This window comes from Hipposideros armiger, unplaced genomic scaffold (assembly GCF_001890085.2).
Source record: "Hipposideros armiger isolate ML-2016 unplaced genomic scaffold, ASM189008v1 scaffold_36, whole genome shotgun sequence".
NCBI classification, from domain to species: Eukaryota; Metazoa; Chordata; class Mammalia; order Chiroptera; family Hipposideridae; genus Hipposideros; species Hipposideros armiger.
This window is the reverse complement of record NW_017731386.1, coordinates 513,097-585,185: the sequence shown is the minus strand read 5'-3', so window position 1 is coordinate 585,185 and position 72,089 is coordinate 513,097.

The window sequence follows — 72,089 nt, the reverse complement described above, 5'->3', positions numbered from 1 at the left end:
AATTATGTAAACAAAGGATTTAATTGTTTAACTCTACAAGAACCCTCATACATTTTCCCCCTCCTAATTGTAAGTGAATGAGTTTCATGCAATGACTGGAAAGTTTGCACTGGGATTGGTTTCAAGGCTCGGGGCAAACATGAGAATAGCACTGGACTAGCTATGAGCTGAACTCTGACCACTAATGAGTTATGCCATCTCTGACAAGTCGTTCACTTCCTTAGAACTCCATTTTACTAATTGGCAAAAAAAGTTATTAGCCTAGCTCACTCTCATGGCCTTTTTTAGTTCTAATATTCTGGAAATAAATATATAACCACCCAGCACCTTTCAATTTGTATCACTTTTTTTTTATGTGTGAGTGTTGCATGCCTGTTATGGTTGAGTTAAACAAACTGTCCCTTCTATGTTTAGCACTGCTGACCTCAATGCTCACGTAGTTTTGCTACCTAACTTTAGGTAAGAAGAACAAGCTATTGAGTTGTCGGAAAAGTCATGATGCATTTTTGCAACGAAAAACGTAGAAAAAAATACGTCATGACTTTTCCGACAACCCAACAGAACCAGCAAGTGTCCGCTCTTATTCACAGAGAGATTTATTCAGAAGCACAGAAGATTTGAATGACAGTAATGAGAGCACCCAGTTGGACATTTACTAAGGCACATTCCCCAAGGTACAATGACGACAGCTAACCCTTAGACAATTTTAATATTCTAACAACATTTTGATTACAAAGTTTTATCTTTGGAGAGTGAAACTTTGCTTTCAAGCAAAATAAACACTATTTGTCTCAAGGGCAATATAGCTATCTGTTTTCAAAAGGTCCACTGAATTTTCCTGTCACTGCTTTTGCTCTCCTAGGTTCTCTTGAAGTTAAAACAGAAACTTGCCCTGATCCTTTATAGAGAGTTTGTATGCAAAGAAGGTGTGTTCTGTTCTTTGTCCCTTACTTCTGAGTGTTAACACTTGTGGTGTGTCCCATTCCTCAGGTAATACGTGTCCTGCCCATTATGCAAGGCTCGATGCGTTCCTGTCTCTGTTCTGACTCCAGGGCTCCAAGAACGTCATGTTCTCATTTATCGTGGAAGGACATGCACCATGCAATTGAACTCCTGATTTTTTTAATCTCATATATGCATATATATATATATATATATATATATATATATATATATATTTAATGCATCTTCTCAATTAGATTACGAGGCCATTGAGAACAGAAAACATGCTGTACTCTTCCTACTCTAAAATAATAAGTGACCATAAATATTTATGGATGCTACATAACTTCTGTCATATGGAGGGTTAATCACAGATAAATATCAGTCATGTTGTTCTCAAAGTGGAGTCCCTGAACCAGAAGCATCAGCGTCATCTTGGACCTTGTCAGAAAGGCAAATTCTCAGGCTCCATCCTGGACTGACAGAATCAGAGATCCCAGGGATGTGACCCTGCTCTCTGGGGGTTTTAGGGTCCTCCCAAGTGAGTCTGATGAATGCTGATGTTTGAAGTTCACACTCACCGTGAATCCTTGAAGATATAGGTGGTCTCTCATCACTTACTTAAACCCAGTAAAACTCTGTGACTGATAGTGGAAATATGCAATGAATTAAGTTGTGGTTTCATTAATGCAACATTTGTTGTGGTGGTTTATTCATGAAGATAAAGTGTTTGCCACCCAGACCCTCACCTGCCAGGTACAATATACATAGCAGGCATTAGTATGGGTTTTCCCAGGAAAAAAATGTCCATTAATTTTTTATAAATGAAAATGATGACTATTAATATTATCTTACTATGAGTCAATTTTTAGTTACTTCTGTTCAATGTGTTCAAGCGCCAGAATCTGAGACTATTCTGTGGTCCCTGTATGAACACTGGGCCTGGTCTGACTGAGTTATGGGGAGGGTAGATGTCCCCCTCTTCCCTTTCTACTCCTGGCGTTTCCTCCCAACTGGGCATTCTGAAGAGACGACATTATGTGTGCCTGCCTACGAGAAAATCCCAACATCTAATCAAAATCCATTGTAAGAGGATATTGGATTCTCTAGATGCACCCCAAAGAGGGGCTGCATGTAACCTCTCTTGCTTTATTTATTTACTTTTGCATTTATAATACAGTTTTAAAGTACAGATAATCTGGTTCCTGCCAGTGAACCTTCGCATGTGTATTATTTTGGTCAGGACCCTGAGTAATGAATATAGTTACAAAGAAGTCCCCCTCAAAGGTGTGGGTTTGGGTTTGTGTGGTGTGTGTGTGTGTGTGTGTGTGTACAAACATTATTACAGGAGAGAGTGAAGAGCAAGATTTATTCTCCTAAAATACATCACCCAGGTTCCTAAGTTAATTACTCCTTTTGAGAAATTAGCCCAATCTGTCACTGGCTTACTGACAGGCAGTGATTTCCTCCGGTAAACACCTGGAAGCAATTGCCTTCAGCTGCTTACCTGTGATGCAGGTATATATAGGAACATGCACACCACAGAGGTAGGGTTTTTTACTTAAAGTTATGCAAAGGCATGAGCAGGGTGAGGCACAGAATGCTCAAGAGATTTGAGAGGTTCCTCAGAAAAATCCATTCAGTGAATCAATACAAAATGTTTAAGTACTTCTCCTCTACACATCCCACATTAGGCAGACAACAGACATGTTCTTTCCTGCTGCTTTGGGAGCATCCCTTCTAAACTGGAAGTTGAGACACTAGAGGGGAAGGAAGGAAGGAAGGAAGGAAGGAAGGAAGGAAGGAAGAAAGGAAGGAAGGAAGGAAGAAAGAAAGGGAAGGAGGGAGGGAAGGAGGGAGGAAAGAAGAGAGGGAGAGGGAGAGAGAGAGGGAGGGAGGGAGGAAAAGAAAGAAGGAAAGGATAGGAGGGAGGAAGGGAGAGAGAAATAAAAAATGAAGGAAAAGGAAATTAAAGGCAGTGCCTGATTATATAGAAAGATATAAGCAATACAGGAATTTAGAAAAAGAGTTCATGAGATGAATAAACAGGTAAATATTCCTGGAGACTTGAGATTTAAGTAGGCCCTAAGGTAAGACTAGATGACAAAGAAAAGAAAGGATTTCCTACCAAACACTGACTTCTCTAAGAATGCATTCTCCTCTGGTTAGCACGGGAAACGAGCTGAGCAGATGCAGACCTCTTTTATTTAAAGCACCCTGACTATTTAGCTTCTGTCAGTGAACTTATATCACTATTTATTCCAATCTCACAGGCTTTTGATACTGCAGAAAGGACATTTTTACTACAGTCAAATTAATCCACTTTCTTAAAATATAACAGATTTCTATTGATATATTTAAAGCGTCTGTCAATCCCTGTGCCAACTGCCAAATCATGTGTTAAATTTAAAAATAGAGCTGAACACTTAAAACTCATCAGACTGTAATGAATGAGCTTAGGTTTGAAGAAAGAAATATGAACAAACGCAAGGCATAGGAACTAAGTTAACTAGATCGCTCCAATTTTGTGGAATCCAGGCAGACTCTAGACATTTTATAGAATGGAAACCATCCATCGCTTTCCACTGGAAATGCCATGACTGGCACACTATCCAGTCAGAAAGAATATCATATGTCCTTGACAACTCTAAAATGGATAGAAATTGCAAATAAGAAGTAAAATGAAATTCTTTCTCTTCTAAAGTGGTAGGGTACTGTGACAATCTACTTCAAAGAAGCAGATATTTCAATATTTCCAAAATCCTTTGGAATATAATTTAGCAAATTATATTTTGCACCATCTATTGTAGAATTTTAAGTTGAACCCCACAAGTTGGTCAATATTATATTTCTTTCCTTTATCACAATTCATTGTGAAGTCACTCCCTCCTAATTGCCTAGTAAATAAGACAGCAAAAACGTTAGTATTTTAACTTACAGTCTTGGTTCATCAAAAAAACAATAACCTTTATTACTTTATAATCAGTTACTAGCATCCAGAGGCATAATTTATCTATCAAATTAACTAAGTTATTAGATGTCTATTTTTGTGCAAACCAGGGGATCATTAGACATAACCTTCATTTTCATGTGATTTATAATCTAGTGATGGAAAGAAGGATGAGATGTACTATAAATCAAAACAAAATTCAGTAATAATGTATGAGTTATAGGTTAAATTATATAATAGATTATAAAGTTAAGTAACAATGCTAGAGTTATTGTTTTGTTTTGTTTTTAAAAGACGCATCTTTTATAAGACTTTGAACATAGCATATACTTATTAAACATGGGTTGAATGATAAACAATACCAGCAAAGAGGTTAATACAAAGGATGTCAGTTTTCCAAGGAAGATAAAATGGCCCAGGGAGGCCTCATTAAGGAAAAATGATTTACTTAACAGGAACAGGTTTTTTTAATGGGTTGAATTTAGAAAGATAAAGAGGAGTCAGAATAGGCACCATAGGTGAAAGGGTAAGCCACATCTTAGACCTGCATTAACCAATACCATAGCCACTAGTAACATGTAGCTGCTTCACTGGCCACATTTCAAGTACTCATCAGCCACATGTGGGTAGTGGCAACCATATTAGGCTGAGCGAATATAGAACATGCCCACCGTCATGGAAATTTCCACTGCACAGCATTGTCTTAGGCTCTTGAAACTACACTGTGCGTGTGTGTGTGTGTGTGTGTGTGTGTGTGTGTGTGTGTTTATGCACACATGTGTGTTGAAAGGCTGAAAAGCTTGGCCAGTTGGCTCTCTGTGAATCTGTTTCCTCATCTATGCAACGAGGAAGGACACCATGTGAACTATGCCTCTCCAGCTCTAAAATTCTGTGTGTGTCTACATAGTAAAGTCAGAAGAGCAGCTGGTTTGTATAGCATAGAACACTAGAAGAGAGATTTTAGAAGAAAAAATGGAAAGATATTATAGAGGAGACTTAACAGGGCTTGTAGCCATCCTGTGGGCAATGGTGAGTCATTGGCAACCTTTAAAGAGGAAATTGATGTGGTCAGTGTTGCTTTCATTTCCACCTTGAAATTTCCCTTTCATTTATGTAACACTTTTCTCAAGTTCTCAGCAATCACTGGGAAATCACATCTTCTTCAACTTTGAGCAATCGTTATGTTCCTAATTCCCAGATGTATCAATTGGGAAGGAGAGACTTAGATGGAGTTAGGAGTACAAATGATTTATTGAGGAACCAACTCCGGTGGAAGATAAAAGCGTGAGGAGAGAAGATGGAATCTGGCAGGGGAAGCCTTAGATTCTGTGCAAATCTGACACCTATGAAGGCAAAAAGTAGAGGAAGCAGGATTAGGCAGGGAGAGGCTCAGATCACAATACAGATCTGACAAATTCTAAGCTATCCCAAGAGGGAGCTCAGAGCAAAGATGGCCCATTAGAGGAGTCTTTCACTGGGCAGTAAGAGCTAAGCCCTAGGATCCCTGCTGGGTTCAACCCTTAGCTGGGCTCTATCCATCAAGAGTGTGGCCTCTGTTCCAAAGCTTAGGCAGGTCCTTGGGCACTGCAGCTGAATGTCTGATAACTTTGCTTCTTGCACCTAAATGGTGAAGTCTGTCTTAAAGTGAGATCTAAACAGCCCACCTTCTCTACTAATATACAAGCTAGCAACTCCAACACTCTCACCACCTTTTCTCCACTTTGCAACCTCCCATTAGGTTTTGTTTGGGGCTCACCCTCCTCCCTAGAATAGCATGGGACAGGCCAACTGAGATTGAAAATAAGCCTGCTATTCATAGAAGGATAGGACATCATAGAAAGAATCTCAGAAAGTTCCCTTGGCTATTCTTGTTGCATTGTGCTAAGCTAAAATCCTGTACCTGCTGCCTTTGCTCTGCTGCTGGCAAGTCCTGAGCTGGATTGTTACAGGGAGCAAAAAGGACAGTAGAGAAGAAAAAGGCTTTCAGTTCAGTTATCTAAAGACATAGGTGTCTCCTGTTCACGTCTATGTTAATGAATCCTTCTTTGTCCAGGAAAAACCAGAGTTGCCAAATATCCACTCCATGTGGGCTGCTTCTTAGATAATTGCAGTGTCACAAATGCATGTCCCTAAAATTAAGCAAAGAGTTGAACCTGGGCAATTTAATATCATGCTGACTTTGGGCATTTTAGACATTGCCCCAAAGGGAATATATTTTCCCCTTAAAAAGAGGGCTGCAGTAAATAACTTGAAATTTCACCAAATGTCAGGTTTTCTCCCATATTGATAAAGGCATTAGTCCTAAACATGCTTCTAGTGGGTTGAAGATACAAATTTAGTTATACACCAGGGGTGCCAAAAAAATGCATGCACATGACTCGCATTCATCTTTTGTTATTGGTGTATATTGAGTATTATAATATTAATACAGTTTTTTTTTCTTTCTTAAAATGTGTATACATTTTTTTGGCACCCTCTGTATATAGAACACATATTTAAACTGAGACTGGGTATGGGGTGGATTTCGTAATTACTTAATGTTCAAAGCCAGTGGTTGCCAAGCTATGATCCTCAAACCAATAGCATTATTATCACCTTAAACTTGATAACAAATTCACATACCTCTCAATCAAATATACTGAATCAGAAACTCTGGGGATGAGGCCAGCAATCTGTGGTTTAGCAAACCTTCCAAGGGATTCTCATGAGAGCCAGAACTGACCGAGTGGGAGCCAATGGTCTAGTTCAGGATGACATGGAAATGCGGTGTCACCATAACTAAGTTCAGGTATCCTGGCTGGAGAGTTAGAGAAATGAACTTGGAATGGGGTCATGTGCCATAAAAATAGAGTTGAATTGAAGAAGGTGAAGTCATGATAATAAAGAAGAGGTTTCATTTAAAGGAATCGGTTAGCAAGGAAGAAGCCAATGGACCATTGAGTGTGTATGGTCATAAAGAGGAGTAATTCTGATTGGAAGAAATCTAACTGTGGTCTCAACAATGTGTACCTATCTGAAGTACAAATGTGATTACAGTTACTAGGTTGTGTGTAGAAATTTCTATGCATTTACATAGATAATAGCATATCATATACAGTGTTCTGTACCTTTCTTTTCTCACTAATTTTTGTTAGAAGTTTTTCTTATAATTTTATATAGAACCACATCATTTGGTAAATTTGTTGCATAATATTCTGTTGTATGTTTTTTTAAAAATATGGATATAATCAGATGCAATGGTTGCCTTGAGAGACTGCATGATTTTGGTAGAAAGGAGTTTCCGTTCATATTACATATCCTTTCATACTTTTTGAATTTTGTACCATGTGTATAGATTAGCCTGTGTTAATGCCTGCAACGAGTTATATTTCTGATACATCATCATTTATGTAAGCAGTCCCATATGTTAGAGCATTTGAGTTTTAATCTTTTGCTGTTATAAAATTGTTGCAAAACTATTTTTGCACATATATCATTTAGCACATGTGTTAGTATATCTGTAGAATAAACACCTAGAAATCCCACTCGGGCTTAAATGGGATGTGCTTTTATTTATTTATTTATTTATTTATTTATTTATTTATTTATTTATTTATTTATTTATTTATTTATTTTAATTGAAGGATATTCCCAAAATGTCTTCCGTAAAGGCCCTAATTCAAACCATGGTGGAATGAGAGTGCTTTTTCCATTTAATATGCTATGTCATGTATCTTTTTAGTTTTTTCATCTACTAGGTGAAAAATGGTAAGCACTATAGCTTCACATTGTACTTCACTTATTTCAGTGATGTTGAGCGTATTTGTTGAAAAGCTACTTCTTTTTTTATGAACTATATATTAGTCGCTTTTCCACTGTGTTTTATTGGATTATTTGTCTTTTTCCTTGTTGATCTATAGAAATTCTCTATATATTACATAATATACCTTTTCATCTATCATGTAAATTGATTTTTCTAGTTAGATTATTATTTGACTTATGAATAGTTTATATTTTATGTAGAATTCTAGTTTGTTATATTACATTAACTATAAAAATGTCTTCATGGTAAAATTTTTGGAGACGATGGGTATGTCCTTTATCTTGATTGTGGTGATTGTTGTATGCGTGTATACATATGTCAAACAAGTAATATGCTTTAAAAATATGCAGTTTATTGTATATCAATTATACAATAAATTAAAATTGTTTAAAAAATGCTATTTTATGTTTCTTCCACTATATATTTTAACTTGATGTTTTACATATATATATATATATATATATTTGAACAAATATGTGAAATTATTATTCCTGTATATTAACAGTCATCTTAAGTGCTCTTAAATTTTAAATAGATTTTTTTGTCAGTTGATTTTCTTTAGTTTTCCAAGTAAAACTTGGCTTTCCTCAATTTTTCCCTTCACTTTTATTTATGACTCTTACCTTCTCATCCACTAGCTTCCATATGACTTCAATATTCAACCCTAAGAGTTAAGTTTAGAAGCACAAGAGGGTGGTTGCCCATTAAGGTACAGAGTGGTTTAGGTTCTCTAGGTGTGGTTGAGTGGCAGCTAACTGAGGGGAGGCCTGTTGATTATAACCTCATATGAGTAGGAGAATGTCACTGGTCTTTGTCAGACTCAGAACAAATGTACTCAAAGTAAATGTAACAAGAAAAGATCAAAAAACACTATGAAAGGTGGAGTACTAAAATGTCAGTCTAAGATAGAATGAAAGACTCCAGAATCTCAAGCTCTAGTTGAGTCAGACAGATACTTCTAAGCACATAAAGAGGGTTGTGGAGAATTGTGAAGGGCACAGCGAGCCTAAAACCATTCCAACAAACAGTTCTAAAGCACTTACTTAGTGAAAGTAAAATGTTTCTAATGGCTCAAAGCTACGGTCAGAATTGGAAATAAATGGGCAATGAATCTCGTCAGAATCTTCTACCATTCATTTATTCCATCAGCAGACATTTATTTATTAAGCAAGTAATGTGTAAATCACTGGGGATATAATGTTACATAAGACCCAACCCCTAGTTATATATAGTTAATAATCTACTTAGAGAACAAAACATGTCTGAGGAAGTAAAGTGAGACTCTCAGACAAGGCGCTACTTAATAAGGTTTTATAGAACTGGAGCTTGACCAAACAAAGTGTAGAATTAAAAAGGAAGTATCAGACCCACTTCACAGATGCTGGGCTATGATGGCATTGTCTCATTCCTCATGGGTGTCCCTAGCCTGCTTGTCTGCTACAGAAATGTGTTCAGCAATGAACATTTTGATACCCTAAATATCTAGCCTCTGTTGGCATTGTAACAACGGACACCAAACTTTGCTTTTTTCAGTTTCACTTATAGCCAGCCCTGAGTCCCCTTAGAAGTGTGACTATCAAGAATGTGAGATGTTTTTCCTTTGATGCCCTCCAGAATCCAAGCATAGCAAGTTTTTGCTGACACACTGAATATTTATATTTCTGAATAACAGGCGGAATCCAAACTCAGTATGCATTGAGGGCAGTAGGAGTACACTAGATCCGGCTTTCTCTTATTCTTGACACCTCTCTCTTGGATTTCCCATGGAAAAGGATTATTTAAACAACCTCATTGAGAACAGAGACACAGAAGTGCATCTGGACGCTGATGTTGTATAGTAAGACGTTCCTGCTTTTCTATTCAATGTCTGGGTTGTAAGAAGGGTGGACTTAGCTACAAAATGGCATAGCCCAATACAAACACAAGAATCAGCAATCTCCTCAGTAACCACAGAAGGAATTAAGACTATATAACCCTTGTTCCCCTCTTCTGCGTCATGTCCTCATGGATTTAGAGAAAACTTTTTAGTCTTGCCCTCCACTCTGGAAAAGGCTTGGCAACTCTTCCGCCCTCCACCCTCAGCCAACTCTTCACTTTCATTTGGAACCAGGGAGCAGACATTATAAGGACGGGTAAAAACAGAGCATGGGACATTAGCATTTCCAGGCTACCACATCGGGAATCTTGGCATTTTCAATATATATTTAAAATATCGGAGCGAGACAAGCTGCTGCCTTCCCTCAAAATTGCCAACGTATGCTCCAAGATCTCCTGCATTTTGCATTGTGTCAGTCTGTGTCAGAGGTTTCAGGAAAGGTAATATAGAAGATGAATGAAAGTCTATCATTGCAGTGCCAAGATGAAAAAGTGACAGCTCATAATGAAAAGAAAAATAGTTTCCATTTTGGGCCTCTGTAAGTAAGAAAGTGACAGAGTCTTGGGAACTGTGAGCCTGAAAAATGGTCCCTTTGACAGACATGCCTGTAAGTAAGAGGGCCCCGGATATAATACCACCTATAATAGAGGGAATAATGATTATTTTAGGCATTGCATGATTTTAAATAAATCCTTGACTACTCCCCAGAAAATGGAGCTGAAAGGAATCTAGGAAGAGTAGTGGGATAATTTAAGGAATAAAATACCATGGATTTTTTTTTGTCTTTGAAGCCTAAGTTGGTTAAATTTATTTCTATCAGAAATGACCAAAAGCCAATAGTACTAATTAAAAAAATATATTTTTTTGCTTCAGCAGTGATAAGAAAAAAAAATGTCATTCTAGAATCTCCCTTCAGAATTTTGTTTTTTGGGGGGCCTCATCTTTTGAAATTAAGTCCTAGATTGGCTAAAATAATTCAGTGTTTGTAAACTGATTGAAATCTAAATTTAAGTTGAGGCAACAGTGTAAATACTGATCATTTTGAATCAATATCACATTTCAAGGTGCTTGAGATTATCTGAGAAACTATTTTCTTTGTGCTTTAATAACTGATAACACTTGGCTATATCTTCAGATGTTAGCCCATTTTCAATGTTTAAAATTTCTTACTCTGCATAATTTCTTTATCCACCTTGACACAAACACAACCAGAAACACACGACCCACCAATTCATTTAATGAACACTAGGTCAGTGGTGCTTTCCTTGTGTGTTTGCTCTACTGAGAACACATGCTAATCTACTGATTCTCTTAAACCTAGCTGTACAAATATCCATCTAGAAATTGGGGCTCCTAGAGTTTCCACACTCTTTATTTCAACCATAAGCTAAAAGAAATCAATGATCACTAAAAGGAGTGATTGTTGCCCATTGAGAGTTGAATTATAGAGCTTGAGGGAGAATACAAAATTATGTGTTACAGAGTCTTAGAGCTGGAAGGGACACAGAGGGCTGGGTTCTGCTCAGCACTCCTTGTGGCAGGGAGCTGGATGTTCCTCACATGCCAGTTTCATTTCAGAACAGATCTAATTATACAATGAGCTTCCTGATTCTAAGTCATTATCAACCTTCTTCTGACAGATGTTCTTTGGTGCTGTTTAGCCCGCTGAAAATATAGGGAAAGGGCCTATCCTTACAAACGATAGCTCGACACTTGTTTGTAACTAGCTACCTTGTCCCCATTGGACAACCCTCTTCCCAATCTTTGCCCCAAAGGAAACTTTCATTATAAAGACCACCAAGAGGAGTCATGAAGGGGAAAGAGTCGCAGGAATCCACAGCTTGTCTCCTTCCTTGGTGTTTATCCAGTGTGCTGTTCTCTGCAGCATTCATGTTGCTGCACAGTGACCACATGCTTATCCACATGTGGGCTCTGACCACACAAGAGTAGAAAACATGGGCTTTGGAAGACCAGCATTTGTAACTGGCTCAGTTTCTTAAAGGTTAGTGATCATAGGCCAACCATTTTACTTTCCAAGATCCTCTGCAGAATGGGAGTCTATTCATACAGGGGGTGCTACAGGAATGTATATAAGTAGAAACTTCAGTCAACGTTGATCAAGCAGTAGTTGGCCGTAATCAAAAGTGCCTGGGCACTGATGGTAACCACTTTGAGCACCTCTTATAATCGCAGGAGTCAAATGTGACTTGTATTCATCATTTGTTATCAGTATATATTGAGAATTACAATTTTAATAGTTTTCCTTTTTTAAAGTGTGTATACATTTTTTTGGCACCCACTATATTTGGCATGGTAGTTGTGAAATTGAGTTAACATGTATAAAGCTCCTGGAAAATAGCAAGTATTTAATAAAAAAAGACTCCCTGTTCCCTTAGTTACTTTGTTTCTTAGATAAATTTCACATGATAAGTACAGTGAAAATATTTAGGGAGATAAAAAGGAAGGAAGAGATAGGAAAAGGGGTGTTTTGATTCATTTTACAAGGGGGATTAGAGAGACAGGACATAGTAGAAGTATGTAAACCATGTGCTTTGCTTTCTTTTATTTTGTTTTTAAACTTACTATGTCCCTAAGTTACAGTGGTGTTAAGTGTTAGAACAGAGCACCGGGGGCAATCACTACCATTCACCTTTCCAGCGACTGTTCCTGAGTAAAAAACAAATAGGACAGATAATGAATAACACAGGAGAAGGTACATTTTGATACAACCAGTTTCAGAAAAATGAAGGCTAAAATTCTGGGTGAGTACAAAGAAGCAGCTCCTGATGCTGAGATATATTCGTCAGGGGCAATCAGTCCAACTAAGTTCAGGCAGCTTCCGCTCTCAAAATAAAAAATAAAAAATAAACCCAGAACAGACAAAGGCAGGGGAGAGGCTGCATTATGCTGGGAACAATGCAACTCTGAAAAGATGTTGAAGAGATGCCCTGACAGATCCATCTCTCACACTTGTTCATCAAGGACAAACGGTACAGAGAGAGCCAGCATTTGCTCGAGATGCTGGGAATAAGAACAATTTCCTGAATGGAGATGACTGCTTCATCAAAGCAGGTGCTGTGTGCGTTCCTGAGTTCAACATGCAAAGTCACTAACCAGATCAAGATTCTGAGATCTGAAGAAGGGACAAAAATATTTCCCTAACACTCGGTTTTTACCTCATGTTTGTTTTGTTTGTCTGTTGTCTATTTGTTTGCTGAACTCTCCCTCTAATTTCATTGTTTAGAAATGAGACCCACTGCACTACCATAAGCAGGACACACACACACACACACACACACACACACACACAACTAGGCTTTTGCAAACAAATGGTATAGAATAAAAACACCATTAAAAAGGGTTGTGGTGCAGGAGAGATGATGTCAGCTGGGAGGAGGATGGGACTTCAACTGCAAGCACCCAACTTAGATAAGCAAAGAGGAAAGGGAAGCAATTTCCTAAGTTTCTACTAGAGCATTCTGCCCACAGGCAGGGGAATTTCCTCTGGTTGATTCAATCAAGAGAGACTCCATATTTAGCAAACTTTTAGATTAATGAATCATTCCTGGTAGAGTCTTTCAAGACTCATATAGCATATTCAGAGCCACACTCATGGCTGCCTGTAGTTTCATCCTTAATCAAATATATGGATTTGACTTTGTCTTGAATTTTACTCCAGCATCATGGCTTAAATGGTAAAATGGAAACACATAAACTTGGCCAATGAAAATCCAGATCAATAAGATTTAGCATGTGTGCCAGTTATTGCTACGTAACTTTTGTTGCTCTACTTTGTAATACTAGAGCTGGGATATTACAAAGGACATTCACTTCTTTGTCAATTAGACAATTTGGGTTAGATCTTAATCACTTTTTTTTTATCAATCTTAGGGGTGGTATTTGCAACCTCTGTAATCCCCTAGGGCTCTAGTTTATCCTTCTTAGTAGCTTACCACCTTTTATCTAGTTATCAGTTACTCATATTAACTTGCCCTGTAATGATAATGTATTGCATTGGGTTGTCGGAAAAGTCATGACGATTTTCTTGCAATGAAAAACATAGAAAAAATACGTCGTGGCTTTTCCAAAAACCCAATATATTTGGAAGTTGCTAAGAGAATAGATCTTGAAAGTTCTCATCATAAGGGAAAAAAAATGCAATTGTAAGGTGATGGATTTTAACTAAACTTACTGGGTAATCATATAAGTATAATACCATTATGTTGTATGCCTCAAATTTGTACAATTTTATATGTCAATTATATCTCAGCAAAACTGGAAATAATTCCTCTGTTCAAAATAATTAATATGGTTTTCTCCTGACTGGACCTTGACTGGTAAGCAGGACTTGTTTTACATTAGGAGAGAGCACATTTCCTTTAATATGTGAGACAGAGGTAGAAACAGAGGTACAGGGAGAGATGGAGAAAGAGACAAAGATGAAGTTGGACATGGAGGTGGAGAAGAAGATGGAGATGGAGATAAAGAAAGAGATACCTTGGGCCGGCCAAGTGGCACGTTGGTTAAGAGCTCACTTGGGATGCCAGAGGGCCCGGGAAGAACACAATGATGGTGCCAACTTGGGCCAGTGAAGCAATGTCCTCCACAACTAGACTGAAGAACAAAAGGACAGCAACTTGTCTGTACCCCTTCCCCCAATTCCCCAGTGCTGTTCTCATCCCCCAATTCCCCAATAAAAATCTTAAAAAAAAATAGAAAGAAAGAGATACCTTTAGCCATCAGTCTAGTCCTCTACCCTTTGGGCATTTTATCACCTGTCATTATAGATAATATGTTAATGATTCTTACTGTGTGATCAAGTCACCTGTTTGCTCTCAGATCCATTCCATGCCTTTCCTTTTCTCTACTTTGTATCACAGAGGCTGACTCACATTTTTTTGCCAAACAGCTTCTGGCTGATTTCAGCAAGTGGTGGGAAATCCGAGGGTAGAAAATGGGAGAAGTCTGGGCATCATTCCTCACTCCTTATGCAGGACAGCGCCACCTTTCCTCCTCACCTGTGGCTCTCACATAGTTTCAATTCCTTCAAGGCAGTCCTGGCCCTGGGGCTCTAGTAACACCACCATTTGCTTTGGTCCCTTCAGTCCTGGATTGGTAGCATCTTCCTACAGTTGCTAATATCTAGCTTTGCAGTTTTTTCAAGGCCTTTTTAACGAGTTGCCCAAAATAAATTCCTACAATTGAACAACCTGGTGGAAACTCTGTTTTTCTTGGATATATCTGTAGAGGTACCTTTCACATATTCTTCAATTCATACATCTGCATGTTCTCTAATACTGTCAAATATATTCTATTTCCTATTTAGTTTTCCCAGACAGTATCATGGGTGCTTCAGAACGGATGTCACCTCATTGAGCATACATATCTGTAGCTTTCCTTTCTTCTTTTTTTCTGATGATTTTTAACAAGGATCATTTCTTCTTGCAGTTCTACAGCACAACAAAGCACCTCCACATGCTTAAAGAAAGGAAGAATGCATAAAAGTCTCCTTTAAAGCTGCCATTCCCTAAAATGTGTATGTAATTGAGACAAATATGTTTCCTCCTTTTTGATTTATAAATCACTGGTCTAATTCCCCATCTTAGATGGGAATAAGCAAGAGGAAAAGGGGGAGGAACTAGAAAAGAAGGACAAGAAGAGGAAGAGGACAATAATACCAACTTCAATTAATCTACTATAATCTAATATGTGCTTTTCCTTTAATTCTCACAAGAGTCCATGAGATAAATATAATTCTTAACCCCAGTTTACAGATAACTGAGGCTCAGAGAAGTTAAATAACTTGCCCAAAGTCATTCCACTGGGCAAGCGTGTTAAACCTGGGGTTTGAACACAGTTCTGCTGAAACTTGAGACCCAGAGGTTATGCTTTGATAGGGGACCAGGGAGAGGGAGAAGCCTGGGGTTTGAGATAGATCACCATAATGAAGATCTTAGGGACCCATTATCAGCCATGATGAAAGCCTAGAGAATGCAACGGTGATATTTGGAAGGGAGAGTCCTCAAGGGGAATAGGAGAGGCTGAGCGCAAACACCACTACTTGTGATCTCTGTCTGGCTGCAGGCAGTAGAGAGAATAGGAGCATGCTGGCAGCAACTGCACAGAAAACATTCTGGAAGGGAGAAGTGGCCACATGTGAGAAATGAGCTTGAACTCCACAATGGCATCCACAAGGCCAAAGTGTCCTTTTAGCATATGCCATCCCCCTAATGGGTAGGTAATTGCTTTGGTAAGCTGGTGGAAAGGAGACTTCAGTTTGGGGTACCTATTAAGATGTCCACAGACCCCGGAGAGTTCAGAGAGAAGCAGAGAGATGATTATAGGGGCTGGAGGGGTTGATTTATGAGGCAAGATGGAAAGACTGGTGCTGCTACCGCTTGGATAAATGATAGCTAAGGGAGGCATAATGATATCTATAAATATTTGTAGGGCGGAAGCTGTGAGAAGAGAAGGGATTCATGTGCTACTGATGGAATACAATACCCTCCGTTTCCCTTTGCTGAACTGCCAGGGAAAACTTTCTGACAGCAGTGTCATCAGAACTGCAGACAAATCAGCCACGGGGGAAAGGGTGAAAGTGACAGCCCAGGATCACATAAGACCAAGCTCTAGGAAAAATCACAAAGTGTGTTCAAGGGCATGCTCTGCCCCAACTGAGGAATGGACTGGAGAAGCCCTCACAGAAACTGTGGGTCCTGTGGCGTCCAGGATGGTGCTTGTTCTCCAGACTTTTCTTTCACCAGTCCCCTTTGCATTGGTCAGGTTTATTCACTGTCTTTGTTCAGACTTTCCTCTTACCTTGGAAGACCCTATACCAGTCAGTTCCTACCCATTCTACATCCACAATTAACCAGCACCTCCTGCAGGGCAGGTACTTAGCTGGATGTGGATGCAAAGGCAAGGAGAGAATCGTTATCTTCAAGGTAATGGCTAACTGGAAAGTCAGCCAAATAAACATGTAAGTAAATACAGTGTAATGAATATGACGATAGATGCAGGTCCAGGGTACTCTGGGAGTAAAGATTGGGCCCTAATCCAGATTGGGGGCACCGGGTGATAATTCTTAAAATGCAACCATGTTGAACTTCACCTGCACCATGAAAACAGCAATGGTTAAGAAATCCCTGCCTGTCCCCCCAACCCTCCCCCACCCCGCATACACACACCTTTTTGTGTTCTGGGAAATAGCTTACCGCAAAGAAACACGCTTCCCCTATGACAGTTAAGATGCACCAGTCCGTTCTTTGTCACAACTCTATGTCAGACTTCTAGATGACTGCTTTGTTTACCTGTGACAAAACCAAACACAGAACTTGCCTCTTCTGTCCGAACCTGCTGAAAAGCCAGGCACAGATCCGCCAACTCCCCAGTCTTTCTTTCATGAATTGGTAACAGACGAGAAATTGTCCTCCTGAAATTAGCTAGACACATCTCCTGTTTAGTGACCGAGACTCGTGATTTCAAAAACAATCCCAACTGTATAAAGTCACCCTCCACCCCCTCACCCCCCATCATTTATCCTCTCCTTTCTATAAAAGGCTGAGGCGAAATCACCCTGATGACACATCCTGACCCTCAGGTTTGGAGTAGTCTCCTTATTGCAATAACCTACATAAAGTAAGTGTCTTACTTGCTCAGTGCTTGTCTTTGACAAAGTAATCTGGAAGAATGAATAGCAGGTAAAGAAAGGTGGAGAGGGTGCATACGGAAAGAAGTTTCATGGAACGGAAGTACCTCATACACATACCTAGAGCTAAGAGACAGAAGAATATGTTAGTGGAGTTGCCATGGCTAAGGGCCATGTCTAGGGAGGCAGAGAGGTGAGGGCTTCAACTGGGAGGCATCCTTTAAAGGGAATCCTTTAAGAACATGACCCTGGCCAACAATTTTTTCTGACTCAGTTTCCTTACTATAAAAATGGAGATAAATGTAATAGCTACCTCGTGAAGGCGGTTGGTCACATGGGCAGATGGCTAGTAATTTAACATCATCTCCAGGACAGGGCTTTGCCTATGGCAGGTAGACAAGAAATATTTCTTAAATGGTTGGTAGACTAATGTTCCTACTTCACCTGCTGCACTCAAATGAGTTGGCATAGCCATTTCTGTTGCCACATGGATTAGAAGCTAGCACAGACTGACCTTGACATCCCAGAGTGTGTTCTGTGAGAGACCCACCCTGGCTCAGGGTGTTCCGCTATAGTTCAGACTCCTCAGAATGCAAGCAAAAGCCGTCCATGCTTCCCTTCACAAGTAAACCCACCTAATTTCTCAGAGCAGGTGGGCTACACTGTGCACCTTAGAACTTGAGTGGTTTCAGTCTGGTGCACAGACCCACATGACTCACACTGGACACAGCCGGACACCGCTGTGGACCTCAGCCCCAGCCCACTGCACTGCCACTTGTGGCAGCTGCAGTTAATATGGACGATTGGTTAAGAGGGATAAAAACAGATTTCCCAAACCAACTGTATTCAATGTAACATATTTTTCATATGTTTAATGGAACAGAAATTTTTATTTTAACCGACATTTATGGGCATTACTAGTGTTCTGTGCAGGGAGCAGAAACCTGGTGGGGAGAGATAGCAGGTATAGGAATCACATTAGTTTTATCGTAAGATTAGAGCACTCTGTGTATTCCTCCCCCAAGGCTCCTTTCTCCTCCTCCCTGCCTTGAAAAACAAGAGATTATAGATGGAGGCTCCTGCTATACAAAGCCCCAGCTCTGTTAACCCTTCCTCCATTGCAATCCAGGCACCAGAGAGCCCATTATTTAATGTTAATGTATTGTTTTTCCACTGCCTGGCTCTGGGAGATCCAGATTCTTGGCGCCACAGACTCAAGCATCAGCCAAAGCAATAAAGAGAAGACAATTCTTCATTATCATCCCTGGAAGCTACTCAGTGACAATGAGGGAACTGTGGTTTAGGTTCGTTTGTGTTTCTGTATATATTCAGAAAGCATGTCCTGAAGTTGTGGTTTTAGTGACAATCAGCTTTATCTACTCTAACTATCCTTTTACCCTACTTTGCTTTAAAAACTGGAACTCCCACCAGATCAACAGAGATGACAAATTTGAGAAAGAAGGTCTTTAAGATAAGTATGTATGGAGGTTCCTCAAAAAATTAAGAATAGAATTGCCATATGTCCCAACAATCCCTCTCCTGGGTGTTTACTCAAAAAATATGAAAACATTTATCTGTAAAAATTTATGTACTCCAATGTTCATTGCAGCATTATTTATGGTGGCCAAGACATGGAAACAACCAAAGTTTCCTTTGATAGATGATTGGATAAAGAAGATGTGGCATATATACACAATGGAATGCTATTCTGCCATAAGAAAAGACGAAATAGTGCCATTTGCGACAACATGGATGAGTCTTGAGATTATTACTATGTTTCCTCGAAAATAAGACCGGGTCTCATATTAAATTTGCTCCAACAATCTACATTTATTCATTAATTCATGTATAAAAATCTACATTTATTCAAATAGTTATATCTAACTGACAATCATAACTGGGGTTTATGCTTCAGGTAGGGCTTATATTACGAGCACCCTGAAAAATCATGCTAAGGCTTATTTTCTTGTTAGGTGTTAACTTTTGGGGAAACACGGTATGCTAAGTGAAATAAATTAGACAGAAAAAATTGAGAACTATATGACCTCACTCATATGGAGGATATAAAACTGAAAGCAACAAAGGAACAAGTCAAACAAATAAGGAAACAAAAACTCATAGACATAGACCACAGTTTAGTGGTTACCAGAGGGTAAGGGGAGGGAGGGGGGAATGGTAGAAGAAGGTAAAGGGGGTCAAATATATGGTGATAGGAGAAGAACTGACTCTGGGTGGTGAACACACAATGTGATATATAGACGATGTATCACAGAACTGTACACTTGAAACCTATGTAACTTTGCTAACCACTGTCATCCCAATAAATTTAGTTTAAAAAATTAGTTAATTAAAAAATAAGAAAAGTATGTTGTCTTTCTTAGTTAGTTCCCTTTTCCCCTTTAATTCCCATCACATCCATCCCATTTCTCCTCTTTCCCCCATCTCTGTCACAATGGTTATTTTTCTTCATATATAAAGAAAACCTTGGCTATGACTCAGGGTTCTAATCCTCACTGTGACCCTACTACCAAGCTGTGTAAATGTAGTGAAGTCAATCTAGCAAGGGTGTAGTTTCATCTCCCGTAGAAGTGGCCTTGAGGTTTTCAGCACCTCCACAGAATATGGAAATAAAATTCCATACGCTCTCTGTGTGCTTTCTGCCCCCATAGTTTTAGAAGCAAATAGGACAGTGAGTAGGAACCTTTATTTCACAACTTTAACCCTGTTAAAACAATGCAAAGTAATGGCCAAGTTTCTGGTGGTGGCATCATCTTTGTAAATTACATAATCCAATACGGTCATCAATGTTCAATTTCTAAATAGTGTTTAATGTTTGTACAGCATCATTTGCTGGGCTTCTATGCAGCTGGTCAAACACATTTAGCTGACCAGCCTGCTGGACACTGTGGACAAATGAATGCTGTCGATGAAAGGAAACACGGAGGAGTACCAGAAAAGCCAAGGGCAGCCCCATGAGAGTAGTATCCTGTTTACAGCAAAATCCAGATCAACTTTCCCTGTGGCCAGGCAGACAGGAAGCTTGTAGGATTAAGTTGGCACAGATGATGAAGTCCAGTGTATCGTCCATCCTCCCATCTCTGCTCCCCATTGATATTCTGCTCTTTGTATGTGAGTTTCGAGCAGGATTTGGAGTCATGAAATATACTCCTTGGCTCAGAAAACTGCAAAAAAGCAGCCTCAGTTCTTTTCAGCCTAGCTGATGCTAAAAAAAAAAAAAAAATACAAAAGTACCTTTGGAACTTACGAGCATATCACAGATGCTGAGCAGGTGAGCTTTAAAAAATGGGGTTCCATTTGAATAATCTGTCAGGCTACAGATGAAAAAAGCTATTTCTGACTCTAGCTGGAATGAGTGATTACTTTGATAACAAATTAAAACAAGCTTGGAAATTGGAAATTACCGGAATTAAGCTATCTCCAGTGAATGACTGAGCTCCCCCCTTCAGTACATTTTCTTCTGTATTAGCCATAAACATGAGCTCTTCATTAATAGAAATTGGTTCATTGCTACTGGCCACAAGGGGAATCTATTGAATGTGTGGCACTAACTTCCAACCTGATCAAGAAGACAACTTATTCCTAATGTGAGTGCTTTCTTGGGAACTTAAAAATTCTTTATGTCCCCTTTGGCTTCTTGCATACAAAGCCAATTGCAATGTTCAACTTTTAAATGTTCGAATATTTTCTCTGTATGGGATGTTTATGGCACCAAATAATTTCTAGATGATTACTGTTTTTAATAACATTCTAATTACTGCATTAATCAGAAATGTCCTTTTGGCTTATCGAAGGTACCAAGGGACAGAGGTAAGAAACAAAGATATTCCTGTTGCAAGCCACTTGCACAAAATGTCCGAGCTTTCTATTCAGAACATAAGAAGAGAGGATAACTCAGCACCCCTGCTAAATGATTGTTCAAAGCATTCAAACGGAAATGGGCATCCTGTGACCTCCCGAATTCCTGCATATCATAACACATAACTGAATCACCCTTTTGTACTTTAACTTTACACAGTGGGGAATGTTGTCATTTGGTGACAACTGGATTCAAATATTGTATCTTATTGCTTTCTTTCTTGATCCCTGATTTATAAGCAGTGACCTTACACAACGATGAACCAGTGGGGTTAATATTCCAAAGATGCTGTGATTTTTCTTTATATTTCTCCTAGCCTTACCAAGCTTCCATTTCATCTGGTGACCCTTGCCATCTATTTCACTAACAAGTTTTGTCTAAATCACTGTGGCCAAATTCCCTGTTGCCCCGCTCACCCCCATCCCCCTGTGGTGCTTTTTGTTTGTGGAGAGTTACAATATAGAAGCGATAATGGTATCTGCTGTAGCTCTCCCTCACTCACTGCTATGGAAAGATTGTGTGTGTGTGTGTGTGTGTGTGTGTGTGTGTGTGTGTGTGTGTGTGTGTGTAAAAATAATGAAAAATAGCCAGTGAGAGTTTTCCAAAGTACTGAGTGTTCATTAGTAAAATTGCACTGGTATTTTTGCATTTGATGAGATGATAATTTTCCTGCTTCTCTTTCATACTGAGCTTGATGGACAGGCCCTTCTTTAATGTACAAATAATCTTTATGACCCTTGTAAGCAGGTCTGATGATACTCAGCTGAGTAATGTACCAGAACTGAAATTTCCATCTACTTGATGTTTTGCACAGGGGTTTTGATGAAGTCACTGTCACCTGCTATTAACTTAATATCAAGTCTTAATAGGGTCCCTTTCTCACCATCTCTACACTGTTGGGGTCCAAATTAATTACTAAGTACAAATTCTGCCACATAAATCCTCACTTCCTAGGGAGAGGAAAAAAAAGTTTTTAACCTCATTTTGAGAGCTCAGAGAGCAGTCTGTGGAAGAAGATTTGCCTTCAAGACACATCTAAGAAGTCTACGCATAAATGAGAAAACCAGGGGTCCCTGCAAAGTGGGGTTCGCTTCCTCATGTGCTAACCCTGTATCTTCTTTCTCAGCACCCTCATATTCATTCTCAAAAATCACCAGGCACTTCATTCAGTGCTCTGTGGTATGGAAGTATGGGTACGGGTAACAAACCTCTCCGCAAATAATTTGCTCATTAAGTATCAAATATACCAAAAAATACCAAAAGGGGTGTGGAATAACATCAGCTAAATCTCTTCCAAACCTGATATTCTGTAAAAAGTTGTGAACTAATAAAAGGGTAAGAATTTTTAAAACCTACTCAATAGTCTTTTAGTGATACCTAAAATTTCACCATCAGAAATAAATCTGTTATTAAATTATAATCCCCCTAAAGGGTCAAGGGAAGGGAGGAAGAGTATGAAAGGATAAAAAGAGTGTAATCTCTAATAGACACACATAACTTCAGGTGAATTTGATTAGACTCTTGCTAGTAGAGAAGACAGGATGTCCAGGGTGCTCAAGAGAGCATGAGCTGGTGGGACACCTTAAAATAGTTGAGAAGATGGTGGAGGGTCTTTCACAAGGTTTGGTAGAGCATTAAAGATAACTTTGCCTAAGTCACAATTCTTGCATTGCAGATCTCCAAGGATAAGAAAAGAAAATAGGGGTAAAAAGTAATAGTCTACAAATTAATTTTTTTTACAAAGAGATAATAATTAAAAGCTCAGAGATACAAACCCCATTAACATGCAGAGCCCTTAACTTTAATTGCTTATCAGATGCTTAAAAAAAACAGATTTCTCATTTCATCCTTTCCTCCTAAAATCGAAAACTGCCCTTTTGAGGCTTCCCTCAGATTGCAGTGGATCCCTTTTGTTATTTCTAGCTTCACTTCTTGCCTCTAATTGCCCACACCATAGCTCTCCTTGAGCTGTCTTTCTGCCCTTGGCTCCTACAGTTGATTCCCCAGCTCAGGCAAAGTACAGGGAATGCCTAGATATATGTGTCACCAGGCACTCAGTCACCACCTAAGCATGAAAGTCTTGCCACCCTTTCCTCAGGTGGGATGAAGCCTGAGGCCTGACTTAAACTGCCAGATTTTCCTGGGTCAGGCTGAGGTTACTCTCCGTAGGTCCCTGCCTGAAATCTCAGCCTTGCTTGACCTCTTTCCTTTTCCTGAATTGCTTCCCCCACTTGTTTATGAGATCCTTCTTAACAAATCATTTGCACACAATTCACCATCATAGGGCCTGCTTCTGGGGAACTCAACTAAGGTACACTGCTGCAGGATATATCCACCTGAAGATATGGATGAAAACTCTAATGTATTATGGCCAGAGCCAATGCGTTTTCATGCTCTGCCTATCACTTCCTGCTACCATTTCTGTTAGGAATTCAACATTCTCATAGTTACGCAGGCACAAAGCTTTGGAGCTATTTTTAATTCTTTCTTTTTTATTTAATGACATAACTAACAGTAGTGTTACATTGTATAGTTTATAAAACATTTTCACTTATTTAATAGCATGTGACTCTCAAAACAAACTTTAGAAATCTATTGGCCAAATTTGATCATCTCAGCCTTAGAGTGAGGCAACAAAGGATACAGGAAATTAAACAGTTAGTAAATTGAGTAATTGGAGCCAGACCTGTGCTTTTGACTTTGATTGACTACTTTTCTAGAAAGACAGATGTTCTCCTACAGGATATATCTCAGATACCTCCCTTTTATTTTTTCCTCTTTCTTTCACACAACCTTGACTTAGACACCTTGGTATCCTTTTTCAGGTTATAGCTGTCATCTCCTAAATAGTTACCCTGCCTCTGTTTTCCCTTGTTTCATGCCTGCATGCCCCTGTCAGATTAAGATCCCTATATCACATCTGATTCTCTTTCCCACATTCTGGATCCTGCAGACATCTGACCCTTAGTTTTAACTCTTACTCTCCCCCTCTTTCTAATTCTAGGGTTTATTTGTTACTGAATCATAACATAGCTATACCTACGAGTACAGCAATGAATACCTTGAAGTTGGTACTGCAGTAACTAATACCTAAAATGTGTGCCACTGACATAGAAACCAAGCAATGAGAGGCAAGAAAACTGACATAAGAGGTAGGAAAGATAACTATGCATGTTATGCACTAGAAAAGCTCTTGGTAGAACTGCTAACTAATGTACAATTTAGAAAGCAGATCACATGCCTAATGAGCTCATTGCACTAGAGGAAGAGGTTGAAAAAGTTAGAGTTAGTAGTGTGTGTTGGAAAGGTGGTTAGTTTCTAGTCTAAGGGGATATCAACAGAAGTCATGAAACCATCTCTAGGTCTGCACATGAAATCCATCCTATGCAATCTTCTAACTCTTTTTCCCTCCACAGGAACCTTGGAAGCATTATGCAGATGATAGCAAAGTCTTAAAATGGAAAGTGCCTAGCCAACACGTGTTAGAGGACTTGTCTCCAAGGAAAAATGTCAGGACCTGCACTGGACTCTGAAATGAAAGGGAGATAGCCTGTTACTGTGTTAAACCCTGTACCACTGCAGTGTTTTGATCCCAAAGCATGCCCTAGGGCATCCTGATGAAGAGCCCATAATGCCTACATCTCCCATTCTTACACCTAGCAGAGTGCTCTGCAGAGAGCTAAATGTTCAGTGCTTATTAAATTAAATAGAAACAAAACTCATATCATGGACTGATTTTAATGAATAAAAAGTATATAGTCATTCATGGATACTAGTATATAATAACTACATAAATAAGGAACATCAAGGAAGAAAATGGTGATTATGTTTAATATCTCAAAATAATTATTTCTTAGCTATGAGCTGAATTATTCAATTATAACAAAGTGAATAGAAAACAATAGTTGAGACATTTTCAGAAAACACTCATCACAACCTTCCCAAATTGTTTTTATTTATGTAAATCATTAAATAAATGGATGCAATACATAAGCTACACTCTGACAAATTTATTGTTTTCTTAGTTAATGTATGAAAATATCCTGGTGATTATTTATTCCCCTAAGGGAGTAGAAAATATTAGTAAATAATTTTAGCAAACAGCTCAGGGCAAGAGACATCAGGCTTGCTGGGGTTTGTGACATCCACACTACTCAAGTCTGTTCATAAAATTGCTTCTTCAATGACTCTGGTTTGCAGTGTTGGGTTCTGGTGGCCCCATACTGCTGCATCAGTCAAAGTAAGGTCCCTAAACATGACAAAACCTGACACATTGACATGTTACAAGCCAGCAGGCACCACAGGCCACAAACTATTAAAATGACTTTCAGAGACACAGCCTTCCCCACACCATTGGCCTCCACAGTGGCCAGTTTTGTCTCAGCAGAATGTACCAGCCTCCTTCTCCAAATTCCACTGCTGAGAATTCATGGAAGCACGGTAGTAAACCCAAACTAACTCATTCCAGGCCATTATCATTTAAACCCCTTCCACCCACATGCTCCTGAACCCTCTTCGCATTCTGTCCATACCCCATGTCTGCTTCATTACACCCACAAAATGAGATCATATTTGTCAGTAGCATCCCTTCCAGCTTCTCTTGAAGCTTTTCTGTTTGGCTCCTCACACACTAGATTTCACCCTCACTGTGCCTCCACTCATGCTAGCCCTCCAGAGCCTTGGCTGTGATCAGCGCCGCCTCATCTCCCCCTGCAACGAGCTTGCCCAGAACCACCTGGGCTCCAGAACGCTGGCTTGGCCTCTGTTCAAACTTCCATTTTATCTCCTAACATTGCGACCCATCACAGTCACACACTTACACCCCACATTTGCTTCTTTGGGATGGAGTTAAGGCAAATCCTTAAAATATGGACCTATGAAGTTAAAAGAATGAAAACTGATGGGTCAACTCTTGGGCGGTCCTTGTCAGTGCCTCAAAGCAGGGCCACTGTAGCACACAGGATCTCTGCTGCTCTCCTAAGACACTTCCCTATGCCCAAATACAGGAAACTGCAACTGTAAAGTCTTTCCCATATTTTCCCCACTTGGTCCCCAACCCCAACCCCTGTTCTATAAGGGAATTGGTGGACTTTATGTAAATGGCATAAGACAAGTGATAAATGCAGAAACTATCCCAAAGGTTAACTCTAGTGATAGTAACAGGCACATGGATTATCACAGCAGGAAAAAGAATGATGTTGTAACAATTGCAATGTGTAGCATTATTTATTTTAAGAACTAGAGGGTGTCAAAAGTGACTATTTTCTAGAATTTCTAAAAAAAAAAACAACTCCATGCTCAATAGGATATCTTGAGTCTGAGCAATTAGGCTGAGGAGCTAGCCTAAATGGGCATAATAGATTTCTTAAAACACCAAGATGGTCTCAGATTTATTTAATTGTATTTCCCACCTGTAAAAAGTTTTAAAGCACATATCTCTTCTTTTTTTATATTTATAAATGATATCTATATACTCCTGTATGAATACATTACCAACATTCTAAAACATCTACAAGAAATGGAAATTTTAAAAAGTGAGATGAGAGGATAAGAGAGAGAGAGAGAGAGAGAGAGAGAGAGAGAGAGAGAGAGAGAAGTTGAAGAAGAAGAAGGAGGAGGAGGAGGAAGGAAGGAAGGAAGGAAGGAAGGAAGGAAGGAAGGAAGGAAGGAAGTTCTCATATTTTCCCCATTCCCAGGAAGTATTCTTATATTATAATACTCCCTGAGGAACTTTAGCAATGACCATTCTAACAAGAGTATAGCAAGCTGTAGCTGTGACATTAAATGAGTCAGTGATGTGACCAGCATCATCCAGCAAGGAATAGATACAGGTGGGCAGGACTTTAAAATCCTATTTTTACATTCCTGCTCTACAACTCAGAGTAAAAGCTTTCTCTGCAGCTGGAATATGCATTGTTTGTGTCTCCCTTTTATTAGTATAAGTTAAAATGTATTTATTATGGATGCCATGAGTAGATCTCTCATCATCTCATTATAAACAAATCTATGAGATAGTAAACACTTCCCAGTTATCTTTGTCCCCTGGTTCTCTTGCCCAAATTCTTCCAATTTGGGTTGCTTCCTTGGGGAATCATGCCTCCTATCTTTTCAACACTTCTTTCTTGTGGATCCACCTACTGGATTCCTCTACGGGAAGCTGTGGAGGTGCTGGTGGGGAGAGAGGATCTGGGTGCCTTGGCATTTTTAGTCGCATATAATGGCACCTACTGAAACCAGTGAAAGGGCATCGTGAGCTGTCCTTGACTCTCCAGAGCACAAATAGCATTTATCTCTGGGTAGCGGGCAGCGCCAACGCGGGTTTTTGTCAACCTGTCAATTTTTTTTTTCTTAAACAGAAAGCAGAGTTCAGTAAATAAAGATAAATGATTGTGCTCCTTCTCTGCAGACCCTGGAGCTAAACTGAACAGGCCTCTTATGGTTTGTCCCTGCTTCATTGACTGTTCAGACAGCCCAGTAATACGACAGATGTACCCAGCCGTTCCCTCTTCCCCGCTGTCCATTAGATTATGTTCATTTTGTCTGAGATGCCATTAGAAGTCTCAAGGTCAAAGAAGTCACAGGGAAGAAAAGAGGATGACTAATTTTTTCCTGCAGCCTTTCACTGCCCAAAGAGCCTCCAGACAGGTGGGCTCCTGCTTTGTGAGGGGCACAAAGAGGGGGGTTCCATGCAATTTACTTGAAATAAAATGCAGGTGTGCAATTAACCCAGATGCACTTCTGGCAACCAACACAGCCCAACACTGGAAGTTTTACTTGAATCAGAGGAGACTATTATTTGGGATATTTTCCTAAGTGATAAATGAATGATTTGCCTGTAACATGTTGAGGAAGAGCTTGGGGAGCAGAGGAGGCTTATATTCTTTCCCTTCTTTTTATTTATTTTTTCTTTTAAGGAAAGAAAAAAAAGGTAATAGTCTTTTGGTCCCAAACAATGTTTCCCTTGGGATTTCTTGAGAATATCATGCAAATTGGGAATTTGTACCTACTTAGCAGCTGTGATTATGCACGTAATGGGCCTTGAATGTATATAGTGCGCTACTCCTGAGCTGAAAGCACTTAATGCACTTGCCACATCAGTAACACTCAGAATCACAGAATGTGAAAACTGGAGGAGACTGTGAAAACTACCTGCTTCAACTCCTCCATAGACAGCACAACATGCAGTTATGATACGGGGTCCTTTACTTGCCTCATGGATGTGAGGCAGATTCTTTTTCTAAACGATGACAGTGGCTACATTGTCTTCATTTCTAAAAGCCCCCACAGCATCCAGCATGAGCCTGGGTACAAGAGAAACAGCGACAAGCTATACCACTGGCTGGTAGTCAGAACTATAAAGTTGAATAGTTGGAAACTAAAAGATCACTTAATCTCTCCAGAAATCTAACAGTTCTGCCAAAATGTCCAGAAAGGAGAGGCACAAATAGAAATTTATATTAAGCGGGCTCCAGTTTCCATGACCATTTCAACCAGATCCAGATCCACTCTCATTTAATGTTTAAATATCTTGGGAGATTATATAATATGATATTATGGTTTCAATAAAAGTTCTCCACTGCTAATAAATAAATAAATAAATAAATAAATAAATAAATAAATAAATAAAGGAATGAAAGAAAAAAAAGTGAGAGAACTCCTCTCTGTTCTTATAGCATCCCAGAGAGGTAATCATCTAACTTTTTTTTGAGCAAGTATGGGGAAAAGAACAGACTTTAACTCTTGTCACATAACACCTTGTTGAACTGGGGTTCTATGGGAGGCAAAAGTACGACAAAAAAGTACAGAATGTCTGTAAGTACATTTGTAATGTTTTTGGTCCTACCCGATTGCATTCAACAAGTGTTTATTGTAGTTGTCATTGTCTTAGACTGAAAGCTGTGTGGAGTACCAGAAAATAAAAGTCTTTATGAGCTCTGACTCTATTAGAGCAGAGAGAATTCATCACATTCACAACTATACATTTAAGAATATAAGCACTAATGTGTACAGTCCAAAACGTAAGAGGATAAACAAAAGATAAATTATACGAAAAGAGGGAAAACTTGAATTAGAGTGTGTTGGAGTGGGAAGAAATCTTAGATACCATTTCTTTATCAGATGGATAAACAGAGGCCCAGAGAAATAACGTGACACACTCAAGAGAGCCCAACTCAGAAGAGTCGTAAGTCGTACCATTCCACTTGTCTCCTCACCTCCAGTTCAGTGTCTTTTTGTATATTATGCTGTCTCATCTAGACTATGAAGAACTAGACTGAGAAGAAAGCAGGATTTAAACTACCAAAGGAGAGAGGAGAATTCTTTCATCTCAGGAGGAAGAACCAAGATGCCAGGCTCAGTGGGTCATGGTCAGCTCGGCTGACAAAGGAAGTCAGATGCTCACAGAAGACAATTCCATTTAGGAAACAGTCATCAAGAAAGATGCTGTAAGGCATGTAAGGCACTGTGAAAGGTGTTGTTGGAGGAGAAAAAAAAAAAAGGCAACGCGGCTTCTGTCCTTAAGGAACTTTCTCTAGAGTGGGGAAATGTGAAATACTCACAGACATCTATAATTCAAAGTGAGGTGAGCACCGTGACAGAGGGGCGATCATAGCTTTGCAGACTGAAAGTATCTCTATACTAATGACTGTCAAATCTTCTTCAGATTTAGCTCCTGCGTTCCAGACTCATACTTCTAGCTGCCTGTTGCATGCTGTCTTCACATGGATGTAATATGCTCTCCTCAATTTCAAAAGTGCAAAATTATATTCATAACACTCCTCCACTTCCTGTGTCTTTCATCCCCAACCCCCGTCCTGAGTTCCTCATCTCAGCAGCATACTTCCATTGTCCATCTTAGTAAGTGGCAACATCATACCCACACCGACTACTCAGTCACTCAAGCCACAAACCTGGGAGTCACCCGTGACTCTTCCTTCTCCTTCACACCTTACATCCAATCAACCCCTGGTGGTTTTGCCTCTTTTTTTAAAGATTTTATTGGGGAAATGGGGGAGGGAACAGACAAGTTGCTGTCCTTTTGTTCTTCAGTCTAGTTGTGGAGGACGTTGCTTCACTGGCCCAAGTTGGCACCATCATTGCGCTCTTCCCGGGTGAGGCAGATTGGTTACCATCCATTGGACAGCCGCTCACGGCGGCTCACGGCAGCCCAGCTCCAGGTCGAGCTGTTGTTCACCATCTTAGCTGTAGAGGGTGCAGCGTCACTGGCCCATGTGGGATCCGAACTGGCAGCCCTGCTGCTCAGCGCTTGTGCTCCCAAGCCAATCTTAACCAACGCACCACTCGGCCCACCCCAGTTTTGTCTCTTAAACAGCTCTAAAAGCTGTCTGTTTTTCTCAAGACACACTGTCAGTGTCCTAGTCCAACATTCCGTTATCTCCTAAACCAGCAGTTCTCAACTTTCCTAATGCCGCGAACCCTTAATACAGTTGCTCATGTCGTGGTGAACCCCAACCATAAAATTGTTTTCATTGCTACTCTATAACTGTAATTTTGCTACTGTTATGAGTTGTAATGTAAATCTTTTAGTTTTCAGATGGTCTTAGGCGACCCCTGTGAAAGGGTCGTTTGACCCCCAAAGGGGCCGTGACCCACAGGTTGAGAACCGCTGTCCTAGACCATGGCTCACAAGTCCTAGTTGGTCTCCCTGCTTCCTGGCTTCTCTCCTCCAATCCCAGATAGACATTAGAACCTAAATGATTATTACTTAATTCAATCTAATTATATATTTCTTCTTAGCATTGTTCTTAGGATTAAGCATAAAACTGCTTAACACGTTACAAAGATTTTCCCCATTTTCTCCCTACCTAGCTCCCCAACCTCATTTCCCAATAATTTTCTTCCTCCTTGTACTATCCCATGTTAATATTACATTAACCTTTGGCTCTACCAGATTCCTGGCTATTGCCATATTTTATTCCCTTTGTCCATACTGTTTCCTTATTTGAATTCCTCTTTTACTCTTCCCACACAAAGGCACATAGGCACCCACAGAGAGACAATACAGACATGCACATGCTTTACATAGCTGGCTCCAACTCATCTTCAGGTTTCAGTTTAAATTTCACTTCCTCCAGAGTTTCCCTGACCCTAGGCTAAGTAAAGACCCTGTTTCCATAGTACCTTATTTGCTCTATCATAATATGCACCATACTTAATAGCAACTATATATATATATATATATATATATATATATATATATATATATAATCTTCTTCATAGGACTGGAAGGTCTGCCTTGTACCCTGTTTGATCCTTAGTGCTTAAAACAACAAATTCCTGTAGTGCTTAATAAATATTGAATGAACGAATGATTACTTGGAGTTATCCAGAGCATTCAATTTCAGGTAAGCAAGCCTCCAAAGGTTTAAAGAACCCTCTTTAAGTGAAAATTAGGTATATTGAAAGCAATTTAAATGGTTCTTATCCCAGCAGGCTGGTGCCATGCTGGATCAGACCACGGATGAGATCGTCATTTTACTGAGCATTAAATTCATTCACAAATGTTAATGGGTCTGAAAAAAAAATAATTACAATGGTAACAAATTAGGGGTCTGTTACACTAACTAACTTTTCTCTATTAACACAGAATTTACTTTGAAGAGCAGAAAGAGCCAAGTGAGCAGATTTCATAATTGCAGAACTTTATTTTCACTTTGCTCTAACTTTCCCAGTAAAATAGAACATAAAGAAAGCCTTCTGCAAATGGATAATTACACACCACATCTCAGGATTATGAGATACTGTGTAACCTTTCTCCTCCTTTTCTAATGTGACTGAGCACCATCATAGAGCTATTCTTGCCCTTATGGGGGAAAAAAAGCACTTTGAGTCACTCTTCATGTCTAACGGCATGATTTCATGTTTATTAACATATAGCCATAAAATTTATCATTTTCAGCACCTGAAGGGACCATACAGATCAGCTAAACTAAGCTTTTATTTTAAAAAGCTGAAACGAAGGTCAAGAACAGTTAAGGGGCTCCTTCCAATATGAAAATTCTGGAATAAGAGAAACTTATATCAAATGAACAGTAATGGCTGCCTATATGGAGAAATAAAGTGGAGGGTCATTCTTAGGAATGGGGAGAGAAAATGGAGTGGAGACACGTGTCAAATCAAAGGCAAATGAAAATCTGATTCAGAGTTCTGCGTGCTTAGCTCAGATGGTTTAAGACAAACCATTCATTTGACATTCACCATCCCCCTCACACAAAGAAAGGTAAGATACGGTTAGGAGTACAAACCATGGAATCACACAAGGTTACCTCCAACCAAAATGAATCCCAACCCTATCACTACAACATTTCTCTTGGTGGATTTCCCGGTTGCTCATCATACAAAGTTTCACTAATACATTACATTTGGCTGCCTTTAGCAACTCTCTCCATTATAATCAGTGTACAGAATTAATCATGTATGTGGACAAACTCTCACAGAGTTATGTAGTAATGATCTTTCAGATGGCTTCTCCCCCTCTTCTCTAAGCATTACAAAAATTTTAAGTAACTTTAAATGTTTAGATTGAAAACCTTGTCTCCCAGGCCTTCGATTTGTATCTGGGTGACGCCTGTCAGAATCATTGTGGGTAAACTTGCAGTTCAATTGGTTGCTTGGAGTAACACAGACCAAACAACAGGTGGACTGCATCTTACCTTTCAAAATGTTGTATTTGACCTTGTCCATTTGAAATGTTCCACAGGCAAGAAAATTAATTCATGCGTGTCTTACTAAAAACTCAAAAAAACAAATCCCTTATAATAGATCAAGGTATCAAAAGAACCATCGGTAGGATTCAGGGAATAAAAAAGTTCATATGAGATTATATTCTTCACTCATCTAAGAGAGTAACATTTAAATCTTTACAAATAAGGATTCAACTTTGGAAAACTTTGATAAACCCACTGAAACAACTCCTGTTCAAGTATACAGTGACCTTTATGTTGCTAAATCAAACGATCAAATTTAAGTCTTCCGATGGTCATTCCCATCAGCAGTATTTGACACAACTAATCACACCCCCTTCCTTGAAGCCATTCCTTCTTTTGGCCTTTGGGTCACTGTGATCTTATTTTATCTACTGGCACACTGGCTGTTCCTTCTCAGATTCTATTTCACTGGCTCCTCATATTACCAAATTCTAAACACATTTGGCTGCTCCAGGATTTACACTTTAGATAGCTTCTTTATACACACACATGCCCCGACTCATTGCATCCAAGCTTGTGGCAGCTTTATATATAATCTAAATGTTGTTGGCTCTCATCCCAAACCTCTCCACTCAACTCCGTAATCTTATTCTTATAACCAATTACCTTCTCAACATCCCCAATTGGATGTCTAATAGGCATTTGACTTCAACCTGTATAAAGTAAAACTCTTGATTTTACTGCAAGCCTGCTTTTCTTCCTGTCTTCCATATCTGTAAATGGTAGTTCTATTTTTCCATGTGCTCATGTCTAAAAGCATGATTCTTCTATTTAACTCATAACACACGTCCAACCCCCTAATAATTAATCCCATTTACTTCACTTTCAAAATAGAGACAGAGTGTAACTATTTTTAAACTCCCAACTACACTTTAGTACAAGCTACCATCATTCTTCAGCAAGAACATTGCAATAGCTTTTTAATTGGTTTCCCTACATTTACCCACAGAAACTCAAGTAATTATTTTAAAACTTAAGTTTGATCATAATTCTCCTCTATTCAAATTCTACTTCCCATTTTACCAGAGTGGAAGGCAAGTCTTCCCATAGCCTACAGAGTTTTACATAATTGAGCTCCCACTACTTCAATAGACATAGGAGTATCTCCTGACCTCTCCCTATTCTGCACTGTTCTCTGGCCATACTGGTTTTTCTGCTATTTTTCAAATGTGCTGAGTCACTTCTGTCTCAAAAGCTTTTCTCTTGCTATTTTTCTGGCCAAGAATACTTCCCCCAGCTATATAAATGGTTCATCCCTTCTTTCCTTCATTTCTTCACTAATCTCTCAAAAATATTATCTTCCCATTCTAGCTTCTTCCTATGATTATTTTTCTGATATATTTGTCTCCATTGTACTTGTCATCATCTGATTTACTGTCTATTTACTTATTTATTACTTGTCTTTTTCCATCAACTCCCCCAGAAGGTAAGTTGTACATAAGCAGGACATTTATTTGTTCATGTTATTGAGGACTGCTTTATTAAGAATTAGCAGTGAACATATTTGAATAAATGAATGGCATTTGCACTAAATAAATGTTAAGTTGATCCTGGCCACTTTATAGAAAATGCTGCAAAAAGTCAGAGGAATTGGGGATCAAATTATTAGTCAAGATATCAGTGGTACAATTTGAGAAAGATTGAGAAAGTAATCCAGTCCAAGAAGAACCCTTAAATTAAATGTCATGGGGTCTTAAATTTCATCTCTAACTATTAAAAGCTCAGGGTGTGGGGGGAAGATATCTCACTCAAGAAGTTATGGAAGCAAAAGCTGACATATTACACTGCATACTATTTGGCTTAGCACTTCACATACCTAAGTCAGAAAAAAAAAAGCCACCTCATTATAGTCACCAAAATAAAAGAAATCTTCAACATTTTCCATAAATTTGACTCTCTAGAGAAAAACAAAAAGTCCTGCTCCTCCTACATTGATGTGTAAAGATAAGTCACAATCTTTGTGAATATGATAACCATGTGAGGCAACTGCCAAATCTTCGCCATCATCTAAGGTACATGTTGTGATCTTGGTTAATTTTGCCTGTTGTTTTTATCTTTTAAATACTTGTGGGTTTTTTATTTATTTATTAATTTATTTATTTTTTAGTCAGCCAGTTCTGAAGTCTGACTCTCTTTGCAAGTAAATATTTCCTTTTCTTTTCTCTGAGTCACCCAGTGACCAAGCACATGTGATTGACAGAATCATCATCAATCGCTCCTCTGAACCCCCCAGCATTCTGCTCAGAACTACACAATTAACAGTACTGATAATAGTGATATGCTTTCTGATAGCATTTACTGTCATTTCATGCATTCCATCATAGTGATTAGCACATTGCCCTTCACATACTAGCTACTTAATAAATATTCATCATTTACATGCACTATAGTATTCTTTAGAAAGACCTGAATTCGGGGAGCAAAAGGAACTCTGTTCACATTCAGGGTGTGCTGTTTATGAGTTGAAAAATCTTAGGCAGCTCAGTCTCTCTACATTGAGACTGTCTTACTATCATTGAGATAATGATGTCTAATCTCCATTCACAGGGCTGCAGTGATGAACAGAAGAAGCCTTTCTTGTAGAGCTCACAACACTGCACCTTGTACACTGTAGACTGTTGGCTGAATCTGGATCTGACTGAGTTCATCTCCCCTAAGATTTTGCTTCTGGAGTCTGAGTTCTCAATCCTGGCCATGTGAAAGAATCCCTGAATAAATTTTACAAAGCACAGGTCCTCTGGCCCTACCCAGGTTAATTAGATTCTCAAGAAAGAATCTGGTCATAGGTACTATTTCACCTGGATTAGAATCCAGGTGACTCTCATGCACAACCGATGATAAGAACCACACTGCTGGGCCGCCCGAGTGGCGTGTTGGTTAAGATCTGGGATGCCAGAGGGCCCCGGTTCGGATCCCATATATGAGGGCCTGTGACACTGCCCTCTACAGCTAAGATGCTGAACAACAGCTCAACCTGGAGCTGGGCCGCCGTGAGTCACCAGCAAAGGCGTAGGCTGCAGCCCCTGCTGCAGTGGGTTGCCCTGCGCTACCATGTGTAGCCAGCAGCCAGCATAAGCAGCCGGCAGCCGCTGTGAGCAGCCGTCCAGAAGCCAGCAACTGATCTGCCTCGCCCGGGAAGAGCGCAATGATGGTGCCAACTTGGGCCAGTGAGGCAACATCCTCCACAACTAGACTGAAGAACAAAACGACAGCAACTTGTCTGTTCCCCTTCCCCAAATTCCCCAGCGCTGTTCCCATCTCCTAATTCCCCAATAAAAATCTTAAAAAAAAAAAATAGAGAACTACACTGCTTGCAGTCAGCCTGCCTAAATTCAGATCCCAGCTTCACCACTTACCTGCTTTGGTCAGTATATTAATCCTTCTAGGCTTCAGTTTTCCAATCTGTAAAATGGGTAATAATGGCAACCTTCTCACAGGGTTGTTACGTGGATTCAAAGAGATAATCCATGAAAAGTGCTTAAAATGCCATCAAGTACACAGCTCGAGTTCAATGAGTGAGAGCTAATATTATTAATGAAAATTATCTCTATTTCATTTCTCTCAAGGACAGGGACTGTGACTTGTGTTCATTTCTCATCACAGAAATAAGATCACGTAATGAATGCATGCCCCATTCATAATTACAGAGCAGTAATTATGGCTTTCTTTGGCTATGTAGCAATGCATAATCCCACAGAATAGAATCTCAGTGTAAACCATTATCCACTCACTGCTCAGAAAAGATCAGTTGGGAACCACTTAGGGCAAGACATTTACCTGGGAAATAAATGAGAACAGGAATGTCACAAAAGGAAATGAGATATTAAGCAACCTCACAATTTTGTCCTTGGCTGGCCTCAGTGGGCCAGTGGGGCAAATAAAAAGGGAAGAAAAGGATGTGTTCTAACATATTTAAATTATGGAAAAGGGTAATTAGAAGGAATCTCAGACTTCAAGACAAGGACAATATCGATTATGGGGTGGGGAATCCTTAGAGGCTTACCTGTACTTCTCTGACATGAAGATTGAGCATCACATAAGTTTCTACAAGATAAAAACCCTGTGGTGACCTATGTTTCAATCTTCAGAGCTAAACTTATCAAGGAAAACACACTGTATAATGGCTAAATTATGTTTTTTTTATTGTATTGGCACTTTACAAATTCAGAAAGGAACAATTACCTTACACCATTTGTTTTCCTTAGACAGTTCAAAGAAGAAAAATGCCAAATAATTATATTCTTGTTACTCTTCAGAATTTTCATTTGTTATTCAATATAAAGATTAATATGATGAGGTGAAAAATAATTTCTCTTCACCTATCAGATATAGTTTACTCTTATTATCCAAGGTCTTTATTGAAAATTCAATAGACTGCTTATATCCTACCATTTTATCTATGAACTTAGCATTGTGTTAATTCCCACATTGACAATATAATATAAGGAGATTGTTTTCAAAAAATGAGTTTGTATTGACAATAACTAAGTCAGTATATGGTGAATTGCTCTATTTCCTGCCATTTTTTTATTGAAAAAATATGATGCTTGGTACATTATAGTAATGGTGATGATGATTTCCAACATATTTAATAAAGTGCTTCAGATTCAGCTATTTCTATTAAATTAACCAGATGGTGATAGCACATAATTTCACCCAGAAATGTACATTAATTATTAACAGCGAATATAGGGCAAAACAACAGGCTTCAGTAATATAACTGCACATCTGCAAAGGAGATTGTTGGTGATTTGGAAACGCTAATTCTGTGGTTAATCTTCCATTTGGCTACTGAGCAGCAGGAGTCATGCAAACAAGGATGGTAAGATGAATGATGGACCATACAGACTTCAAATTGGATTTTGAGCTCAGCAGAAAGAGACTTTGGCAGGTAGCAGGAAATTTCCACCAATTATGTGTACTTTTATCACAGAAGCATTTGGAGAAAGATGTGTTCCATTACTTTATTTGAGATATCTAGTCATGCGATAACACAAGAAACCCTTTCTTCTTCTTTCCAAAGATTTCAAATCCACCATCTTGTAAACTCATCCTTCACAGAATTACCATTTTCACATTGTCTAAAATCTCCTTTCCACAATACAAGGAAGACTATCTTCTATTGTTAAAACCATGGTACCTACACATCTGGAATATAGCATGTAATTCTGAGCACTTCACCTCAGGAGACATGTAACAACAACAGAAAAGTTCCAAATAATTAAGTGGACTGATTAAGGACTTTCTGTGAAAGAACAGACTGAGAAAAAAGGACCCTTCAACATACAAACAAAAGACAGAAAGAAATACAACCTTCATATAAATGATGAATAGGCCAAGTCATTTGAATGAGCAAATCTCAGATGTCAAGAACACAGATAATTAAGAAGAGTCCATATTGTTAGTCTTTTGAAATGGATATAGCATATTCTATAGCTTAAAAAAGTAGAGTGTTGCAAATTTATGAAAGTCCACTTCATAGAACTTCCTGGTCTTTGCAACACAAGAAGAAATATAAATTAAAAGTATAATTTTAGAAAATGTTTATCTTAATTCCCAGAGAATACATCTATCATGAGTAATAAGCTGTTTTAGGAAAATAATCAGCTAAAGATAATTTACTTTTATAAGGTAATGTATGAACGTCTTAGACTCTGTCAGTCAGAAGGGATATTTAACAAAGTCCCTGTATTTCCTACTGAGGATAAATCTTAATAATGATCACAATCAACAAAATAGACAAAATTTAGTAAACTGACTAATTAAAAAAGAGAGAAGACTAAAATTACCAAAATCAGGAATAAAAGAGGAGTCATTAATACCAGTTTATAAAAAGGACTATCTCACAACAAAAAAATATTATAAGGATATATGATATATAATTGTATACCAAAATGATTGGCTAATCTATAATAAATAGACGAATTTTTAGAAACAAATTATTAAAATTGACTTAAGAAAAACAGAAAATCTGAATAAATCTATAACAAATAAAGAAACTAACTCAGCAATAAAAAAAACTTCCCACAAAGAAAAGCCCAAGACCAGATGGTATCAATGGTAACTTCCATCAAACATTTAAGCAATTAACAGCAATGCTTCACAAATTCTTGCAAAAACAGAAGAGCAGGGCAAATATATCAACTCATTCTATAAGGTCATTATTACTCTGATGCAAAAACCAAAAAATGACATCACAAGAAAAGAAAACTACAAACTAATTTCCATTTTAGACAAATGCAAAAATCTTCAACAAAATACTAACAACAAACCAAATCCAGCAAATATAAAAAGTCTTAAACCATGACCAAGTGGGATTTACACAAGAATGTAAAATTAGCTCACCATATGAAAACCAAGAGATGTAATATGAACACATATTTAAAAAATAAAAGACAAAAACCATGTGATACTCTCAATAGATACGGAAAAATGAATTGATAAACTTCAACACCCTTTCATGATACATACGCTCAACAAAATAAGAATAAAAGAAAACATCCTTGATTTAATAAAGGGTGTCTATGAAAAACTCACAATCAACATCATACTTAATTATGAAACACAAACAGCTTATCCCTGAAGATCAGCAACAAGATAAGGATGTCCATCCTCACCACTGCGATCAGAATTGTATTGGAGCTAATAGCCAAAGAAGTTGAACAAGAAAAAGAAATAAAAGGCCTGAAGACTGGAGAAAAAAAATAAAAAAGTAAAACTATTTCTATTTGCAGAATACATGATCTTGTATATATGAAGTCTTCAGAAATCCACCAAAAAACTCTTGGGTTAATAAAAAATGTCAAAAACGTTGGAGAATATGGGATCAATATACAAAAATCAATTGTACTTCTATATGTAAGCAATGAATAATCCAAAAAAGAAATTAAGAAAGCAATTCCATGTACAATAGAATCAAAAAGAATAGTTAGTAATAAATGTTAAAAAGGAAGCCCAAGATTTGTACACTATAAACTACAAAATATTGTTGAAATAAATAAAAGAAGTCTTAAATAAAGGAAAAGACATCCTGTGTTAATAGATTGAAACACTTAATATTGTTAAGATGACAATACTCCCCAAATTGATCTACAGATTCAATGTAATTCCATTGTAATTCCAGAAATTAGCAAGCTAACCGTAAAATTCACATAAAATTTCAGGGACCTGCAATGCCCAAACAATTGTGATAAAGAAAAAAGTTGGAAGGCTCACACTTTGATATTTCAAAACTTGCTACAAAGGTAAGTTAATTAAGACAGTTTTGTACTTGCATATGGGCAGACACACAGACTAATGGCAAGGAGTTGAGAGTCCAGGAATAAACTCTTATGTTTATGTGTGAAGATTTTCAGCAAGGGCTCTGAAACAATTCAATGGGAAAAGAATAGTATTTTCATAACAACAGCAACAGCAACAAAATGAACTTTGACTCCCCACTTGACGTCATGTATAAAAAATTAACTCAAAATAGGTCATAAACCTAAATTCAAGAGCTAAAACTATAAAAGCCCTAGAAGAAAACATAGGGGCAAATCTTAGTGACCTTGGATTTCTTAGTTATGACATCAGAAGCACAAGCAGCACAGCAAAATATGGATAAGATGGGCTTCATCAAAATAAAAATTAAAAATAAATAAATAAATATAATTTAAAAAACTTTAGTGCTTCAAGGGACACCATCAGGAAAGTGAAAAGAAAACCCAAAGAATCACGGAAAATATTTGCTAATCATCTATCTGAAAACGGTCTAATAACCAAAATACATAAAGAACATTTAAAATTCTTAAAGCAATAAAAAGACAAAAAAAAAATAACCCAATTAAAAAGTTGGCAACATATTTGAAAAGACATTTTTCCAAAGAAGATATAGAAATAAGCACATACAAAGAAACTAAACGTCATTAGTCTATATGGAAATGCAACCCAAAAGAACAATAAGATACTTCTTCACTAGGATGGCCATAATAAAAAAGATAGACAATAACCAGTGTTATGAGGATGTAGAAAAGTTGTAAAATTCATTCATTGCTGGAGGGAATGTAAAATGGTACTGCCACTTGGAATAATAATTTCTCGGTTACTCAGAAAGTGAAGCACAGACCTGGCATATAACCGAGGAATTCTACTCCTAGGTAAATACCCAAGAGACCTGAAAATGTATGCTTACACAATAAGATGTACACAAATGTTCATAGGATCATTATTCACAATAGCAAAAAAAGTACAAACAAGACAAGTGTCTATACTGATGAATAGATACAAGGTAGCCTATCCATATAATGGGGCAATACACATGAATTAATTAATGATACATGCTACATACAGCACGGATGAACCTTGAAAGCATTATGCTAAGTTTAAGAAGAAAAAAAACGAAAGACAGCCAGCACACAAAACTACACATAATGCATGATCCTGTTTATATGAAATGTTCAGAATAGGCAAATCCATAGAGACAGAAAGTAGATGCGTGGTGGCAAGTTGCCCTGAAAAGGGGAAAATGGAGAGTTCTGCTAATGAATGAAGGGTTTCTGTTTAGGGTGATGAGAATGTCCCGGAATTACATAGTGTTTTGAACAACCTATGAGTATACTAAAAACTGCTGAACTGTATATTTTAAATGGGTGAATTTTATGGTATGTGAATAATATCTTAATAAAAACTAATCACATTATTACTTATGCTGGTTTCTGAGTTTACTATTGCATAGGTACAACCAGAAGTGGGACTCCATTCAGACTATTTATTACTAACATTTCCTCTTTAGGCAACTGAGAAAAAATTGGTTTATCCAAGGTAAGGCTCTCTGACATGGCCTGTCCCTTAAGGTATCTGCCACAATTATTATAACCAAGAAGAGTGACAATAATAACACCCAATCACAATCATTTTTACAGTAGGGACACGGAGTAATGAAACCCCCCTATTATTTATTGCAAAATAGTCAATAAGAAGAAAATCATGTCATGGTTCAAGACATGAAGATGTTAGAATATTCTATTCTTATGTATATTTTTTTCTTCTTATAACTTGTATGTATTCTAAGGGGAATGTTTTGTTGTTCTGTGCTGTCATAGAGTGGATTATCAAGTCCATTTGTTCATATTTTAAAATAAACTTGTTCCTGTGGCCTGCCTTTCAGGTGTTCCTTTGGCCACATTAGCTGGCCAAAAATACCCTGTGCCTACACAATGGTTAATGAAAAACAAAAAAGTTTCTCTAGTCAAAATAATCATGAATTGTCTGTACTGCTAGTCTTTTACATTTCTAATTAAAGATAAAGGACTGCCTTGATTGCCAGAGAATCCCTAAGGCATGTTACAATTCATACTGTCTCAGTGCAAGGAACACCTAGAAAAGTGCAGGCAAAGGAGTAGGACAGGGACTGAGGGAAATTAATTAATGACTATTCTGGTTTCTCTGAGGCAAGTCAGAAATCCAGTGGGCTATGTTCTAAAGGGAAAATCAATTATGGACTGGATTTAGTAAAAAATCCTCCTATTTATCCATCTGTCCATTCATCCTCCCATCCATCCATCCATCCATCCATCCATCCATCCATCCATCCATCCATCTCTTGGCTCATTGTCCTACTATGTTGCAGGCACTAAGTTAGGAATAAAGCATTCAATAGCTAAAGAGGCCAGATTTAAGGGATAGATATTATGGTAGAAATTTAGGTAATTTTGAAGCTAGGCAGATATGATTTCAGATAATAAATCCATTACTATAAGGCCATACCAATAATGCCAAAAGATGTTGAGTCCTATGCTTGCTCCTTTTTGTACATTAACCTATTTAACCTTCCCAGAATGTGAGGTGGATATTATATTTTACAAATTAGGAACATGATGATCAAGGAAGATAAGTAACTTGCCCTAGGTAATTCGACTTGTAAGAGACAGAATGTGGATTCTGACTCCAAAGCACATGACCTTTCTATGAAACAACGCAGGACATGAGATTCCTCCAGGTAGTAGGATAGGCAATCAAGCTAAGCTATACTCCAAGACAGGGTTATAGTCCCAGAAGGGAAAATAATTTTGATCTATTAAAAATGAGGTCATCATCTTATAAGATACTTAGCATATCAGCACACTAGAAATCAGGTGCCACCAACTGGTCAGTCAAAGTCATTGATGCTGGCATCTGCTGCTCCAGACCATCTCTGGAACTGGGTGGAGGTGACCTCAATGAGGGAAGGGCATCATTAATTCCAGCTCAGCAAGATTGATATGGTTATCCATTAGAAACAAAGACTGAAATACAATTCACTCTGGGTGTTTTTAGCATATTCTCACCAAAAGTTGAGATTTTTTTATCTGAAATGTCCTCTAATATTAAAAGGAACATTTCCATTTCTCCCCCTAATATAAAAACAATGCCTCTTTGAGTTGGCAGCCAAAGAGTAAATACTGACTTTAACTTATTTGTGGGTTGCAATGAACATTACTTTGATTTGATAACTCTTAATGAGGATAGCAGATATCAGTGATACAGACAAACCACTGGGTTGAAAACAGAAATATCAACATAGACACAATCTCCTAATTTCCTAATCCTTGGTGTACATTAGTTGGTTAATGGACTTGAGCCAGGATATCTACACAGAAAAAACAAAGTGGATAATTGAGCAATTATCTGATTAATTTAAACACTAAAGAAAGTGACTTTGTATAATTAAGATTTTGTTCTAAACTGCTGAAGCATCTTTCTTTGGGGAAAAGTCATGGAGCCAGAAGCAAAAAAGTAGGTGTGTGTGTATTTGCCTTTCCCCATTGCATTTCAGAGCAGCCTAAAGAGAGGGAGCAGGGCTGGGAGAAGGACCCAACTTTTGGGCTGTTTTCTATAAGCTACATGATTAGGAATGCCTCTGCTGCCATCTTTGGGAGGCAGGATACAGATAGAAATAACATATGACAGCACCTTAGCTTCAGCCTTTTCCTGGAAGCTTAGTGCTTATGATCTGAGAGAGAACCAGTCCCCTTTTCTGTTGCAATCTGGCATCCAAGCTTTGTAGTTGCAATGATGTAGTAATGTGTCAAGACAAAGGCAGGATCTATCATGTCAGCACCATTGGTTGAGGAAGCACAGCCCCTCACATGGTATGATGGATGTGAGGGTGTTGGGATCTAAGCCTTTCCACATGGCACTGGTCCATAACTGCTTCCCATGGAGCTTTGAAGGCAGCCAACTGATTTGCAAGCAATCAGGCTTAAACAAGTTACCCTTATTTATCAGTTACTATACATGTTGGATAGACAAGAAAACAGAGGCATGGAGAGATTGAGTAGTTATCTCAAAAATGTATGTCAAAAAAATGGTAGAACCAGGATCAAATCCGAGGTCTATTTGAGTCCAAAATCGCTATATTCTAGGAACCTCATAAACCCCTAAAAACCTATTCCCACAAAAGAGAAAATGAAATATATCATTATATAATTTATTACCTCTTTGGGAATGTTTTCATTGTAATATGGGATAAGGCAGTTAGGTTAATATATTACAATATGCACACTGCTAATCACGTCATAGAGTATTTAGGCATGACTGGCCCATTGGACCAGAAAGATCCAGCCTCCCAAACAATGTAGCAGAGACTGTCCCTCAGAACTCAATATGGAAAGTAAGAATTAAAGCCAGATACACAGAGTATGGGATGTATTACATTCATGTAGAAGACAAATAATTACATAAACTATTCAAGTAAACAATCAAATGCACTCACTAATTCAAATATTCCAAGTAGGTCACAATATAAATTTTAACTATATTTTCATGGCTCAAAACAGATTGAATATTGGAAATTCTATACAAGCAAACTTTTAACTTAAAGGGAGAGATTATATATCCCATTCATTCATCAGGCATTTTACATTCAAGATCAAATCTACTGAATAATACCTATATTGACACAGCCAAGATTCCTCAGTTTGCCGACTCCTCCAAAAACATTAGGCAAAACCTAAACAGAAAAGATGTACATGATGTTTTATTTCTGCAGACATTTAATAAGGGCTTTTTATGTCTGCAGTAACTAGTTACCAAGAAACCGGACAGCAAAAACTAGAGAGGGTGTGGTCAGGGATAAATATCAATTCTGCAAAAGAAGTCTACTAGTCTCTAGGACCTACAAGGAAGTAAAAACAACTAAAAATGTACATCTATATACTGGGTTGTTGGAAAAATCATGACATATTTTTCTATTTTTTTTGTTGCAAAAATGCATCATGACTTTTCCAACAACCCAATGTGTCTAGCACCAAGTATTAAAAAATACCCAACTTCAAAGTATTTTCTTCTAAATTGAGAAACAAAGAGTCTTGAGTGTTTATACTAACTCAGGTCTTTTCACATGAACAGGGAATGTAACAGGGCTTCTTCATTAGGTTCTGTTTTCCAAGGACAGCTCAGAAGTTCTCTCTTTTGAAAAACTATAGCCAATGAGTTTAGAAAAATTAAAACATCATCCTGGCTTTAAAATCAAAGCAAGAAATGAATCACACAAAAATTTCAAGAAGGAGAGGGAGTTATATGTCATATGGACTATCAAGTGGTAATGCCAGGACACTAGCCTGGGCAAGAATTACTATGAAAAATTGCCTGGTTTAAATAGCAATTAAGGATTTAATAGGGGAAAGTAATCAGGAATATGGGTGATCTAGCCAGTAAAGGAGCTTTAAGTGGGTAATACAGCACTCAAAATATGCCCTGTGAATATTCATGAGTTGATCTTATTGTGACTTATCTACGTGGTGACATTTTCCAGTAGGAAAACATTTGACTAAAAGAAAATCACTCCTGAGATTCTGAACATTATAAAATTCATATTGCAAAGGAAGCAAAATGAAGTGCTAGGGGTAAATGATGGACAGTTGGATGAAATGTTGGAGAATAGGTACTGTGGAATTTCAAATGGTGATTTACCACTTCAGAAAAATCCATGCAGTTTGATGTGCTCACCCAATGACTACATGAAAAGCAGATGGTTTTAAAAGGGTAGAAATATCTTCCTGGCCTACTTCTCAAAACATGTTTGCATATGCTTATTCACTTAAGGTAATTGCTTTAATTAAAAATGGAAAAGGACTATAAAGAAATTTCAGATAAGAAAAAAAGGTTCATGTCCAAATTAAGAAAAGCCTGTTCTTTTGCTTGCATGGAGATACCGGGAGGAAAACACACAAATAACAATGACAGCAGCAAAAGTCCACTCGGGGAATAAAGGGTCTACTTAGGAAAATGACAAAATTTCAGAGCCCCTAGTGAGTAGGGAAATCAGGAGAACTAAAATATGTATGTGCAGGTGAAATGTTGGCTCATGCGAAAGAACCTGCTGAGAAAATGCATCAAGTTTGACCTGAATTAGCCAGACAGGCTGTCTAAAGCTGTGTCTGCATATTAGCAAATGGTGCGAGAAGATTAAATAAATATATATGTAGTGTGTTGCCATAGAACTTCCCTGTGAACATATTGTCAACACCATTTTCTTTTTACATCTTGGCCCAAAACATGAAGCTTCACCTCACAGAGGTGCTAATGACCACTCCCAGCCAACTTTCCTTTCTCTTTTTGGCATCGCCATCATGAATGCATGCAGCAGCCAAAACTTAAACAAAGGAACACTGCTCCAGCCACTTAATAGAAAAATCTTGATTGTAGCCAAAGAAACTCTGGCCTTTTCAGCCTCTAGAATACAATCCAAAGTTTTCCCATTCAAATTCATTGAATTTCAAGTTAACTCTGAGTTCTGCCTAGGCCACAAGGAAAGAATATGTACATTCCCGCCCTGCCCCTACCCCACCCCAATCTTTTATACAGAAGATTGAGATTTGCAGATCTCTAAAGTGAATGTGAAGATGAATTTAACTTAAAGGTATTAAAACTTAACGAGAATTCCAAACATTCTTCATGTCCATCAAAAGTAAAATTCTTGGCCGGTTTGCTTCCTGGGGAAAAAAGTACATGATCACCAGGGAGATGAATACTTATAATTAATACACCCTGTGAATGTCAGCTTCAGCATAACTTTTCCCTCCACACTTGTCATGGTGTCGCATTCATCCTTGAGGGATTCATCAATTCACACAGAAGCATCAGGAGGCCAAAAGGAAAGTTTGTCTTCATTTCTACCTTCTTTCCAAGGTTAACTACCTTCAGATCACATTCAGACTAAAATAAGGAACTCGGGTTTCTCTTTCTTTATTTCCTCGAGTTTTAGTTCTTAAATGTAAAAATAAAATAAAGAAAAATTAAGCCTAAAGTGAGTGTGATGCATATTCATGAAGGGCAAAGCAATACTCAATCTATTACAGTGTTGGTGACCTTGAGCTATATGAATTTACTGACCTTGATCTGAAAAGATCTGATGAAATGTACACCAAAGATACTGGATACCTGCAAATATGTCTCTACTAGTAAAAAAAAAAAAAGTCTGCCAATATAGTTATAAAATGAAAAGTTGTTCGTTACAACAAAGAAAGGACAATAACCCGTGTTACATACTAAAGGGTGAAGATTCATTCTGCTGGTCAGAATATATGAAAGTAAAATAGGAACAGAGCAAGTTGATCTCTTTGCTACCTGCTGCCTTTCTGTTTCTGTTCCCATGCATCACACCAGCTCTTTCCTTTATCTTGATTTGTATATAGCATTAAAAATCCTTGGTGCTATATTTTAAAATATTGTTTCTGTGAGCCTCAGTTTAGCCTGGGACTTAAATATCTTAAAATCATTTGTTTTTCTTTTATAGTTTCATGGCCCTCTTTTGCATTTGTTCTTAGTCATTTGTTCCTTCTTTCTTCCATCCTGTTAATCTTGGACTTTATCACATTTTAAAACCAGCATTGTCAAATTTTCTCCAAATGATTCTTCCTGTTCTGAATGCATAATCTGAGCTTTATTTTTCAGACTTTCCCATACCCCCATTAGCCACACAACTTCCTCAATACTAATTGAGTGGTGTTAGTTTGATTAGTAGTACAAAGAGATTCTTCTAGCTTCTTCTCTATCTTAATCATTTTCTGTTCCTTTCTCTGAGTCTGCTTCCTCCATGTTTTGACACTCACTAGCAACAACAACTACAGCTCTCGTTCCTGGAACTATCCTTTTCCTTGACTCTCTTCCTTGGCAATATTATCCAATGCCACTGCTGAGTAGATGCCCCACCAGCAACTCAAAATCCATAAGTCCAAAACCTAGTAAAACAACCCCCTGGCTAAACTAGCTCCTCTTCTACAAGGTCACATGTCTCTTGTAACTAACATAAACAGCTCCACAAAGTCAGGTTAAAAATATGGTCAAACAGAGAGGGGTAAGTAGAGGCTCAAAACTCCTGCAGAACTGCCAATTCAGTGTTTCAGTCTTGCGGTTCCCTTCTCCTGAATGGTTAAAGCAAAAATCCCAAAGACATTTACCATCCCCAGAGTGGATCATTCCAAATTTCACTTCCAGTCAGAGTATAATAAGGCCTCTTGCTGACATGATTCATTCATTCATTTATCTATCTATCTATCTATCTATCTATCTATCTATCTATCTATCTATCTTTGGTTATACAGGGGATCTAAACTGGGTCTCCTCAGGCAAGAGTGGGCTGGGAGCCCTGTCAGTAACAGGGAAAGATCTTGCATTCTGGATTTTCTGAGAGCGATTGGCCCCACCCTCAAGGGCCTCCTCAAGCCTTGACACCCAGAGATTCAGATACATTATCAGGGATGGGTGAGGAAGGTATATGTGATTTATAATGTCCTCCAGGTGATTCTGGTGCAACTTTACCTTCACCTTGCCCCTGTGTTCCAAGGTTCTTGTCACTTTCTTTAAAATAAAAGATTGTCTAGAATATAATTTCCTTTAGCATTTGATAAAGATTAAATGGACAGCAGGTTATATTCAGTATGTAGCTTTTATGTTTAGCAAAATTAGCATATATATATATATATATATATATATATATATATATATGAGTATCATATCCTTAATACAGATATTCTATGATCTGCATTTGAAAAGCATTACCCACCTGGTCTTCTGCATGACTTTTGAAGAGTACGCCGGCTACATCACTGATCCTGTGTCTAATTCCTCCTATCTGAGTTCAAACGCTTCCCACCCTATCCACCACTCCATTATCATTGATTTTTCAGTTATAGACATTTTGAAGATGTAAAACTTTCTCTTCTCTACATATTTAACTCTGTTAAGAACAAATTATGTCCTTCCATTCATAAACCTTGCCCTGCTAAGTCTCAACAGAGACTTTGGCAATTATATATATATATATATATATATATTTATATATAATTGTGTGCATGTGCATGCGTGTGTGTGTGTGTGTGTGTGTGTGTGTGTGTTTAAATATCATTATCTTTGCTCTCTTCCACTCAGAGCAATTTCTTTACTTTGAATTCCCCACATTGTCTCAGATTTATCTTATCTCTGGTTTCCTTTGTCAGTTACTTTTTAAAATTCAGATTCATGATGCTCTCATTCTCTCTACTATACTGGAATGCAGAAAGGTAATATTGGGTCCTTTTAATGTTTCCTCTAGCAGAGGGCACAATTTCAATTACAACAGATAAAACTAGTATCAAAGTTGGGATAAAATAGACACTTACTACATGCATCATTACATATTCCTGCAAAACAGTTCTTGTAGTTTCCAATATTTATTGAAGTGTCAGATGAATTATACACCCTCATTAGCATCCCTGCAAACATCATTTATAAATTTCCACGGAAATTCTTTTATTTCTGAGTTTGTACATCCTGGAGATTAGGAGGAGGAAGCTGCTCAATAAATGCAATTTCTGGCTCCCTCTCCTTTTAGGCTGAGATAACTTAGTTTACCAGGCATTCAGGGCACAGTGTTTAGTCAAAATGTTTACTTCAAGTTGTCAGAAGCAAGAGGCTAAGCAAGAGATTAAATTTATTACACAAAGACATGATTTTACATAATCTAACTAGAAATTTCTTCAAAGTAGACACATGCTGTTAAAAACAACCACCACCACAAAAAAAAAAAATACTTGAACAGAGGGTGTTATTCTTTTCCTATGGGCCATTGAGGCTTCTCAGAGTGAACAGACTCCAGGACAGATTTGCAGCTAGGCATCTGAGATATGTTATGATGAGCAAGTTCAAGGTCTGCAAGCCAAAGTTCACATCTTCAAAGGTGTGAAGGGCTAACCATGCCTTATGGTTAAAGTAAATGCATATCTTGAAGCCAGGGCATCAAGCAAGCAAGATACTCACACCGATATTCACAAAGAAGAGTGAGTTTAATGCTAAGGCAAGGATGATTTCCCTTTGGCATCTGGCAATTGTTATATATACTCTCTGCCTACTTGTAGATGACTCAGGACCTGGAAAAAGCACACACCTACCCGGGGACCAGAACACTGTCACCTAGGCACATTCTTATTAGAAGCTAAGGTGAGGAGAGAAATTTTGTATACAACCACTCTTTGTCATCAAGGGGATACGTCAGCAGTTGAAAATATAAAACAGCACACATATAAAACATAATTGCTACTAACATCCTAGTTTTGAGAAAATTGAGAGAAGCAAGTCACGAAGATGGTCTGGCAGTATTTACTGAGCACTTTCTACAAGCCAGGCCTTGTTTGAGGTGCCTGACATCCTTTAATCCTCACATGGCACCTGGGAGGTAGATATGATCACTACTTTCACCTTCATATCAGGAAAGCATGTTTGAAGAGGTCACATAAAATGAGGCAGATAGTAAGATTTGGCACAGGGACTATACTTCAGAACAGTCAAACCCTCAACCTCAACCTTCACAGAGACTCTCAGTAAGACCTGAAGAATAGATAGTACTGGGAAGGCAAAGAGGAGAATGATAAGCTATGGAAAACAGTATAAGATTAGCTGGATGGGCTCAGAGAACCTCTACTGGGAAAAGATACATGAAATCGGTAGGGTGGAGCCAGATTCTAGAAGCAGGGCTTCCTGGTCGTCCTGTAAACCCAGAACCTTGTGAATTTCTGATTTCCCCAAAGATTCAGTCTGCAGAATTGACGGACTTATTTTTTCTTCATAAATCCAGAAAGTATTCATTATTAGGTAAATTTAATTCTGATCTTTATACATGAGGAATGAGACCTTTGACAGGTCACTTAACTGTTCCAAGCCTCAGTGTTCACATCTTTCAAATGGGGATAATAGCAGCACATAGGTCAAAGGCTATTGTAATGATGCAATGAGATAACTTCCACAACACATTCAGCCCCAAGTCTGATATATAGCAATCGCTCAATAAACACTAGTTCTTACCAGAACTACTCTGTGCAAGGTACTGTTCTAAGAATCAAAAGAAACATAAAGTATGGTGGCAACCCTTAACTTGCTTAAGTTCAGAAGAGAAATATAGATTTCAGTTGTTGCTTTGTAAATGAAACAAGGGTTGGCTCACCTTCTCCATGAAGTCTTCCAGGAGTGCAGTCAAGCAAGGATTACCCCCTTACTCAGCTCCTCATAGCACTCCGTTTATAGCAAATATATTGATATGCTGTATCTGCAAAAGAATAGAGATTCGGTAAGGACTGAGCCTGTTTCCCCTAGAGTGTGGGTAGCTAGAGAACATGGAAAACAGTTCAGAAGAAGAGGCAGGTTTGATGCTGGAGAAGGTGGCTAAATGGTATATATAACGGGCTGGCAACGTTCTCCTGAAATGAGTGCACAGGGAGAAAAAAATGGGGTTAAATTAATGTATTGGATCAATTTAATGAAGGTATCCTGAATGTCTTCTACAGTCCTCCTCTGAATTGGTAAATTTAAAACATTGGTTTGGAATGAATCTTATATTTCCACGCAGCTCTCCCTCCATCTAGTAAACTCAATACCATGCTTTTCCAGACACTCAGGACCCTCTGACTTCTTACAGAGAATTGTACTGCGTAAGTAGGTTTGCCTTCTTCAGAATGACATGCTCAGAATCCCTTTTCACTTTTTTTTCAAATTTCCTTTTTCCCTGGCCTACATAATTAACCACATTTGTTAGAGTAGCTCTTTTCTGGTTATGTCAGGATGAAAACAGCATAATTAAATAAATTTATCTAAGTTGTGAATGACTGATACGTGCTGGATCTTACCAGCATTGTGTGCACTTTGAAAAGTGCTTAAAATATATATGTTGAGTGAAAGCATATGTTCAGAACCCACATGAAACTCTAGTCAGTAGAAATCAGGCTTTTTATGCCTTGAAAGGAAAACAAGATTTTAGACAATATAGAAGAGAGATGGCGTGTTTTTTTCTGGCAATGCAAACACATATGCATTCCTGTGGCATATTTGATCCAGAATTTCCTTGTTACATTGAAAAAGACCCTCTTGTAGAACACTGTTCATGTGACACATGTATTTAGAACTACAGTAGGAGAAATTCTAATTTGAGCATATTTGCCAATGGTTTTGGATCATGCCTTCTGGGAAGATAGTGAAGATTCCAGGAAAATTTCAGCAACAAAGCCGCACAAGGACCAATGACATTCAAATTGGGACATAAAGATAACCAGGTGGACAGAAACATTCTGACTTTTCATCTCAGCTAGGGACTTACAGGCCCCCTGATGAAAAAGGACTCAAGCCACAGCATTGAGGGCCCGCTCGATAAAGATGTTTTCCCTCTATGTGGCAGCAGTTAAAAAGCAAATAGGTTTCCGGGATATAACAAAAAGGGTTGGAAGATACAGTGGCACAATGAACAATGAAGGCTTTTTTCTTCAGAGAGACTGGACGCCTGCCACCTTCCCACCTGAAAGCTACGAGGCAGGTTGAAAGAATCCTGAGCAATGTGTCGGAGACAGCTCGAAGTGAGGATGATCAATTCTGAATGTCTGGGAAGGCGAATTTACTGGCAGTCAGATGGAAGGATTCACAATTATGAAAGGCATGGTGAAAGCTGATCAGATTCTCCTTTCTACTAGACTTCATGCTTCAAAACAACCAGAACCTCATTTTATTAAAATGCTCATCGCTGTCAGTTAAGGAGATGGGAGTCTGCTTGACAGCGCTGCCTAAAAGGCATTGTTAGAGATGCTGGCGGGGGCTCTCAGGCCACCTGACCTAGACGGGGCTCTTGCTGATGCACCCTCATAGCACAGTCCTGGAAGCTAAAATACATTGTGGAGACAAGTCAGGCTGATTTCGGGATTAAATTCCCTTGTCCATTGCTGCGTGCTTCACCGAATGCGGTAAGCTGAGCGTGAACTTCAGCAAAGGGCTGTTGAGCAAATAAAGGCAGATAAAGAATGTTAAAAGGCCTAAAAAAAAATTATAAATTACAAACTGTCAGACTATCCACAGCCTCAGCCAAGTCCAAATGGCTTCATTTTCCCTTTCTAGCCCAGCCAGTCCTCTTGAGTTTCTCCCACTGGTATTTTTGGGATACGGTCCAGGCCATTACAAACAGATCCAACAATGTGCAGTGATCTTGAAGCTTGCAGAAAAGTTTGGGACTACTTAAATTATACCCCATTTATCTTTACCAGGGGATTGTGTAGTTCTGTCACAAGTATCCTTGGTTCCCTGGTGAGCTAACTTGCAGTAATTCTGCCATTTGGGAAAGACGTAGAGGTACAGTTCATAATAGATGCTCAGGATTCAGTATTTCTTTTTAGTTGGATCTTCTGTCTCCTTCTATTTCAATAACTGTAACTTCTGTCCTTCTGTAACATGGCTATTCACCTTTGGTGCTTTTTCTACTAGATGTAGAGCAGTGCCCCTTTGTCAACCTTAACCTTCACCCAAACATAGATGGTTGTTGCCATATTCAATGAAGCCATTGGTTAAATGTTTATTTGACTGAGGTACAGCTCGTTCAACCTCCTATATTCCTGCACATGACGTTTTCCTTCTGCAATTGGCACTTAACTAAAACAATACTTTAGAGAAGCCACTGACGTTTTTAAGAAACCAAGTGCCAGCGTATGTGGTATTGTGTCAAGAGCCCTGGTCTTAGAGGCAGAGAAGCTGAACTGGACACCCAGCTGCACCCTAGATGGCGATGCAATTTTTAGAGTTTATCTGGCTTAGCCCTGGTTTCCTCATCTGTGAAATAAAGACAGTGTCTGCTCCCAGTGATGTTTTAATAACTATGTGATGTAATACACATGAGGGCTATTTCACACAATGCCCTGCATTGAGTAACAGATTTTTTTTCTGCTTCTCTTCCATTGCTTTCCTCCTTACCCCCCCTCATTCTTCTCTCTTTCCCCTTTCTACTTCCTTCTTTCTTTTCCTTCTCCTTCCGTTTTTCCTTCCTTCCTTCTCCCCTTCCTTCCTCTCTTTCTTTTCTTGCTTCCTCTTTCTGTTATCCCTCTTTCTGCATCCCATGGTATCCCACTATTTCCCAGCCAATCCCTTCACTCATCAGGAAGGTCTATCAACAGGCCCTACACATGCAGCACTCATTCCTATAGACTTTTGCTTACAGGGCCCCTTGATCATGTGTGAAATTAGTTCTCCATATCACAAACGTTATTCAAATACTGCTCTTTTTTTTAAGATTCTTCTCTAGTCTCAATTTTACTGTAGACCCTCTAAATTCTTATTATACTTACTGTGTGTCCCTGTAATAGTCACCGTTCTCCAACTATTTTATTTTATTTTATTTTTTGGGGGGGAGGGAGTTGTCTATTTATTTAGACTCCAAGCTCCCTAATGTCAAACTTGTATATCTTATGCATTCCCTGAAGCACCTATTCTATTTGTAGGTATAGTGTGGGTCTTAAATAAAATATGTTAAATTATGGGTGACTAAATATCAGTCCAATTCTCTACTTTGATCTTAACTATGTATTTCTTTTCTCTTCCAAAAATTTTACTGGGGATCGGGGAAGGGGAACAGACAAGTTGTTGTCCTTTTGTTCTTCAGTCTAGTTGTGGAGGACGTCGCTTCACTGTCCTATGTTGGTATTATCATTGCGCTCTTCCCGGGTGAGGCAGATCAGTCGCCAACCACTGGACGGCTGCTCACAGTGGCTCCTGGCAGCTCACACCGGCTGCCGGCCACTCACGCTGGCTGCCAGCACTCATGGTAGCTCACAGCAGCCCACTGTAACAGGGGCTGCAGCCTACGCTGTTGCCGGCAACTCATGGAAGACCAGCTCCAGGTCGAGCTGTTGTTCACCATCTTAGCTGTAGAGGGCGCAGTATCACTTGCCCTCATGTGGGATCCAAACTGGTGATCTGCTGCTCAGAGCTCACGCTCCCAAGTCAACTCTTAACAAGCGCACCACTTGGCCAGCCCTTAACTATGTATTTCAATAGACCCACTTATATCTCCAAATGAGGGAATTCTCCCATTCTCCTATAGGGCTTCACTTCATCAGTCTATTATTGTCATGTCTCTAGTTCATCATTATATATTTTGCTAAAATTTTTCTAAAACAATAACTTTAAAAGAAAAAAAAACCCTTCTGAATACAATTTTGATTATTATCTGTGGCTTTAATATTAAGGTCCTATAATACCTAGTTATGTTCTGGTAAATGGTTAACAACCATCTTTGTGGAGAAAAAGGGGAAAAAAAAAGACCTGATTTGTGGTGTTGCTCCATTTCCATGGTATAAATAATTTCATCATAGCTGATTTCAAGCTTCCAAAGTTATGTCAAAGAGTGTGAAGTTGGGAAGAGATGCGCACATTCAGCCTCTTGAGCCAGAGCATGCCAGCCCCAGCCCCGGTGAGTATCCCACTATCTTGAAGATGGATGATGTTCTCTGTTTTAGAATATCTTAAGATCTTGTCTCTCCAGGCAGCCCTAAAATAGATTCATTCTGTAAATATCATTCCATTGACAAAGAAACCAAGAGCTGTCCAGGGACGGATTTGAACTTTCCACTTTGGGAAATTTTCTCAGAATTCCTTCCTGGACTGCTTTAAGAGAGACTGATATGTTCATCCTTTGACATAAAGAACAGAAATCATCTCTCTTTATCTCCAGAGTCAGAGTTCATCTCTACAATACTAACACTGCTTCCGTCTGCCTCTGATAGATGGTGCTATTTTTATGAGCACATGATAAAGGAATGGAAGTCACTAAGTGTTTCTTTCATGTTGAACAAGCCATTGGCATATAGTATTAGTTTGGTATCCTTGCACAAGCAAACACTGCATTTGTCATTTCAGGCATTGGTCTTAATTACTTAAAATTCCTCCTTTCCTAAATATACCTCCAGTCAACAACATGCTGGTAAATGTTTTTCCATGGTTGTGGACTTTCCACCATGAATGATTTCAAGCTTCCAAAATGACATCAACCAGCCAAAAGAATTTCTGAAAATGTATTAGTCAGTTCCAGTGAGCTTAGATTTAAGACAAAAAACAAGCCAGCTTCAACACCTCACTGCCTCAAGTGATACCTCATGATACTGATACTGATGTAAAGTGGGTGAAGTATCTGTGCATTTCTCATATTCTATTCAATGCCACACTTCTGATGATTATCCAGTTTAGAAAGTTCACTGAGATTATGTACAAGGGGCAAAAATTTCTGTTTGGATCTTCTATAATTACCTATAGGACTTTATGTCCATCCCTTAATCATCTTGGGCCACAGCTTCTCCATCTGAGGAAAAAGGGCTACAGAATATGTGAGATACTTTTCCAGCTCCAACATTCATCTTTCTAGCAGTCTAAGTAGGGAGAAATGGGTTTTGCAATAATAGGCAAGCACCTGCCCTTGACATTTTTGTCAAGTATTGCCTTATATAACATCTTCAAAGACTGTTTGAAACTCACCAAAAGATGCAATTGAAGCATAAATCATTATATTATTGGTGTATCAGTCCCTTCTGCAGAAGAAGTCTCCAACTGGCATTCCACTCTTTTTCTGCTTACTTCTGAAGTCATCTCTGTGATCCTTTCCCTATCAGAACTACTGTTTGTTTCTCCTCCTCCCCCCTTCCCCATTTTATTTTGTTGCTATTGTTTTTGTTTTTCACCCTTTGACACACAATTACAAAGCAAGATCTGGGTAATGGATTTGATTGATTGCAGAAATTCATGCCACTAACCACCCATCCTATCAATGATTCACATGCATCTCAAAATATATTTGGATCACTGTCTCTGTCCTAAGATTATAATTCTTATATATCAGGGTCTCCTTGGTTAAGCCATTCTATTATTTAATATAATGTATGCTAACAGTTTGGCACAATGAAAAGTTGAAATACTCACTGTCCCTAGCACATATAGAAAGATAATATACTGTTGTTCAGCAGAGTTAACATTATTTTATATGACCTCTTTACTTGTAACATAGCGAACAGCAACTCTAAATGAGTGCAAATCAAGAATTCAGCTCAGGCATCTAACCTCATACTGTTCACATGTCAAATGTGAGCAGGAGCAGCAGGAAACTGGCCTGCTCTTTCTAATTACAATTATGATAAGAATTTAGCACAAGTCTACTTAAAATCATAAAACCTTTCAGTGCAAGATTGGTGTTTTATCTCATTGTATATTCATATGATTAAGTTTATTTGATGCTCAGAGGGAAAAATGCCTCTCATCGTCCAACATATTCTTACATAGGATGCTATGAGGAGTAGCCCGTATGCAATCATGCATTGTCTAGTTTTCATGCAAATGACACAAGCAGAAAAACAAGACAATGGGAAAGGTTACCTCTCCCCCCTAAAACTAATCTCTCCCCCTTCCAGGGAAACCGCAAATCTCGGGTTCCAATAAAAGTCACTTAATTGGGTGAAATTTCTATGCAAAAAACTAATGCTATTTGGACCAGCAGGCAAGTGCAATTCTCTGTCTCGCCAGGGAACCACATTTTCCCAACCGAGCTGGGTCCCTCTTTCCCAGCACTGGCAAGGCAAAGCGTGTTCCAATTAGTGAGGCTGATTTTTTCCTATCACTCTTCTCTCCTGTGCCAGTGTGGAGTATGTGAGGGTAGGCATGGGAAATTGCTTTAAGTCATTGATGGAAGAACCAACTGATTGATTGATGTTGGGCTGAAGCAATGTTCCTGTTCATCCATTGGTTTGCCACTCATCGAGTAGCTTGGAGCACCGAAAGTGAGCCAAGCCTGTCAGATGTACCACTGAGAACACTGTTCTTTGCAGAATATTTTTGGATGCCAGATGCCAATCACTCATGGGACTTTGCCGTTCAATAAGAATTTCAGATGTGGACTTTAATTATAGTCTAGCAGAAAAAAGAAGATGGAGGGAGCAGAAGCAGCTTTATTTTTAGCAAACCCAGCTCTTAACCACCATTAACTCTATGAATCTATTTTAGGGGCATGTCATTGTTGTTTGGTGGCTTTCATCAACGTTGCTAAAAAGTATCAGGTTGACAGCTTTGGGGAGTTGACGGTCCTCACACTAAGGAAATTGAGAGACACAGTGGTCATATGTGGGAGAATCTAGGCCCTAATGCCTTAGTACTGAACTCCTGAAGCACCTCTAGAAGATACAGAAAAGTTTGGATTTTAAGAACAATCATGTGCATCTAATATCTTCCTCAAAACACTTGAGGAAGAGAGACAGAGAATTAGTCAAAAAGTCTACAATTGAGAGAACGAAGTAGAAATTAAAGGACAGAAGAATTCTAATTTTATTAATACCTTAGTCTTTGTATGTATTCTTTCATGTACCAGGGATTTCTGGTGAAACCAGTCATTAGTGGCTGAGGCAGTCAGGAAGGTATTGATAGGTATTGAGCTGAGACTTTATCCTAGGTAGAAAGAAGAAAAAGGGCATAATGACTCTTGCCTCAGGAATTTCACATGCCCATTTGAGAACAACTTGTCAATGGGTGGAAAGACATACCATACATACTCGTGTTACATATTAATAGTTTCACAGAAATGCTAACTGGGTTCAGAGAAATGGCAACCAATTCAGTGGTGATATTTAGGAAGTTGGCTTTAAACACATAGCTATGGCTTATCCCACCCCATCTTGTGCGTGCACACACACACGCACGCAAACCCACATACCCAAGCTAAAAGCTGGACCAAACTTTCTTTTTATGCCATGCAGCAGCTCTCAGAAGATAAAGACCTGAGACTTGTGAACTGGCAACCAACTGGCTGGAGGCCCCCTTAGCCCATTACCATTCCCTGAGTTCTGCAGCTCCCATTTTTGATCTTAATGTTAAAAGGAAATGAGCCAAAACCTCCTACTTGGAGGTGCCGTTTTCCTGTTATTTATTTATTTATTTATTTATTTATTTATTTCAATGTGCTGTCTTTATATACTCCTTCATCTTAAAAACCATAGTTGTCACAGGCTATGCATATTTATTAAACAAACAAAGCTTGAATGATACTGCTTTGGAATTAAAATATATATATATATATATATATATATATATATATATATATATATATATATATATATATATTTCGAATAGATGGAGAGCCCTTGAGGAGTTGCCATCCAATAGGATGAGTCAAATAATTCAGTACAGGCTTTGAAACAGATACAAGCATTCACATAGCTCAGCTCCTGGTTACTGTTTATTTTAATTCAGAAACTAAACTGTGAACACTTGTATTTGATCTCTGTGCTAGGTGACTCTGGGGGTATAAAATAGATACAAGATGTAGTAATTGCCATCTACTAGAGTACATAAGATTAAAAAATATACTACAGATGCATTACCTGTAATCTAATGACAAAATGAATTCAAGCAATATTCAAGTAACATAAAGTGCATGAAACCATACCAGAGGGAGGCCAGTATGGGCTGAGGTATTTAGTAAAGATTTCTAAAATTCCATGGAGATAAAGCAGTTATCTAGTTAATTAATAGTAATAGATAAATTGGAACACTTATCCTAAATAATGGGTTTTTTGGCCTGAATTATTCATTTTATGATTCTGATTTGATCAGAAAAATGAAATAGTTGTCAATACAAAAGACTTCAGTTAGTCACAATAAATACTATTAACTAAATGGATTTAAGTTCAAAGATATTTCATCAAATTATAATGGTAATGGACTAAGAGGGTCACTTACTAAATAGAGTGTGTTTTCAGTGCTACTGAAGTAATAGTTGCAGTTACCTTTTGTGACTGACCACTGTGATCCGAGCTGACCATATAATGTAGAATCCAAGTTCCACGGGCTCACCTCCTAGCCATGCCTGGAATATTTCCTATTCCTATACTATAGCCACATGAAGTCAGCCAAACCACTACCATCTGTTCAAAGCTACTAGAGACAGATCATAGCAGTGAGTCCTAATGACCTGTCTTGACAATCCATTGCAAGTTCTTGAAATGTTCAAAACAATCTTCATGAGTTGTGTGAAAAACAAAAAAAGATTCCTGCCCTCCAGAAGCTTACTGTTAAGTAGAGGACCAAGATATGACACAAGAAAGATAATTATACACAATGCAGTAAATAATAAATGTCAAATGAATAGTATCAGATATGGTCAACTAAGGAGGGGGTGCACTTTGGGAGAGGTATCTCTCTTTTTCCTAGTCCATTAAAATTATCAGCATATCTCCTCCCCTGCCCCATGCAGGAGTCAGGCAAAGACCAGTTATTGACAGAAATCCACTTAATGGTCATTACCTGAGTTTATTCTTGGACTTGCCTGCCCCCTTAACCCTATACCCTGGCTAACAATATCTACTTCTATGTCCTCAGTTTGGAAACTTGTTCAAACTCTCCTTTCTGGTTTAGTGACATTGGTTCTTTCTTGACTTTGCAGTCTGCACTCCCCCGACTTCCATATATATATCCTTCATAGCTTCAGGTAAGAGACTATCATTTCCCATCCTAACTCAGTCCAAATGCAGGCCAGCCCCTGTTTACCCCTGCCAAACAAAAGGAGTTTAAGAGTGAAAAGAAAGGACAATTAATGCATGTATATAATATGTCAAGGCATGGAATGAATAAATTAAAATCAATGTCAAGCATTCAAAAGTTCAGTGTTAGAGATGGAGAGGATGATGTTTCTCCCACTCGATCACTTCCCAAAACAGCCAATGAGAAGAAGCTTTAAGTCACTGCCTTGAAATCCCTTTTTAAGGCATTTAACATTGAGTGGCAATAAGTATTTGTGGGATTAGTGCTTAGAACTTGGTCACTTGTCCACTCAACCATGCTTCCTTTTGTTCAATGGCCTAATCAGTCCATGACTGAGTTCATAGATGATGTGTCTGTGGTCATCAGTCTGTTGCATTCTCTATCTTTATCATTGTGACTCAGAGGGTCTAGGGATTCCCATTAAGGACAAAAAGAAGTGACTCCCAGAGCACACAGAGAGTTCTTAAGCATGGCATATACTCTTGTCTTCTCAAGTAGGGTGTAGCTTCTGGTGAACAGAACTGTGCCTTTGGTTCTAAGTCTTGAGAAGAAGGAAAAAGTGAAACAAGAATATTTACTTTTAAACCTTCACAGTTACCTTCCTTCTATGACCAAACTCTTTCATTCCTAACCCTCAGAGATGTTGGAGAATTGCTTTGAGAATTTACAAAAGAAAGAAGTAGGAGAGGCAGGTAGGAAAGGCCAGGGAATTGTGTGAACATGCTTATAGGAGAACAGAGTCCACACTTCCCCTGACTCTCTACATCTTAAGATATAATGGCAGCTCCGTTATGGATGATGACCAAAAGACTCACTCTAGGACTCCTTTATGACCACTCAGAATGTAACTCAGGTGCTCAAAGACCAAAAAGACAGACGCTGCAAGCAATTCAAATGTGTCTGGGGACAGCCATGGTGACCAAGTTGTCATCAAGGTTGATATGCTGACACAGTACCTTAGAATAACACCAGCAGCCCCTGTCTCCTAAAGGCAATGTCTCTACAACAATTACTGGGTTATTTTGCTATCGCATATAAATTCTTAAGGAAAAGTCAAACATGTGACTCCTTATCACTTCATATCATTACTATTTCAATGGCTTCTAAGGTGTCCTTTGCCCATAAAAGAAGTTTGAACTCTAGAGCCAGAGAACTTGAAGTTGAATTTGTGTGTGACATCTAGGAAGAACTTTATCTCTATTTTGACTTTTGACTTCACCTGTAAAATGGGGACAATAATAATATCTATTTCACAAAACTGTTGTAAAAGTTAAATGAGATAATATAGGTGAAATATTCAAAGCAGGTCCTGAAACATGGTGAGTGTTCTTAAGTGTTAGCTATGAATATTGTTATTACATCCTGTCAAGTGTTTGTAGATAAATCCTCCTAAAATACTCTGCTCAGAAGCTTAAACAACCGCTCCATTGTCTTCTAGAAAACTTTCCAGCTCCTTAGGTGAAAACACCATTCAAGTCAACAAACATTTAATGGCAGTCCCTTTTACTCAAGGAAGAGGTGTTCAAAGAATTGGACAAAAATGGTTATAAACTGCTTAAGCCAAGGTAGTTTCCAGCAGAATTTCACAGGAGGCAGGATGCTGTCCACACGTGAAATCTGTTATCAGCTGGGACCCCCAATCTGTGAATTACTATTTGCACACATGGACAGAGTAAATGTGAATCCAAGGCCCTCAGAACAGAGGGCTCACAAGTGAACCACAGAATCTCACAAACAAGAACAGGCACATTCTCAAGTCAAGCATTTTTATAGCGCATCACAAAGGAGCCAAACCCCCTTAAGCCTTGCTTTGCCTGAAGCAACTTTGAGTTTTTTGTTTTTTTTCATATGCTGCATTTGGTGTTGCCTGCCTGTCTATGGGACAAGGGCCCCCATATAAGGAAATTACAACCCAGTATAAACTGCCATGGGACAAGCACACAGAAAAGGATTAGCAGAATTTGAATTTTGAAAAATTCATATTGGATCTAAACAGGAAATAAATAAATAAATAAAGCCCTAATTATCATGGGCTAAAGTTTCTCATTGCTTCCTGGAGCAGCAACTAGAAATTAATGTCAGGCCACGTTATATTCCATATATAGATTGTGATGTTCCCTCTGCTTCCCTGAAATGAATAGTATTGTGCATTAAGAGAGCTCACATATCGTGAAGTAAGTTCTGTTGTCTCAGCCTAACTTATGTCTGTTCTTAGGAGGTCCCAAATTAAAGAACCTTCCAATGGATGTTAAAGGAGCTATCAGAACCAGTAGGATCCTTAAGCATGGCTGGTGCCAAGATCTTGATGTCCAAAGCAGATAAAGCTAGATAAGAAACATCTTAACAATGGACATGCACCTAGGCCTCTATTTTCCCACTGTAGTATTATCTGCAATTGTTATCCCCTTCTATTTCTTGCTATTTCCTGCATCACTTTTAAAAAGATAAGCTGGTTTCTCTCCTTTTTCAGCAAGGGTCACAGTTTCTCAGCCTAGAATGTCACCTCATAGTCTTTATCACTTACTGAAATTGTATCTCTCCATTAAGACTTTATTCTTACCTTTGCAAAACATCATTGCTGAGCATCCACGCTAAATAGTCAACACACACACACACACACACACACACACACACACACACACACACACACACACACACACCGTTTTACAATTATGAGCCAGTTAAGAAGAGGAGTCAGCTTGTTGGTTTATCTTTCCCTACACCCACTAAACCTTGCATATGGTAATTTTAAATAAATGTTATCATGTATGAATGCTACTACAGTATGATCATTTTCTTCACACGTCTGTCTATCTCATTTTGCCAGAAAGATGTAAAATCTATGGGAACAAGGGGCATTTCTTAAGATTTTTTGCAATATCCAGCTTCTAGTGCAGTTCGGTTCTCATTCATCCAAATAGAGCAGTCTATGGCAAACTACTCTGTCACAAGGATGAAGCTTAATAGAGCTGAAGTTTCATATGAGAAACATTTCCCGGGCCCAACACTTCCAAGAGCAAGGTCAGTAATATGTGCTAGATGAGCAGACTGTGGTACCTGCCACACCTATGAGTATAGTTGCACCTTAGGAGAAACCCAGCCCCAACCCTATAGATTAAACCAAAGCCAGCACATCTTACAAGTGATTGGTTACTGTTCCCCAACTTCCCAATGTATAGACAATTGGCTGCCCCGGGACCCCAGGATGGGAACTGGACCCTAGACCAGCCAATTCATGGGCTTACTAGAAACATATGGAAGAATCGCTGAGCTGGGATTCAGAGTCTCCCTCTCAGAGGCTGTTGGAGAAAGGATCAGAAAGTTAACAGGGAGCATTAGAGCTAAAAGTTTGCATAGAGCAAATGTGGAAAGGAGGGCCCACTTGTAGTTGTGAGCAAGCTGAAGTTACGAAGAAGCAGAAACTGAGAAAGCTGGTGTTATGAAGGAGAATCAGTGGATATAACAGGAGAATGCAGCCCTCATGCAGAGAGGGCCAATTGGGTTGTGAGAAGTGTCATGATGTATTTTTCCTATATTTTTCATTGCAAAAATGTGGCATGACTTTTCCGACAACCCAATACATCGCATTAAGAGCAGAGCGGTGAGCTGGCAACCTGAAACCCCTGCTACTGAATTCCTGTAATTCACAAACTCAAGAGAGGCAGTGCCTTGAATGGTTCTTCTTAGATGCCCTTGAAGTTGCAATGTCGTTTAGTGCCCCAAAGCTCCTTAAAACAGCAAACCTCCCTGCCCCATTCTTGAAAGAGGATGAGGGACACTGTCATTTGCTACTGAAAAAACTTAACTAAAATCCCTGGAAAAAAAATCAAGGCTGTTAGATATTGTTCCTGGACATCTGTTTTGTTTTGTTTTGTTTTTTGGTGTTTTTTTTTTTTAAAGATTTTTATTGGGGAATTGGGGGATGGGAACAGCGCTGGGGAATTGGGGGAAGGGGAACAGACAAGTTGCTGTCGTTTTGTTCTTCAGTCTAGTTGTGGAGGACGTTGCTTCACTGGCCCAAGTTGGCACCATCATTGCGCTCTTCCTGGGTGAGGAAGATCAGTCGCCGGCTTCTGGACGGCCACTCACTGCGGCTGCTGGCAGCTCATGCTGGCTGCTGGCTACACACGGTAGCCCATGGCAACCCACTGCCAAAGGGACTGCAGCCTACGCCGTCGCTGGTGACTCATGGCAGCCCAGCTCCAGGTCGAGCTGTTATTCAGCATCTTAGCTGTAGAGGGCAGTGTCACTGGCCCTCATATGTGGGATCCGAACTGGGGCCGTCTGGCGTCCCAAGCCAGTTCTTAACCATCGCACTACTCGGCCGGCCCTGGGCATCTGGGTTTTTTTTGCCTTTGTCCTGATGCAGACTCTTCTCCGTCTTCCATGTCTGTTGTCTCCCACTCTCTGTAGCCAAGAAATTTCCCATGGAAAAAAAAAAAAACCTGAAGCTTATTCATACTAAAGTAGAAATGCTTTAGAAAGCACCAAGTATTGGCATCTTACCACAGCACAAATCTTACACCAAAAGAACAAAGTGCTTACGGTGCAATGGCAGATTCATCCAGGGTGTCATGTTGGGTTGGCTCTGGGGTAGACATTAGTGTGCATGAGGTTTACCAGGAAGTGCTCCTGGGAGTAGCACTTGTGAAGGAAGCAGCACAGGAAGGAAGCAGGTTTGGGCAGAGGAAAAAGTTGAGCCTCAATAAAGCCTGGAAACAAGCTTTGGCCAATTCTTTAGGGAGTTCTGAAGATGAGATGCCCCTTAAGAGGTTGGTGTGAGTTGGTTAGAAGTTGGTGAGAAGGCTAGCCTTTATATCCCTCACTGATCAGTGTTTAATACAAGACACCCGGGCAGGGGGAGTTGGGACAATCATAAAAGGGTCTGATAACCAAGTACTGTCTGCCAGCAGCATTCTCAGCAGAGTAATCCTTTATTCTTGAAGGGGGATCGGAGCATCATGGCATCCACCGCATCCAGGAAGTGAGCATGTGTGTTGGGGTTGGGTGAGGGAGCAGGTTGAAAGGGCTTTACAAAGAGAAGCTAAGAATATCCCATGTATGCTGCCTCTAATGACATGTATAATAAGACTAATTATTACAGCTCAGGTGAGTAAAGTAGGAGGAAGAGAAAATTTGAAAGGCATAAAGACCATTGTGCTCCATGAAGGAGTTCTCCCTCTTGAGCAAGGCCTGGCCTTGGCTTTAACTAGCATTTTACCTGCAGCAGCATGTGTCTTTTTCTTTTTCTTCATTTTTCTTCAAATGTCATTATTTTAATTAAGTATATGAGGTATAAAGCCACTCTTTCATGAAGGAAATGAAAAGGAGACATCATTCACTTTAGGAATGAAATTTTGTTGCCTTTCTCCTTTGATGTCTATCTTCAGGTTGTCTTTTCTGACCTTGGCAGGCAGTTTTTACCACTGTGCAATCGAGGTTACAAGACAGAAGGGCTCGGCCTTCTCCAGGCAGCATTTGCTCACCCCCCAGAACTTATCTGGTGGTTCCAAGGAACAAATAGCTTTTGCTGGGCTCTTCAATAATATGATTTGCATGCTTGAAATGAGATCGCCAAAGTAATTGTAGAATATTGCTTGCCATTACCGTCATTAAAAACAGGCAGATGTAGGAGCACTCCCAGGGAAAATCTTCCTGCTGGGTTTTCATGGAGATAAGTGCACAAAATCCACTTTTGAAAAGATGTTGAATGGAATGAATTTGCCATTCACTGGCTGTCTGATGATGATTTGCTTGTTAATTGGAAGTTTAGGCTTTAGAGAAGCCTTAACAAATTTGATTGCTAAATTCAGGAGGTTTACTCCCTCCTTACAAGCCATACTCGGAGGCATAAATCCTACTTTTTGTATGTGGGTCTATGTGCTCATTTAGAATCTCTGTGAAAAGAAAACAATCCCTAACCCTCTTGTCAGTGGCACTTTCTGGAGTGACTTTACCAACAAACAAGGACAAAGCATATTGTCCCTTTGTAAGTGTCCCTAGGGCCTAAATATTTGGGAGGAGGAGGGAAGGTTGGCAGAGCTGTGAGATCAGCGGAGATAAAGAGCAGAAACCTTATCAGGTTATCGCAGCACATATGTCTTGATTGTCCCACTCTATGTTACTAATAACTGGGCGGCTGGACGCCACTCATGGGCACCATTTCATTTCCATCCCAAATCAGCTCTGCTGCTGGCTGCTCATAAATTCAAGTAAAACTTAAAAAAAAAAAAAAGACAGAGTATTTGTTTGGAAATCCTGCTGTTTTTCTTCTCTGTTCAGACACAGGCCGAATGTCCTCTGATCTGAACAATGTCAACTAGCTGGCAAGGTTAGCAGCCCCCTGAGAAAGGTCTGCTTTATTTTTAATGACCACAGTTGCACATTTACAAAATGACTTGATTCATCCCTGTCATTACCTATCCAGATGAGTTTCCTCTAAGTGATGATAACTTGATTGCCAGCCGAAGAGAATGACAACTGCCATGTGGAGGCACATTAGCAGTTACGTAAACAATCTAGACAAGAGTTCCCAGGCAGTGTCATATAACATTTCCCAGATCAAATCGTTCAAGGAAAGAGTGGCCAGATAGCCTTTTCTTCTTCATTATTCTCAAGGACTTAATAGTGTGTATGGACATCGTGCAATGAACCTGTGATAAGCATTATTTATATAGCAAATGATATTAGCATGTAATGATATATAACTTATTTAGTAAATCGAATGAATTGAAAGCCTTTCCATGATCCTTAGACCTCTGAATCTAGACACTTCTAACCTACAACAGGCAGGAAAAGGTAAACCTGCCCCTCTAGGAGGTTAAAACTCCAGCCTCATGCCCTTCTGCAGCTTATGAGGCAGACACTTTTGTGGTTACATTCATTTATTCAAAAGTATTTATTATGTGCCAAGGTCTACATAGATGTTGGAGGATGGACTACATAGAGGACGGACTCTGCTTTTTAAGGAACATATAATTCAGTGGGGATGAAATACACATGAACAGCTGTAGCAGTCAAGCTTATCAAGGGTCAATTACAATGGGGGAGCAGCCAACCTAGTGAAGAGCTCTAGGTAATGCTTTCTGAAGAAAGCATCCGTTCATTCATTGGGTATCTAAAGCATGACTAGTAGTGATCTGGGAGTAGAGAAGAGACAAGACAGTTTTGGTGAAGACAAACATCATGTATAGAGGCTCAGATGCAAGAGAACACATAACACACTCAGAGGCTGCATGATATATTGGGGAGCTGGAAGGAACCATGAGCAGTGAAACGGTGGTGTTGGTGAGAAAGGGTGAAACTGGGGTTGCAGAAGCGACAGGCAGGCTCATGAAGTGTTTTACATTACTGGATCTTGGCACAGTGAATGCTCAGTAAATACGTGCAGACTGAATACATGCATGGATGAATGAAACATCAGGGGCATGTATGAAATCCTGGCAATATGAGGACCAAGAAGAAATGTTTACTTTGCTCAGAATGTAGGGAGGTCATCAGCTCTCCTACACACCATTCCCATCCTGAAAAGGGACCAAAAAAACATAAACAGAAACCTGTGAGTCAAAACATATATTTGTACCAGAGCTTTGCAGAGACCATGAAGACACCACCTCAGTGGAAAAGAACCCCAAAAGCTTGGCCTCTGATTTGCCTTTAGCACATTCCAGAGTGAGGCTCCTCCCTATGAGGACATTCCGCACAGATGGTCCAAACACATCTGTTATCTGTTTATCACCTGCTAAGTGAAAACAGATAACACTGCTCCTAATTATATGTAGGAAATGGAGCTCTTAAAAGTAGTTTTAAAAGACAGGACCATTGTCTCAGAAAACTTGGAGGCACGGGGGAGGAAGCACAAGACAGGAGAAAGGAGAGAAAAAGGCAAGACTTCCTCTCTTCTTCAAGCTGACCCTCTTTGTATCTCTGACTGAACCTTTTTCACACCAGCTCTCTGAATAGCGCTAATCCTAAAAGAAGCAATGTTATCACCTCTGAAATCACTGCCACACCAAAGGCACAGGAACGGCATCCTATTACAGATACACACTGCTGCTTGCCTGATATGAAATAGCAGATCACTGATAGGGTTTGATATGAAAATAATGCGAAGGAGACCCTTGGCCAGCAAAGCGGTGATTCCAGGGGAGCAGAGTTTTGTGTGTGTGTGGGGGGGGGACCGAGTCTCACGTCACTTGAAAGTACACCAGGCCTCTGTTCCATCACAGTAATTGATTTCAGTCATAATATTTAATTTATTTTGAATTTCAAATTGTAGGAAAGGAGCACATGAGATTTTTATGTTTTTCAAAGAGAGGTAGAGTCTTATAAAGACCGAGAAACCACACACAAACCCGGTGAAAGAGCTTGGTATCTTTCTGGGTTTCTTTCTGTTTAAGATTTTTGAATAGATATCAATGACTGTTCACACACACACACACACACACACACACACACACAAACACACACACTCCACAATAATGTCATTTATTTAGGTAGATAATCAGCTCCCCTACACATTATTCCTGTGACTCTAAAAAGGGACCAAAAAAATAATAATAAAAAAATAAATAAATAAAAATTTAAAAACTGTGAGTCAAAACATTGCTTTGTGCCAGAGCTTTACTGAGATCATAGAGACACTAGCTCAGTGGAAAGGGGCCTGTGTAATGCTAGGACAAATTAATCCATCCTCCTTTAAGTCTGCATTAGGTAATTGCTCTCCTATATCCTATGAAATTAGGATAAAACAGAGAGTGTTTATTCACCAGTGTTGAGGGGAATTCAGCAGAGCAAGCAGAACTAGTCAAGAGTTACAAAGTTTTATCCAAGGTCAGCTTTGCCTGTTAGTAGTAGAGCTGGAAATAAAAGTCAGGACTCCCCCTTCTTTTTCCTGTCCTGTGTTCATTGGACCAAACTGCTCTCAATCAATAGGCAGCCAGTTATGACGGATTCACATTCTACCTGGTGTCAATAAAAACAAAAATCAAGTTTTAATCAAAACACATAACCAAGATCTACATTTCTCTTGGCCACAATAAATCTTCCCCAAAGGAAGCGGGCTAAAATTCTTTACATTTAAAAAATGAGCTCCGCTGGGACTCCAAATTCCACTTCGATTTTTGAGCCAAGGCATTTTTTTTCTTTATCATGCACTTGGTGCTGTAGTGTGATAAGGGCCCCATGCAGACCATAAAACTAATTTATCATCTGTAAGGTGTACAAAGAAAATGGTAGCTGCCTACTTGTCTGCTTGACATATGAGGTCATTTTTGCCGCTAGCTTTCTAATACTGAGCAATTTTATCAGCTATTTATATACATTAATTGTGGGTACCCATATGCTCAATGTTGTATTTAATAATGCATTGCATTGAATATGCATTCCTTAAGTTTTAGCATGCAGCAAGCATCTTGAATTTAACTATTTGGTTTGCCTATTGAAGCCCATTATTCAGCTATGCCATGTTACCTTCTCTCTCAACTGAATTTATGTTTCTTGAAATCTGGCTCACCCTGCTGAAACCCATTGAACTGGACAAGGCCACCTCACATGTCCCAAGGGCTCCAAGCAAAAACAAGCAGAGGAAGTGCTATCGTCCACTTAATAATACTCAAGCAAAAGGATTATTTGATGAATCCCTTTCCCCAAAGGACAGCAGCATATTCACGCTTCGCAGTGTAAATATAAATACAGTTCTCAGGCAACAGAGACACGGGATGCTAGATAAAGTGTGAAAAATACCAAGGCAAATGGCTATGCCAGAGTGATTTCTTAACTAGCAAGAGGGAATCAGTTTAAACATCCAAAGCAATCCCAACCCCCTACCCTCCAAGCCCTCCCCCATCCTGGATCTTGATCTGTCCCCCAGGAAAGAAAACAAAGTCAGCTTAGCTGGATCCTTGGCTGACTGATTGCTCTATAGCCATCTCTCCATGCTAGAAAAACTCACTTCCTGATAAAGAGAAAAGAAGCTGAGACCATCACCCACCCTTGGAGATATCTCCCCTCAAGCTCACATATCACAAGTGTTAACACTTGCATCATAAAATTAGCTTCTCCAAAATAAGAACTTAAATGACCCTGATCAAACACAAACAATTTCTATGAGTATAATAATCTATAAAGGATTAGCTCTTAAATGCCCTGGCTCAGAATAAATTTTCAGCGGAGCTTTTGTCACCCAGTAGAACAAAGGAAAGGTATAGTTTTGATCCTTGGCAGGGAGGGAATCAAGGAAGCCCAGCCCAAGTAAAATGCAACAGATGTAGGACCAGTATAATGAAAGCCAGCCTAATGGCCCAGGTGGTGAGATGGGAAAGTGACCAAAGAAAAATAAAATTATCATGTTCCTTTTCTTGCCTGAGTCTGTGATCTATGTAGTTTGGGTCACATAATCCACCATTTAAATGTATTCAGAGGTCCTGCCACAACTGGAAAACTTGAAATCACACAGAAAATAAAAGATTACATGGTTCCTCCCAAATCCCTCACTCTAGTTCAAGGTATGTGTCTGTCCTGTTTTCCTGATGCAGCTGCTGCCTATATGAATGGGGGAATCTATCCATAAGCACTGAAATTCCCTTGGTATTTCTGTAAAACTCTGCACCTACAGCTTTCACGCAGGGTAAGTGAGATATAAAGAGCAGGCTGTGATGAATACTCCTATGTATCCTTCCAGCTAGCAAGCCACCAAGCAGGGCTATCTAGTTGCTCAGCCTTCCCAGACATTCCAATGTTAAATCTTCTTATTTGACTCATGATGGCTGGGCCCTGTGATAGTGGTCAAAGTGTCCTGACTTAAAGGATAATCTGTCATTGCACTTGACCTTTTCAATGTCCTTTCATCTCATCTCTGAACTCTTGTACCACACAATCCTCTACATTAAATGTTTCCTTCTCTCAAGAAAACAGCTTAGGGCCATTAGTCCCATGTCTGCCCAGTCATTTGTCCTCCCCATCCCCCAGGAAGTGCTTGTATTTCCCCTTATACAATTTCCCTGAAAACATCTGGATTTGCACAAAGAACACAGATGAGGCCCTCCCTATGTAAATATTCTCTAGTATTGACATTTAACCCTGTTCTGTTAGGAAGTCATCTCTTCAATCAATCTGAAATTACTCTGGGCTAAGAAAGGCTGAGTAACTTGGCAATAAAATCATGCTTGGGACACCTTTCCTAGCTGTCTACCCAGTATATTAGAACCATTGCCAAATTTATCACAAGCAAAATAATGTATGATATTGTAGGTATTTAATTAATGTATTTAAACTTAATGCTTGACAACCCAAAGCCTTTAGTCAAGGTATGTATCAAGCAGGTAAATACTACGGGAAAAAAATTCCTTAATAACTTCAGGAGCTCTCTCTGGTAACTCTAAAAAAGTATAAAAACATCAACAATAAGGAAATATTGGAAGTTCCAGTCAAGATGGTGGAGTGGGTAAACACTGTGCTT